At 41.0% G+C, this 72089-nt stretch overlaps 2 long non-coding RNA genes across 6 annotated transcripts; one reads left to right on the top strand and one right to left on the bottom strand.

The window, feature by feature from the left end:
* Positions 1 to 17990: 17990 nt before the first annotated feature.
* Positions 17991 to 34444, top strand: LOC118924025 (uncharacterized). Of its 2 annotated transcripts, none has more exons than XR_008997720.1 (3): positions 17991 to 18094; positions 32493 to 32540; positions 32654 to 34444. It is a non-coding gene; the product is annotated as an uncharacterized LOC118924025 (long non-coding RNA). The 2 variants fall into 2 exon arrangements; XR_005029430.2 differs by lacking the exon at positions 17991 to 18094 and adding an exon at positions 18959 to 19300.
* Positions 34445 to 43425: 8981 nt separating this feature from the next.
* LOC130683777 (uncharacterized) lies at positions 43426 to 55666 on the bottom strand. 4 transcript variants are annotated; one of them, XR_008997717.1, is made up of 4 exons: positions 53991 to 54046; positions 48739 to 52442; positions 48200 to 48451; positions 43426 to 43687 (listed from the first exon to the last, which is right to left on the bottom strand). It is a non-coding gene; the product is annotated as an uncharacterized LOC130683777 (long non-coding RNA). The 4 variants fall into 4 exon arrangements; XR_008997719.1 differs by lacking the exon at positions 43426 to 43687 and having other exon boundaries at positions 47838 to 48451; positions 48739 to 48824; positions 49737 to 52442; XR_008997718.1 differs by lacking the exons at positions 43426 to 43687; positions 53991 to 54046 and adding an exon at positions 54559 to 55666 and having other exon boundaries at positions 47838 to 48451; positions 48739 to 50491.
* Positions 55667 to 72089: the final 16423 nt, after the last annotated feature.

Raw genomic sequence — 72089 nt, 5'->3', positions numbered from 1 at the left:
TCATTGTTAGTGTATAGGAATGCAACAGATTTCTGTGTATTAATTTTGTATCCCACAACTTTGCTGAATTCAGATATTAGTTCTAGTAGTTTTGGAGTGGAGTCTTTAGGTTTTTTTATGTACAATATCATGTCATCTGCAAACAGGGATGTAAACTCTCATTCTTGCTCCATTGTCTCTGGGGTACAGACCATCAGCATGATGTATCCCTGCTGATGGTGACCTTGATCACCTGGCTGAGGTAGTGTTTTTCAGGTTTCTTCACTGTGAAAGTTATTCTTTGCCCCCTTTCCCTGCTATACTTTAAGAAAAGAAGTCGCTATGCATAACCTAGACTTAAGGAGTGGGGATTTATGTCGTCCTTCCTCAAAAGTGGAGTATCTACATAAATTATTTGGAATTATTTTGTATAGGCTATTTGTCTCTTCGCCCTATTTATGTATCCAATCATTTATCTATGTCAGTATGAAGGCATTGGTGTTTATTTTATACCTTGGGTTATAATCCTATACTACTTCATTTCGTTCCTCAAATTGTTCCCACTTTGGTCATTGGGAGCTCTTTCAGTGAGCTCCTGTGACCACTGGATACATCCCCATCAATGCAGTTTTGTGGGGGTTTTTAGTACTTCCTTACTCCCTGGCACCATAAGATGCAGTCTAGGCCACTTAGCAGTCCTGACTCTGAGCCCAGTTCTTATGTTAACTTCTGACCCCACCTTTTGTCCTTGTTCTAGAAACTTGATTCTTACCTCAGTCCTTCTTGCATTCCTTGTGTTGAGTTTTACTTGTCATATTTTTGCTCACATCAATACCTTAAGAGGTTTTCCTGAACTTTATTTGGTTACTTAAATAGTTGAGTTTACCGCTGGTCCCTTGCTGGATACTGACCACAGCTGCTGCTTTGATTCTTCTAGCTTTGCCTCCTCCCCATTCCTGATTTCTGCACTGTCTTCCATTCCAGCTCCTTATGCTCCCCATACCCAGCCTTGGACCTCCCTCCAGCTGAGTCTCTTTGGGGACAAGTCTAGGTCTATGGCCCCTAGATCCCCACAACATTACCCCTCCCCAAAAGGTTCATTTCACTTTCCCATAAGAAAACTCTTCAACCTCCTGAAACAGGATCTTCCATAGCATATACCATGATAGAACCTGTGAAAATAGAATTCTAAAGTCACATCCTGTATCTTTCAGATTCCTAATTCATATTAACATATTACAGATACACTGTTAGTAAAGAAACCAGTTTTGTTCTGTAAAACTGCCTGGGGAATGGCTTTTGCCATTGTTGCTGACATCATGCCTGGTGGTCCACAATGCCCGCTGGGGGAAACATTGCCCTTAGTGCTGTGAGGCCGTGCAGGAAAGTGACTACGTGCCTCCATATGGAACCAGGCTGCCTCTTACTGGCCATGTGACTTTGGGCTAGTTACTTCATCTCATCCTCACTTGTAAAATCAGGCTTATCGTAATGTATTGCTATATTTATAAGGGAAAAATGAGATCATTTAGCTATGATTTCTGAATATTTACTAGAATATTATACCTACTTAGTATGTGATATTTGTTATTATTTTCTTATTCATTTTTTTGGGCCACCTCCAGCTCTGTCATCTACAATATCTTCAAGGTGCTTTTTCTTGGAAATAACTAATACTCCAGAGCTGGCCATACTGTGTAAATATTTTTGATAAATTCCCTATAATTTATCATCTTACAAATGTATACAATAAAGCCCCTTTGTCATATTTTTGCTCACTTCTATGACCTTAGGAGAGTTTCCTGAACTTCATTTAATCACTTAAATAGTGTCTCAACTAAAACAAATCCTTCAAACAACTAAAATGGCAGTTCAGGAAAAAATCAGCTTGTATCTCTCCCACAAAACAGATGGGAAATTATTCCGAGCAAGCCAGTCTCTAGAGGTACAAGTTGTGCCTTTTCTTTTGGGAAAAAGAATGGCTTTTTTATTGTGTGTCTATGCCAAAGTCCGGGATAAAATAATATTACTCCTTGTTTATTTCCTCTTTCCTACACTAGCTTCAACTGGCTGGTGACTCTACCCTAAGTGCAGCATCCTTTCTCCACTTGAAGGCTGTGGCTCCAAGAAACAAAAACACCTTTCTTAGAAACAAACAAACAAATAAAACCAAAAAAGGCCAAACCCCCAGAACCTACCTTATTCTTAATTACAAAGTTACATGTCAATATACACCCTTACAGGTAAGGCATAAGCCCCAGTGACTATCAGCTCAACCTCAGGACACTTGTCTGTCTTCATTCACACACACACACACACACACACACACACACACACACACACACACACACACACACACACCGTCTTGTGTTTGGTTCTATGTAAATTGGATACCATTTTATTTTTCAGCCTATGTTCTGACTAAAAAGTGATTCTTGGCTTACCCTTTGTCACTGACAGCTGTAGTCTCATCCAGTAAAAAACATGCTCCAAGTATTCATAATTAATACCATTAATATCTGTGGCAACATTTTCTTATTAGATTGCTTAGGTTGGTGGTTCTCAAGCTTTGCTACACAAGAGACTCACCTGGGAAGCTTTAAAAAATCTTAATGCCCACACTTCACCCAGGGCCAGGGAAATCTGGGGATAAGCCAGCATTAGTCATTTTAAAAGATGACCAGGTAATTCCAAAGTGCAGCCAAGTTTGAGAGTCAGAGGTTTAGGAGGTGTCTGAACTGGTCTGCCCAGGTAGAAAGAGAAACCTGCTCTTCAGTTATGGCCACCACCAAACAGAAAAACTGAGAAATAGCTTTTTATTGTCATTTCTGCTCTGGTATTTTGGAAATATTGTAGCAGGTTCCTTCTGAGCTTTTAAAATTTACTTATCAAAAAGAGGTTTGTTTTCTAGATCTCTGGGATAAATCTATAGAATTATTCATTTAGATACTGCGTTCATGACAATACCATGGATCACAATAGCACAAAAGTATGGAATTACAGATACTCAGTTCATAGAGGAAGTAAAGGGGTTTTTATTTAAAACATTATGGAAAGCACAGTGAAGACCAAAAGCAAGGACATGAATTTAGACAAATTCATGTTAAAATATCCACCCCATCACTTAGTCTGTAGCCTTTGTCAAATTGTTTCATCTTTTTGAGGTTGTTTCCTCATCCGTAAAATTAGCAAACTATTGCCTACCTGATATATTTGTTCTGAGAACTGTTGAAAATTTTCTATAAGTACTTGACAGATATTGGCACATAGAGGCATCTCAGAAATGCTTCCTGATATTTCTGTTTCAGAGACTGAACAAAATCCATTATCTAGTTGTTTGATGGTGTAAGAGAATTTGAATGTTGATTCCCACCCTTTACCCCCACCCCACATTTGCATTCCACAATTTTAAGAGAGGCAAAATGATCTACAGGGACAGGAAACAGATTCTTTTTAAAGGGGAACTTAGCAGAGGAGACTAGGCAGATGTGAAATATCTAAGTATATCTTTACTTTGCCAGGTTCTAACATATATAAATTTCAGCTTACCACAATTTAGTTAAATGGCACCATATTGCAACAACACTGTGTAAATTTCAGTTACTATGATATGTTAACCACGATCAATTGAGTAAATACAATAATTCACAAGCTTTGCTGAAGGTCCTTCAGTCTATAAATCCCTACATAAATAACATGTCCAATATGACTATGAGTAATCACATCACTTCTTTCAAAGCCTGTTGGCAAAGGGTCCCTAGGCATCTGTTATGAAGCTCATACACAGACAGCAAAGCCTGTAGTTGTGCTGCTTCCTTGTCTCCCAGTGATAAACCCATGTTATTTTTCATTTTACAAAAATGAAGAGTCAAAAGAAGGAATTCGCCAATAAAATGAAAGTGAAGCAAGGAAAGAAAAATGAATATTGCTGGAAGTGAATCCAAGTTGAACAGTAGCATAAAGAGCTCATTATGATAGGTTCTAGGTAGGCAGCCAGAGGAACTTAATGAAGGTGAATTTGCTGCATAAGTGAGGAAAGCGGTTGCTATGAAAAGGATGAATGAAGATCCCCTGATACTGGCAAAAACTTTAAAGGGATTCTCAGATGTCTTTTACTACTTTGACAAGTTTTTGATAAAGAATTAAAACAATCCCATTATTAATGTTTCTAATGTTTTAAATTAGCATTTACTAAACAAATACTAGTTTTATTATTTTTTTCACCCCCCCATACATGTATAGTTGATATAAGAGTTTAAAATTTTTAAGTATCGCAAAACCAATATAATTTTCCCATTGATTATTAAGATTACTTGACATGGTTTCAGCTTGCACATTCATTTTTACAGTCCCATGCTGCCATGCAAAGCCTGAACTTCCAAGATGTAGGAAAGAGAACTTGTAGTTGAGTGAGATTAAATATAATCAACAGGGAAGTTGGCTCCTCCGTCTGCTATATCTGGGGAAAGCAAATACAAATACCTGTGTTCTTTCAAAAGCCACATGTAAGAGGAACCCTTTTTGGAAAAAACCCTAATTGGAAAACTATTTAGATATTTCTGAAGCTTAATCCTTTCCTAAGAGTCTTTTTAAAGTCTGTGCTGTGAACTATGATATATGCTTCCACAGAACTATTAGCTTCTAGAGTTGAAGGCAGGATTTGGTGAGAATATGTGCATAAAGCATTTGCATTGTGCCTAATATGTAGTGAGTGTTCAATAAATTATCGTCATTTTCATCATGGATCTTGTGTGACTTTAGTATGACCAACTGTCTGGTGTGATCAGGACTGAAGAGTTTCCTGGGGTGTAGGATTTTTCAGTGCTGAAACAGGACAAACCCAGGCAATCTAAGAAGGTTGGTCACTCTATTTGACTTTCTAGCTCTGGGGCAGACAAAATACTGAAGCTATTGCAAGAGGTTTTCTTGGGATTTAAGAAGTAATTAGAAGAGAGGAAATTTCTAGAAGTGGGTAGTTTCTAGATTAGAACTTTAGGGTTAGAAAAGGTCCATGCTTGGTCTATACCCATAGGTGGTCTGTAATCCATCCCGGTAGACTGTTTTTTAAAGCTAATAAAGGAAGAAAATAAGTGACATAGTCAATTGATAAATTTTAGGTACCAGTCACTCTGCCAGAGGCAGATGAAAATACTACATAAGACTTATTTCCCACCTCAGAGAAACTTACGTTCTAGAAAGGAAGACCATCAGTTAAAAGCACTGTGAATTACCAGGAAACTACAGAGAGCTGACACTGTGCAAGGTGCTTTAGACATATGATCCTATTTAGTCCTCATGATAACCCAAATAAGGTATTATTATTCCATTTTACAGATGAGGAAACCAGGGTTCAGAGAGATTGAGTTGTGCAGAGCCACAAACTAGTAGGTATTGTAATTGATCTTGGGACCCAGGTCTGTAGTGACTGAGAGTATAGGCCCTCGCATCAGCAACTCTATGTTTGAATCCTGATTTCCATTGACTTGCTATGTGACAAATGACTTGCTATTTCCTTCTCTGCAAATATAGGACTAATAATAATATCCACTTTCAAGAGTTGTGAAGATTTAATAAGAAATGCACATAACATATGCTTGACATTTAGTAAATGCTCAACCAATACTAAATCATTGTCACTATCATCACCATTGCTCTATAGCAGGTGACCTCTTCCCTTTCCTTTTTGCCTTTAGGCAAATCCTCTGGGGAAGGAGGAATCAATGAAATTCTCCAAGGGTTTAGAAGAGAGGAAGACTTTCATTCTACGATGAGCAAAAAAGGCCTGTTGCAACAGTGGAACTTGAGCTTCATGAATGCATGGACTTTCAGTAGGTTGGGTTTGGAGCAGGGGAAGTATTCCAGGCAGATGGAAGGATTTTAGCTGAGGCAAAGGATCAGGAAAGCACAGTTCTCAGGACTGAGGTGCACCTCATTACCTCTGGTCCCTAAACCCACATAGATGCCTCTCAACCATATTGCTCAGTCAGGTCCTCTGAAAGCAGCCCTTTCTACTACCTTTCACTTCCTCCCAAATTAACATCACTATTGTGGAGAATCTGGGAACTTCCTTGTTCCCTGGCAAAGTCCAAGTTTTTATTTTTGCTGTTTTGCTATAGATACTCCCTTAGGTCTGATTTTCTAAGTTAGTTGTATTTACATAGCTAGGAGCAGCTGTAAAGTCTTTGAGTCTGCCACAGAGGGGTCTTTGGCCTTTCTCTTGATGTGTGGTCAGAATCTTGCCATCTAGATCTCAGCATCTTACCACACCACTGTGTGCTTGTTTGAGGGCCAGCAGGCATTCTACCACACAGACTTTTGTGGATTTGAGGCCTCATATAATCCCTAATACCAGAACCTTGCAAACTTTGCACTAATTTGTTACTTTTCCACCCCTGGGGCCGGCCAGATCTGCAGCATTTGTGCTGCCTAGTCAACCCATGACTCCATGCCTCCTCTGCAGTCTGTGGCCCTGTCTGCTACCTAAGTGTCTAGCTTTAATCAGTGCTTGCTGGACCGTTGGCTCCACAAATGGACTCCAGGCTCCAGGTAAACCTGCAGCAGCAGGGGAGGCCGGGGCTAAGGAGTGGAACTCATCTTTGCAGTGGATCTTCTTTCACCTTCCATGACAGAATCCGATTTTTCAAGGTCTTAGATGTCTCCATCAAGGCCAGCTTAAACACCATCCTTCCGCCTGGGAGGGAGTTTCTTAGAGCAAGGGCACCAAGCATCACATGCACTGGCATTCCTCACACACCGGCACTTGTGTGACCTTCAAAGGCAGTCACACCACAGCCAGGATCATTCCCCTCTCCCTGTGTAAGTGTGGGAGGTTTGAGGTTCTTTGTGACGGTGCCAGTTTGGCCTCCTCTCTCTCTGGCCATCAGGGTGGGGAGGCCCACCTTGCTCTCTTCTCAGAGGAGGGTTCAATCTGAGCTGAAGCTGTCTCATCTGCCTTAGAGATCCTGGGTGGGACTCAGAATAATAGCCCAAGTGTGGCTGACTTCTCACAGGAAGCCTGGTTTCACCCCAAGCCAACCACATATTTTGTCAATATATTTTCATATCTCTGAAGTGAAATATAGAGTAAGGCAAAAAGCACACAGAGGAGTAATGTTGATTATACCGAGAACTTAATGAAGAGAAGGACAAAAGGGCTTACCTTTTGGTATAGCCCTCCTGAAAAAGGCTTTACCTTGTAGCAAACAACCAAACTCACTATTGGCCACTTTGGTTTTCCACATCTCCAGCCAATTAATTCCCTCTTTGGACATCTGCTGCCTGGGATCCCCACCCCCAATCCCCCAGTCTTCTCTCTGCACCCTTTTCTCACATGTGTCTCCTGCAGCTCTTTGATGTCATGTGCCACAGATGTCAGTGAGCTCAAATTGGTGGGCAGTGCTGTTCAAATCTTCTATAGTCTTACTAGAGTCGTTCTCAAATCGTCTTTTGCTCCCTGGACCCACATTGTCTATTTCTTCTGAGTTCCTTTTCTGTTTGTTCAGTTGGTTGGTTTTTGGTCTCTGTCCCTCATGTTAGTTTTCCTTGAGTTCATTTCCTTGAGATCATTCGTTCTGATGATCCTTGGTGGACAACTCTAAAGAGCTGATGAGCACTTCAGGGGTCTGCACAGGATTTGTTGATTTGTGGGCTTACTAAAAGGTGACTAGGTGGGACTCAAATGGGGGATTCATAAATGTCTGTATTTCTAAGTCTTTTCTATTGAAAGTTCTGTTTCTCCAGAGACGAATTCTCTGGAAGCCAAAAGGATGAAGGCAGTTACGGGTCTGACTGTTCAGTATGCACTTAACCCCCTTGACTTCAACAAGAAGTTTCCTACTTGCCCTCCTCTGTCCTCCATAGAACCTTCCAGTTTGGGTTCTCTAAAGAATAAACCCCAGGGCCATGGGCAGATGCCTGCATCTTCTGTGCCAAAGCAGTAATCTGGGTATCTGACTACTCTTCATTAAGGTGTTGAGCCAACTCTAATATTTCCAGTCATTCCGGTTACTGAGTTATTGTGAATTGGGGCTCCCAGTTCCTGAGTCTTTCCAGGGTGCTATGATTTGAATGGACTTGCTTTTTTGGTGCCATCCCCTGATCTCAGGAGAGCTATTTTCATCTTTCTTTATGTTTTCACTTTTTTCACATTCTTTGTCTTTTTTTATTAGATGCCTAGAAAATAAAGTCACCAGCGGATGATGGAAAGAGGGTAGAAAAAAGGGGCTCTAGGAGGTTTAAAAAGAATTGCCATTGTGATTGCTTCTTGAAGAGTGAACTGGATTTTCACTGTCAAAAGATTGGATGGGGGATTAGAATGCTGAGAAGAAAATTCTAGGTCAAAGAAACCATATGAATAAGTAAGGAAAAAGGTGATTTAGATTAAATGGTTTCTTTATTCTAAGGTGGTCACCAACTTCCTCATCTGCTTTCCATATGCAAAATCTGCATATCTTTGGCCCACTGTTATCGCCTCTCCTATTCTTTGGTCTTTTTGGATTTTTGATATTTTTATAAACCTGACTGTCAGTTTAATGGGGTTTGGAGGTAGAGCAGTGATGGATGCATTTGTTTAACCCAGGGTTTTTCCAAAACTGTTAAAATTTGGGGCTGAATGATTCTTTGTTGGAGGGAAGAGCTGCCCTGTACATTCGAGGATGTTTAGCAGCAGCCCTTGCCTCCATATACTAGATGCCAGTAGCTCCTGCCCCCCTCCCCCCGCCGTTGTACCAAAAATACCTCCAGGGATTGCCAAGTATCTCTTGTGGAGGAACAAGGGTTTGGGGGAAGAGATCATCCAGTTGAGAACCACTGGTTTAATCCATCACTTTTTATTGGATGCTTCAAAAAATGGACTCATCAGGTAGATGATAGGAAGACGGAAGAAAGGGGGACTTTGGGAGACTTACAAAGGAATTGGCATTTTGACTGAGTCTTGAAGAATCAGTGGATTTCGATGGTGGAAGATTGGCTAGCTTGTAAGAATGTAGGAGAGGAAATTCCAGTCAAAGAAACCACAAGAGCAAATGAGAGCAAATTGATTTATGTTAAACAGTTTTCTGTAATCTCAGGGCAGGGTATGTGTGGCACGGGAACAGGCTGCAAGGTAGGGGGCAGGTGATGAAGGCTTCAAGTGGGGAGACATGGAACCTGGGCCTTATCTTGCAGTGATGTGACCACATCTTTGATTTTGAGCAATAGCTCTAACTTTAGAAAGTGAGACCTAAATGCTGAAAAATCAGTTAAGTGTCTACTGCAATTGTCAGGGGTGATGAGGCCCAGCTGGGGCAATGGGAAGTAGAGATAGAATCTTCAGTGTCTTAACTTTTACAATAATTAATTAAATTATTATCTGGAGGGGAGCCAGAGGATGAGGGGTGGTTAATGAAGCTCTGGGACTCATGTATTTGCATATTAAAAGAAAAACTGCATCTTCATTCGAGGGAAGTACCTTACAGGTGGGAATTTCAGAGGGTGGATACCTTCCAACCACACCCATGCAACAACAGCCTACTTGATTGGTGTACTGTTAGCCCAGGGTCCAATTATAGTAGTTTCCTGCAACAAACAGCATTGATGCTTGAGGTTCAAAAGGGAACTAATGCTTCCTAACGAAGACCACTGAAATTTGCATCTGAAGGCAAGGTGGTCTACAGAGGAGAAGAGATGCTTTCAGAGGGACCATAACTGCTGACACTCTTGACACCTCAGTTCCTAATCTTAGTAAGAGAAACGGAACTACCCTTTTATCTCACATATGCTTGGAAGATCTAGCCAAGTGGTTAGATTTTGACAGCTACTGCTTTTTTTTTTTTTTTAGAGGTAATTGTAGAAACTGCCTTGGAATCATTTTGTTTTACAAGTAACACATTCGTTAAAAGTGAAGAAAAGAGTGAGAAAGAGAGCAAGGTAGGAATTGTTCAGAGATCTTGGAATTCGGGGTGGGGGTTTCATGAGGAGGTATTTAGAGAGGGAGACTTCCTAGAGGTAAAGCTACACATGAATGGCGGTCACAGCTGCTGTCCCTTCTGGGACAACTTTCCCCCTCCCCACTTTCAATTTCTCCTTAGGACCTCATCCTCCTCAATAGTGAAATGATGGGGAAGTTTGGGGGTCAAGTGAATACTTCCTGATTTGAGTAAACTGAAAAAAAAGTACAGAAAGGAGATATGGTTTCAAGAGCAAAGGGGAATTGACTAAATGTGAAATTGTTGGTGATTATATTAAACTTGGGCGTCTCCAGGTTGAGCTTTGTGCTGCTGAAGGTCCTTGGAGACAAGATGCAGGGACCCTCACCCCTTGCAATGGAGTGAGTCAGGTTGGATTTAAGTGTTTCCATGTGATGCCTTCACCTTAGAGTTACTTTCAGACCTACTTCCCACAGGAAGATACAATTGACTGCTACGGGTTAGAAAATGGTTCTGTCAGTAGAGAAAATGGCAATGAAGTTTGAAGATTCTAGAGACATAAATAATGCTAGTAGTGACTTGCTGCTTTAGAGGGTAAAACATTAGCTAGTGAAGGATAGATATTCATTTAAATTACTTATTATCTCCTCAGAATTAAATGAGATGAGGCCAGATACATCTTCACAAATGATTCTTGATCTAATCTTGTTCTCCTTCCATATGAAATATTCAAGGAGATTAAAAAAAGAAAGCAAATATTCTACCACTGTTTAGTCCTCATCTGCAAAGTTCACCTTGTCTTCCAACTAAGCATAAGACTTTACTTTGGTGCACTGTGCCGTAGTAATGGTGTAATGCCCTTCTGGCTGCAGGTGGGTGGAGATATAACAGTGTTCATCTGAAAATAGCCTGCTGTGAACTGATTATCAGTATAATAAGGGATTATGCCTGATGATATATCTGTTTGTAATAACAGTTTGCCTGTCAAGAAGGATGCTGTTTTCTGAAAGCTGTGAATAAAAAAGTAAACCTTATACAAATTAGATTTGGGAAGAAAAGAACAAAGTTGGTAAACTTTATCACAATTAACGAATGCTGTTTTAATGTTTTTCCTGTTGTTCAGAAGGAGGGCAGTCATTGGTTAAATAAATAAGCCATAGGGTGAAAACCCAATTATCTCCACAGATTCGATTTATGATTTGCTAATTGTGGCTGGGCTTCAGCTGGGTCAAGGACTGGGCTTTGGATACACACATTGAGAGGAGTGGTGTTGCCAGGTGGTTAATTTCTTCTTTTGTTCTTTTAAATTCTCTAAATATTAGTTATTCACTAAAATCAGTAAGCCAGTTGAACCGTTTTCTTAGTCCCATAATATAATGGGGTACCTGAAAGGGACTAGAGTTTGAATTCCTGCAACCTGGGAAACTGTCAGGTGGAAAACTGAAAGCACTTTCTGCCTGTTTTCTGCGGCCTGCAGTCTGTCTTTCTACAGATGGTTTGGGAAGAGGCTACTTTGTGGCACTATTTGGCAGCCCAGATACCAACAATAATGACAGCTAACATTTATGTAGTGCTCACTATGTGCCAGGCAGCCTTCTAAGTGCCTTACATATGTCAATTCATTTAATCCTCAAATTCCCAATTTACAGATGAGGAGACTGAGGCACAGGGAAATTAAATACATTGACTGCCAGAATTCAAAGCCAGGCTGTCTGATGCCAAAGTGCATGCTCCTAATGTTGTGCCTCCTCTTGAGATAATAATGTTAAGGCAGACAGTATTGTGGCCAGTCAGAGGGACATACATGAACCAGGACAGGCTTGTGGAACACAGATGCCCAGGGACTCCCAGAAATAAGTGGGCAAGGATGGAGCACAGGGAAGAGAATCTTGAATTCCCTCTGATTAAGTAAGGTGGTGATTCAGATTACTGTGAGGGCAGTAAATACAGGAGGGAGTAGGGATTTCTCAGTTACATATGTGTTTATAGTCCCAAATCTGAACTATGCTGCTTATTTTAAACCTGTGTTCACAGGGGATATAGTGATTAATGTAGGAAAAGGATGCAACTTTTTATTTAATTTATCTGCTTTTTCAACACATATTTATTGAGTGTCCAGTATCCTACCTGCACCAGGCAGCCACACAAAGCAGAGCACACTGCAGGATTCCTCTGGAGGGACAACACACATGACCTTCAAGTCCGGAGAGCCCAGCTTCCTGTGGCCTTCTCAGTGATGCCAGCAACCTTCCTCCTCCTCCCCGCTGTGACTGGTGCTCCCTGGAACATTCTCAGGAGTTCTAGACACCTCTGATTCTAAAGCATGCTCTTGCCTGCCACACAGTTCCCCTTCTAGGAGTTATCATCAGAAGAACAGTATGAATTCTTGGTGGAAGAAATACAGGAATGGTGAGTGGTGGTCCCTGGCAGAGCAAGGAGAGGCAGAAGGAATACACAAAGAGGACAACCTGCCCTTGGAGGGCAAGGGGAAGCGAGTGGCTCAGGAAGCACTTACCATAAGACCTCCCCTCCCTGAACACAGGTCTCAATTCCTTACCTACACCTCTGATGGGTTTTGGGGGTTTGTCTTTATTTGGCAACAGTATGTGACCTGATAAGCGGCTGTCTCTTCTTTATTTATTCCACACAGTATACATTTTCATATGTTTTACTAGAGAAATATTCAAGGATTTGACTCTGTAGACTCCACCTGATCACTGCTGTGTGGAAATGTATGCCATGTGCCCCAGATTCCCCTGCTGAGACCTGTTACGGCCCAGATCTGCTCTCCATCCTTCTTCACCAGCTCTGGCTCAAGGAGGCAAGCCATGTGGACACTCCAGTGGACGGCTCTTGCCCTCCAGTTTCGGGCTGGGATCAGCTGGTGGAAGGTACCAGCTGGAATTGGAAGTAGGAGGAGAGACAGGGTATTTATTCCCCTGCCTGCCCTGCTGTTGGGCCATGAGGTGACTGTGGCTCAGTTCCTCTATGAAAGGCCATAGCTCTTGTCAGACAGCCTCTCCCAGAGCTACAGTTTCAGTCCAGTCTGGGTTTCTGTAACCACTACCTCTCCCTATCCTTTCAGGCCTATGTGCTGGGTATTTAAAATAAAAGATGCAATTCCAGGACATAAGCCATCATCCAAAAACTATTTGGTTGTTGAGAATGATGGAATGGAGTTACAGCTTGGAATGTGGAGATGGTATTTTATTGTGCTCAGAAGAAAAAGGGAAGGAAGGAGAGAGCCAATAAGTTCAGAGAATGATCATTTATTGAGCATCTACTCTGAGCCAAGTTCACTGGCATGTATCATCTTGCTTAATTCAACAAACAGCCCTGCAAGATCTGTTTTTATTTCTATTGGAGATCAGGACTTGGCTGTGGTTACACTGCTAATCCCCACCAAGAGCTGAGCAGAAAAGCCTGTACTTGACTGCATGCCTCCAAGAGAGACTGACAACTGGTGCTTCAGCCCAAGACACCTCCTAGGACTAAGATGCTCCTCCTTGGCACCAGTGGTCCAGGAGAAAAGGGTACAGGGAAAGGGAGGCTGGGAAGTCACAGACAATGATGGATTCCAGATATCAGATCCTTTCCTATTTTGGCAGAGGGTGAGCCAGCAAGAAGGGGCCCAGGCTACCAGGACTAGGGGAACAATCACCTCTGGGAGGGATGGAAAGGTAATGAAACGGAAAAGCACTGAAAGCTAACCTCATGTACACCTATGTGACATTCTCTCTAGGTTCAGCTTGCTTACTCTCAACTGTATCAAAAAAATAAGAGGGAAGATCTTCTGGTCTTTTTGTTCAATGGAAACTATGATTGGAGTAGCTGAGGGAGATCATTGGCTCTACTGATACCAGGGGATGCCATGCACACTTCTCTTACACAAGCTTCACACTGAGAGGGTCCTTTAATTGGGACACCATTATCCTTTAGAATCAAATGTCAATGAATGACCTTTTATGTTGAAGAAAGAATTACAAATACTTCTTCCATCAAGAATTCATTCTGTTCTTCTGATGATAACTCCTAGAAGGGTAACTATGTGGCAGGCAAGAACATGGCTTTAGAATCAGGCAGAACTGGGTTCAAATCTAGCTCAGCTATGAAATAGATTAGGGTATATATAGGTTGGCTGTATAAAAGAAATCCAAAATAACCAGAGAAGTATTTTATTGTGCTCAACATAAAGTCTGAGCATAAAGTGCTGAGCTAAGTTGAAAAGGAATGATATAGTTACACTATATTATGAGGCTGTCAGGAACCAGGCTCCTACAACTATTCCACCATCTATAGGATGATGCCTTCAATTTGAAGACTGAAGGTGTGTCACTACTTCAACATTTCAAGCAGCAGCATGGCAGAGAAGGGAAAGGTGGGGAAGCTTCTTCCCTTTCAAGGCAAGTTCAGGAAGTTACCCATACTGTGCCAGTCCCCTTACAGCCCATTGGCTGGATAGGGTCTCATGTTGTACACAAGCTGCAAGGGAAGCTGGGAAAGGAAGTCTTTATTTTAAAAGGTACTGTCACTATGGGACCAGCTGTGTGACTTTGAACAGCAGTTAACTTCTGTGTCTCAGTTTCTGCATCTCTAAGATGGGAATAATAAACATATATTTCAGAGAGTTGATGTGGTGATTACAGAGGAACATGTTGAAGCACTCAGTAGGCAGCAATGATTATTACTGGTTTACTGAGGCTGGGAGCAGCTAGGGCACCACCCACTTACCTTGCCAGGATCCTGACCCTGCCACTGCTTTTCAGGGTAAGCTCATGTTTAATCCTCTAAAGACCTTTCTGGTTAGGGTTTAGTGACCAAAAACTTACCTACCAACAATGAAAAGCAAAAGGTACATTCCACATTGTTCCCTGGGAGAACAGGAGTTGGCAGTGGCTGTAATTTTCTTCTCTATTCACTAGCTCAGGGAGGACCAAGGCCTGGGGATGGGAGATGCTGGTGAGGAGAAGTTGGCTTCATCTTCTGCTTCCCAGTCATGCCCACAGCTTACCTAGCATCCCCAAAATGCAGCAATCCAATTTCAAGCTGAAATAGGCCAACTCCCCACACAGAATTTCTGCTTCCATTTTCCACAGCCTGGCCCCTGCACAGCCCACCGCAGAGCTAACCACCAGTAGCTCAAAGTTAACAATCAGTTGTTATCAGGAAATAATTTTTACAATGGCCCACATGCGTTTTGCAGGCTTTGTTTCCTGCGGGTGGGTAATAATCCAGGTGCTAAATCAGATCGGAGGTAAAAGTTTCTTCCTTCCCAAAGTATGGCTTAGAAGCTTCTTTGCGAATGTGTTTGTACTATGATGTGACTAACCCATTTTTAAATACCCTGTAAAATATCTAGAGTTAAGAGAAGCTACCTGAGCTTCTCTCAGGGGTAATTAGTGCTGTGGTTTATAAAATACCAGCTCTTCCCTATGTGTGGCTTAAAAGACACTTTTTTTGTTTTCAGGTAAATCGGTTTTGCTGAACATCCTCAATTCAAAGTCTGCACCATTTGTTGTGCCTACTGTGTGCCATGCTTTTCCATAGCCCTTGGCTCTCCTGCCTTCTAGGGGTGGCATTATCCACCTGTTCTGTAGATGAGTGACCCCACTGCTTCACAAAGTTCAACCTCAGAGTTCTGTGGCTGATTTCTACTGCATTTTAGAACGTTGTCTCCTTGCCGCATTCCTCCTCATGGAAAGAATTATCTCCTTAACTTCATCGCTACATCTGGCCAAAAAGTCTGAGAGCTCAGGGCTGTTGAAAGCATGCATATATTTTAAATCGACAGGGATTTGAAGTTCTTGGCTGTAAATCATCAGAGATTCCTCAGCTGCAAGGGTTCTTTGTTAACACGCAGAGATGCTAATGAAAGATGTTAAAAGTCAATAGCTTTTCTCACTTCCTTCTTTCCCTCCTCTCCCTTTTCCTCCTTTCCTCCCTTCTGTCTTTCCTTCCCTCCTTCTTTCCATTTCTCTACTTTTTCCTTACATTCCTTCTTCCATCGGTTGTACATAAATCACTGCAATTGCAACAAACACCCAAAGGAGTTGGGGTTTTAGTGAATTAAGGTTTATGGATCATAACTAATCACTAGTTTGTCCTCACTACAGTAAACTTACCTGATGCCCTCTGTGCAGTTAAGGAAACCAAAATGAATTCAACTCTACACTCTGGTTGTCCACAAGGACCCTATTCCTTGACATGCATCACTTACAGTAAAAACATTGGTTTTTCAAATTGATTCACTGTCTCTCAATTCCATCTGGATAATAGGAGTTGTAATGTAAAACAAGGGCAGCTTTAGTTTGTGCACAGAATAAGGGCCATGTGTGGAATTGAAACTATTCCTTTTCAACGTAGCTATTTTCCAACAACAGTCTTGGGAGTCTCCATTGGTGATAGCAAGGGAAGCTAGCACAAGGCAGCAAAGATTTCCTTCCCCAAATCCTTTAATCTTTTTATGTTGACTGCCACTTCAACCAAAGAAAATAAGTTGGCTTAAATGCAATAGTTATTCATTACCATAACCTGTTGCTAGGTGTGGTTTCAAAACAGTTTTTTAATTTCCAATATATGTCCTTTGAGAATAAAATAACATGATCTCTCTAGTAATTAGTAATGCTCTTCAACAATCACTCTCACAGGAGGAATTGGCATAACTCTCTAAGTTATGTTTCATATTAACATTTGTACATAGATACAGGGAAGATATTATAGACATGCAGAAATATTATACTGAACAACACAGAAACCAGTAAAACCCCATTGGAAAGCTGCTCTTTCTCCTGTTAGATTCAAAAGCAAAAGCTTAGAAAAGGACAGCCTATATTTTTAATAATCAGCTTATTAAAGAAAAAGGTTTTATTTCTTCAAAAAAACAGAAAACAGAACATACAGATTCTGTGTAACTTGGAAGATCTGCAAGACTGCTTTTCTAAACTCACAGAAATTGACTCCATCTATTTTCTTTTTTATTCTAGAGAAAAAGAGGACCATGTTCTGTGATATGGTAAAATAACCCATAAGGCATTACTCAAGGAAGGAGGAGAAACATTTCATGTTAGTTGATTTTAATATTGAAAAGTTTGCAGGAAATACTCATAATTTAAATTTAAGTGAAAAAAAGAAAAATGCAATGTATCATGAACTCGATCTTCTAAAAACTTGAATGATGCATATTAAAAAGATTTTATTCAAAGAATACATATAAAATGTTAGCATTTGTTTTCTCTGGATATTAAGATTATTTATTGGTAAGTTTACCTTTCCTAACACCTCTTCTCTACTCTCTTGTGCCACTTTCCATTTCTACAATGATTAGGTTATATTCTTTTAAGAGAAAAATATCATTTTAAGAAAACACAAATTAAAATGATGCAAGGCTTTCTCTAACAATAGAAATGAAACAGGAAAAAGTAGAAAAATAATGCAAGGCTTTCTCTAACAATAGAAATGAAACAGGAAAAAGTAGAAAAATGTTGCTTTGGGAAAGAACTTTGGGGTTTTTTTTCCCCCTCTTTCTTTATTCTAGGAGTTGGCACATTTTTCTGTAAAGGACCAGATAGTAAATATTTTATGTGCTGTGGCCATACAGTCCCTATCTCACCAATTCTATCCTGCTGTTCCTGTGCAAAAACAGACACAGACAATACATAAAATGAATGGGCTTAGCTGGGTTCCAATAAAACTTTATGTATTGACACTGAAATTGAGTTTCATGTAATTTCATTTATTATGAAATATTATTCTTTTGATTTTTTTTTTCCCCTTCCTGCCATTTAAAAATGTAAAAGCCATTTGTAGCTGTGGGTCACATAAAAACACATGGCCGGCCAGAATTGGCCTTCAGGCCAGCTTTTGCCAACCACTGCTCAAATCTATTATTCTATATTTTCAAAAAAATGTGAAATAGACATGCATTAGTTTTTTTCCAATTTTCTTACTGTAATAATTTTAATAACATAAAAAAAATTAAAAATGAGTTCATATACTTGGGTGGCTCATATTACAAAAGATCATTCCTGTGGTTAGGAAACAAGTTGGGTTCTGCTGTTCCAGCTGAAATCCCAGGTCTGGGCAATGAAGGTCTACATGAGGGTTAAATTCAAGTCACAGCTGGTGCATCTTCACCATGCTGCTGAAAGGGAAGGGGGTCGTTCCCAGCAAACCTGGCCACAGCAGAGCCATCGGAAGGCGCTCCACTCAAGGTAACTGGCAACGGTTTCAGTAACATTTCCTGAGGCTTCATTAGGACCTCAGCGTGGGGGAAACAGTGATTTTCCCATGGTTACCACAAGGGCTGAACTGCTGGGGGCACTTTCCCCACAAGCATGAGTCAGAAGTAAGCCCACACTGATACCTCACTCGTGCAAAGAGGATGTTATTTATAGGAGAGGGGTTATGTGAAGCTAGAGGCAGCACAGGTCAACGTCAGTAACTGTGGGTCCTTCGAAGTGACTGTTGCTGTAAGCTGCCGTGATTTGGGGGCGGGAGGGAGTAGAGTTAGACCTTAGCTGTATTTTTCAAGCATTAACAGACTGTTTGTTGAAGTCTTGCATATTCTTGGAGGCTTTGTTATTGTTGCTTTTTTTTTCAAGATTTCTTTTTTCCTTTAACTGCTTTATTATCTAATTCAGTAGAGAACAGACTCATCCTGGCAAGATCTCAGTAACTGAGGGCAGAGGGACAGTGGGTGTCTGGGGGAGGGTCATAATTGTGGGAGACAGTTAATGCCAAAAACTCAATAGAGAGGATGGATCAAGGAAGGCAGAGCATGTACTTCAAATCAGCAATCAATAAATCTATCAGGAAGCACTCATTAAATACCTGTTGCCCTGTAGGTCTCTATGGTCCCTGGTACATTCTATACTTATGATTGGAAAGACACAATATGCTTCCAGGGCTGATGGGAGGTCATTGGAAAAGTACAAGGAACTTTTTTTTTAAATACAACTTTGCAGCTTACTGAAGACTCAATTTTGTTTATCAGAAAGAGGCTTTATTCAGGGGACATAGATTAACATCCTTTATTTGTGTAAAGAGGTGTTTCTTAATAGTCCAAAAAAAAATCATTTCTGTAGGTTTCCTATTTTACTTGGTAGAGAAAGTTCCCACTGTTCAAAGGCTCGCCTTATAAGGATTTGAACAGAGGGACAGATGATCTGATTCATTTGCTGTGGAAGGAGTCCTGAATCCGGAACTCCAGAGGTCCTGGAAGTATTTGTATTAGAGCTTTTCTGCAGACAGTCATCAGAATAATCTGCATGTCCCAGAAGGCCATTGAGCCAACACTCTGACAGAAGAGCTGAGCTGCAGAGTCACCCCAATGGCTTGGAGAACTGGAAGCACCATAAACGTCCTCTCCTTTGACAGATCTGCTCTTTTATTCCATATTGAACCAGTAAGAGTCATAGGTAATCACTTTAGGGGAAGAAGGGACTTAGGAGATCAGGCGCTTCCAGGATCTGGGCATGGGTCGGGTAGGTGGGCACTAGAATGTTCAGGATCCTTTAAACTTTGTCCTCTTGCAGGCTGAGCATACTCTTTTGCTGGCTGACAGAGGACAGAACTTTCTGGGGAGGTAGGACTTTCAGCGTTGACCTATATATTTTTTCCTTGAGGGCAAACATTTCATACATATATGTCTCTCTAGAATCACAGATTAGAAATTTAACTTGTTTTTTGCCCGGGACATTTTATTTTCTTTTAATGTAAAGTAACTTAACTTTATATTATTATTCCCATTTTATTTCTGGGACTCTATATTAAATGAAAATGAACTGGAAGAGGTGGTCAAAAAGGAAGATAGGAGTATGTAGTATGTGTGTTTGGGTGTGTGTATGAATGAGAGTTGTTATTATATAACAAGTAAAATACAGCATTTGTGAATCAGATAGGCACAGGTGGAAATCCAGCTAATTCCAGAATTTATTAACTACATGATTTGTGGCAAGATAGATGACCTCAGTTTTTTGTTTTTTTCATCTGTAAAATGGGTATAATCTTAACTGGTTAGCACTAATACGCAGAGAAGATGATCAATAACTGACACCTTTCATTATTATAATGAAAGCTCAGAAACAATGTTACGGTCTTCATGGCCCCAGTCCATAGTGTTAAAAGTTCTATAGCTTTGGATCATTTTACCCATTGGACTAATGAATCTTCTCATCTGTTGATTTCAGTTTCAGGACTTCAGATTTTGAAATACGCATAGATCTTATGTCATAGGGATTGAAATGGGGAGTCCAGACCCACATGTCATGGACATGAGGGTTGGCTGAGCCATTTTGCACATTCCACATCACAGTTCTTACACTGGTCATTCTATTAAAAAATTTTCCCCCATTTCCTGAGTTCCATCCCCTTTCTTTTGTGTGCCTAAAATAAACAAAACACTTGGAAGCATATTGGGCTCTTCTAACTCAGCTTGGTCAAATTAGTCATTCTGAAGGTCTAGTAATGCTGCTGCTCAAGATAACCCGGAGTTTTTAAAGTTATACTCATTTGCCAGATTAAGTGAATAAGAAAGAGTATACATTATCTGAACCTTACTTCCGCTGGAGGGGCCCCAGGAAGAGCATTCTGGCAGAGGCAGGGAGCAGGGCAGAGGGAGCAGAGGAAATCTGGAAGTCTGTGTTGAGAGGTAAAGCCAGAACTGAAAGACAACGAGGCAGGCCACCTGAAGGGGTGCCCTATGGAGGCTGAACAGAGCTATGGGCGCATGAAAATAGGATCAGTGGAAAACCTGAGGACAAAGCAGGAGAAAAGATGTGGGCCTGAGAAAACTCCCTGAGGTGCGAAAAGTGGTTGTAGGCACCTGCGCATGGGAAGAGTGGGGCAGGAGGACTGGAGTGAGGGAGGTAATGAGAGTGCCACGCTGAGCCACACACAGACACAGACACACACACAGATACACACACACACACACACAGTAGACCTTTAGACAAGATTCTACCGGGGATTAAAGAGCTCCACAAAAATATTTGTGTTCCATATATGAATTTTACTACTTAATAGCCTGAAATGATGGGTTTCAGCTTTATAGAAATGCTGATATAGACCCAAACCCCCAGCAACTGAATGGGGTTGCTGGGGTGGATCCCAGATATGGATGTTTTTGAAAAAGGCCTCCCCAATGATCCTTCTGGCACCCTGGGTTGAGAACCACTGCCACAACATAAATTTAGCTTATTTGTAATGAGCTGACTGCCACTTGCACTGAACAGTCAGGCTTACAATGCTTTTATTTGCAATTTGAGCATTTTCTTTCTTTGCTGTTGCTGTCAACCATCCCATCTGAAGGAGCTATTTGTGCTCTCTCTCTTCTCCTGTAATCTACTTTGAATCTTCTAAGGATGCTTATATTATCTGGGGAAGCTGCTAACCAAATTGTTAGAACTGTGGTTCACGATCATTCTACCCACTTGGCTAGTGGTTTTTTTGGTCCTCTGAACTTCCAGTTTTGAGGTCTCCAAGTATCAAAATGTCTGTAGTTCTTAGGTCACGGGGATTGGGAACTGGGAGCCCAAACACGTAAATCGTGGAGAAGGGTAGGCCAGCTCATTTGGTACGCTGCAGCCTCACAACTCTTCAACTGTAGTCTGACCAAGAGCCCCAGGGCATCTGCTAGGTGTCAAAAGGCAGAAGAATGACAACCAGCACCCTGGAAAGCTGCATTTTTTACTGTCTCTCTCATCAGCTGTGTGATCTGGGCCAGATATTTTACTTCTCTGGACTTCTGTGTCTCTAACTATAACATAAAGGAGGATGGGACTAAATGGTTTAAAAAACAAAGAGGTATTTTAAGCAGAAATTCAAACAAATAACCCAAGAATTATGTTTGTACATACCACTCCTATTACTTTGCCATATTTCCTCCTTTATATGTTTTTAAGATACCTTTGAAAATTCTTCTGAATCCCTCCCTAATCCCATCCTTCTCTCTTCATCCCTGGAAATAATCATTATTTCATTACTGGGGTTTATCATTCCATGTATATTTATTATGCTATAACTACACCTGCTCACAATGTGTTGCATCATTTTGCTGACTTTTTTACTCAAAATGGATGGCACAACTATTCTTATCCTTCCATTTACTTTTAAAAATGTGATTTCATGTTTTCGGGTTAATCCATTTTGATGCACGTGACCCTACTTTGCTCTGTGTGCCCCATTAAATGAATATACCACTTATAGCCATGCTTCTGAGGACAAATCTTAAGTTGTTCAGGCCAGAGAAACTTTAAGACAGTCTCCAGTTTGAATCTTCTAGGGTTTGGCATAAAAACATGATATTTTCGAAAAAGTTTTATAGTAACACCTTTGGCTTTTACCATTGTACTCAGGTGTCCACTTTTTAAAATGATTCCTGTGGACATGTGCAAGATTGCTAGAAGCTTGGTCTTGGACCAAGGGGAGTCATCCCTGTGTTTCCTGAGCACTGAGAGGCTGTGTCCTGGGTGGCTAAAAGCACAGATTTTGGAAGCAGTCAAACTTTGGTTTGCATCCTCATTTTGCCATCTGTAACTTGAATGATCTTGGACAAATTATGTCCTGAATTTCCTCATCTAGAAAATGGGGAAAACAATTGCATATGGCTGTTATAAGGATTTGAGAAGACATGCATATAAAATACTGTGCAGCATGCCTGCCACCTAGCAAGTGCTGGATAAAGTGATAGAACATATAGTATGTGTGTACGTGTGTGTGTGTGTGTGTGTGTGTGTGTGAGAGTGAGAGAGCGAGCACTCTGCCAGGACTAGTGGCCTCATTTACTGAGCTTTCCAAGGTATTTCCAACTTTACATGAGGCCAAGCACAAGGTTTGTATTTAATAAATATTTGCTAAAAAGACAAGTTCCTTACAAAAATTAAACAAGCCCTTACCATATGATCCAGCAACTGTACTCCCTGGTATTTAACCAAAGTACTTGAAAACTTGTGCCACAAAGAAACCTGCACATGGATGCTCACAGCGGCTCTATTCATCATTGTCCAAACCTGGAAGCAACCAAGATGTCCTTCAGTGGATGAACGAGAAACTGATGCATCCAGGCAATGGAATATTATTCAGCACTAAAAAGAAATGAGGTATCGAGCCATTGAGAAATCTTAAATTACTAGTGAAAGAAGCCAACTTGAAAAGGCTACATACTGTATCATTCCAACTACCTGACATTGTTGAAAAGGCCAAATTATGCAGACAATAAAAGGATTGGTGGTTGTCAGGGGTTAGAGAGGGGGGAGAAAGGAAAAAGCAGAGCACAGAGGCTCTTTAGAGCAGGGAAGATATTCCTTATGACACCCTCATGGTGTATACATGTCCTTACACATGTCTCCAAACCCACAGAATGAACAACACCCCCAGTGAACCCTATTGTAAGCCACAGACTTTGGCTGATGAGGTTGTGTCTGTGCAGGTCACCAGTGGTAACTAATGTACCACTTTGGTGGGGGACACTGATAATGGGGGAGGCTGTGTGTGGGGGGTGGGCAGGGCATTTCCCTCAATTCTGCTGTGACCTTAAACTGCTCTTAAAAAAAGGTCTTCATTTAAATAAAAATCAGCAAATACGTAAATACATAGGTGAGGCTTTGGAAAAATGTATTTATCAGTGGGGTCAATGGAAGCATAGTTTATGAAATGACACAGAGGAGTTTTTCAGCAGTTCCTATTAGTAGGGGGTGACTCAGAAAAGCTGCGAGAATTTTTTCCTGAAGATCAAATACTCTGTCATACAAATCAGTCTCTTCGTTCAGTCCTCCAAAATGATCTTGCTGAAGCTTTAGGCAAATAAATGCCTGAGAAGCAGCCTACAGCTCAGATGTTACCTATAATTTCCTACTTGTCACTGTGGCAGTTCCTGGCCTTAATTGCACCATCCTGTCTGATCAGAGTGCATTCTCTAGACAGCCTGACTTCTTAAGGGAACGTCCACGTTTACACTAGAGCAGCAGGCACTTCCTGGCTGTCTCCTTCCAGACAAGGAGCCTCTGTTCGCCTTGGGACTGGGGAGGAAACAGCCTCTGACTGTCCCAGCTGGTGACCGACTAGCAGCTTTACATACATATTTTTGGAGCTGTGGATGGGAAGCAAATCATTAGCTTATGATATTGCCAGCCCTTTAGAAAGCAGTGCTTAGCAGTAGTGTTTACAGGCTAGCATGTTAGAAAACAAAATTGCCTATCTACCAGGAATTCCTTTTAAGTGGTTTGCAAAGGTGTGTCATTGCTAAATAAAGAGCTTTTGACAGAACAGCATGCTAAATAATGGTGGAGTATTGTTACGGTTCTGTTTTACTTTGGAGGTTGTGTTTATATCCTGCTTCAAGCCTTTAAAAATACTGTATATACATTTGAGATTGGGTTAGTTTACTTGGCTCCTGTTTAAAAAAAGAAAAAGAAAAAGAAAAAGATGAAGAAAACTAGTGTTTCTGCTTGACGTGGAGGTTAGTAACTTGCATGTGCCGGGTCTGTGGTCCTTGTTTCAGCTTAAAGGGACTCAGATCCTGCTTTGAATCAGCTTTGTCCTGCCTTGGGGGTCAAACTGGGGCCTTCTGTTAGGGGCCATCCTGAATGGCAGGAGGGCCAGGAGGTGGAGGAATGGCAGGTATTATAGGGTTGTAGGTCGCTATTGTCTCACAAACAAACTAGTTTCTTCTGTTGAGGGGAAGCAGGATAAATTGACAGAGCATGCTCTGGGGAGAGGGAGGTCGGCAAGAGAGGGGGTGACAGACAAGAAGGGCTGGTGCAGCCATTTAGGTCTCACTGTGCCTTATTACTTGCTGCCCCATCTGACGAATGCATTGCCTTCGTACTGACCCAGAGACAGAATACAAATGACATGCTTTGCCCAGACAGTGCTCACCGGCAGTGGCCTGCAGCAACTGAGGCCATTTTCTAGGCAACTCACTAATGAGAAGTGACTGAGGCTCTGAGGAGAACACAGTCTAGCCTTGGTTCCTTCCTCCATGCTAATAAAGAAGGCAGTGAGGTGGATCATTAAGGGCAGCGATGTGAATAATTGCACACCGATAATCCAAAGGTAATGAAATGCGTTAGGAGTTTAGGCGACAGCAGATTTCCTTTACCAGCCAAGGCTGCTTGATGATACAGTGAGCTCGCCTTTTCTAAGCGGACCAGCTGACTGGGGAGGAGCTGGCCTGGGAAGGCAGAGGTTGTGGGAGGAGCCACCCAGGTTAGGCATTCAGGCAGCCATTGAAAACAACAGGGAACTTGCAAACTCACACAGGGAGATGCTTGTGATATGCTTTAAATGATAAAAGTACAGAAGCAGGCAAAAGGACTATTTTGGCACACCACAGCAATGCACAAAACAAAGAAAACTAATACTAAACAAAACTTTCTTTGCATAGAAGAAAGACTGGAAGGAAGTAAACCAGAGAAGTGGGACAGTAGATGATCTCTTTTATTCTTCTCTCTACTATTATTTTCTAGATTTTCTTACATTAACTTGGATTATTTTTATAATGAAAAAAGTGAACACACTAAAAAAAGAATTTGGCTTGGCAGAATTCTTCCCCAGAATAGACAGTGGAGAAGTGATTACAATGTATCTTTTTGACTAACGTGGATAGGCATGGGGTCCAGGGGCACGGGGTCCAGGCAGGCTAGATTTTACTGCAGTTGTTAGAGGTACTAGCATCTCTCTTCTGGAGAGAAATATTTCCTCTGCAAATTCAGACTGTATGTGAATCTCCCTGGTCTGATTTTTCGAGAGCTTAAGAGGTGCTTTCAGAGCAGTATCTTTTGGCTACGTATTCTCCTTGGGGTATAACCAGTCTCTACCAAGTTCAGTAGCTTCCTGGAAACTCCTACTCAGGCTTCTTTCCCAGGTTTTCTAGTTTTTAAACTATTTATGAAAAGACTGTCATCAAATGGACTCTGTATTTCACTAAGTCCTGGGGCTGACCAACCTGTGGGTTTTATAGTAAACATCTGGGAGGAGATGACTGGTTATTTCTCTCTCTTACTAATGAGACAAATGTGGGAGATTCGGTAGTGGATTCTTTATTTCATAAAGATTTTTAATTAATGAAGATGGTCTGCTCCCTAAAAACAAAATCCTTATGTCTGTCTATAAACATTTGAGTTTTAAAATATAAAATCTTTAGAAACCCTCTGAAAACTTGTTCTCACAGGGCTATTTTGGGTACAGGATCTACCAGATGTTTATGCTGCCACTGGACATGTCCTTGCTCAGGGTCGGGTGGATGTACTTGGGCACGGCCTCTGGCTTACAGAGCTGAATTGATTTCCGTCCTTACGGCAATCTAATGATAATTATCCAGATTTCAACCTTGTCCTAGTAGCTTAATATACATGTTTGAATGTCTAATCATTGCACAGTTCTTTATACTATAATCTAAAAAATGAGGACAATGATGCCTCAAAAACTGTTAAAAGAATTAAATGACAGGTATGAAATGATGGGGCTGCCCACTGCCCAGTGCTTGGCAGACAAGTTCTGTATTGGACTGCTAAGCAGGTGCATGTGAGTTATACTTCTCACTTGGAAGGAGCCAGAGGATACCCACTATACCCATGGCCCCTTCTGAGCGTTTGCTTATGAAGTACTATGAAGTACCGAGATATAACACAGGGTTTTATCTTTGTTCGTTTTGTTTTTGAGGGATGATAGTCCAAACACTTCTTTATCAGAGAGAAGTACAAAACTCTAGACATGTAGAGTGTGATTTGGAAACTGCTGTAAAAGGATAATTCTGAAATAGAAACTTAAAAGGGTTCTTTTGTTTTTTCTTTCGAAACAGGCGACTTGATATCATTTGTTCAGTAGGAATTCTGCCTTTGTACTCGCCACATTCCCCAGGACAGACTGAGAACATTAGAGCAAGGCTCCAGTTTTTCCAAACACTCTTTCTATACTCCTTTTATAATGTATTAATGTATTCTTAGTGAAATGAATTAACTGACATTTGCTTTAAACAAAAAATTTTTTTGAGTATTGAATCCTTCTATGTCCCCAAAATTGACTGTAAAAGTAACAAGTTTTTACATTCAAATAGTTTATATAAATTACATGAATTGCAATTTTCATAAAAGTCAAAATGAAATGTTCTGTGTGGGACAAAAGGTATGTCTAAACAATGTATCATATGTACACAAGGTCCCTGAATGTCACAGATACTAGTAACAAATGCAAAAAGTCGTCTATGGCAGACTGCAAAGATTTTAGTTTGGTATTCTATATGCCAAGAGTGTTAACTACTCTTAGTATACAAGAGCTCCAATGACATACAGAGTTTTGTGTTGGAGTTCTCATGATTTTGGTTGACACGTCATCTACTCTGTGAAATGAATAGACATTTGTGAGAGGTTATATTTACAAAAATCACATGAAAGTGAATTTGACAGTTGATGGCTCTCACACACCTCATTCACATCTTCAATAAGGAAAGGTACTCTAACACCAGAGAACTATGTAAGAATACTAGCTTCAATGGTGGCTGTTAAGCATTAGAGTCAGCCAAGTTACACCAGCATGGGCAAATACTGCCAAGTGAAATTCCGCTGTGGCCATGTCTGCCCTCAAAGACCTTATCCCCTTGGCTCTGGCTGATTGGGCTGGGCCCAAGGATAGTTGGTCTACAGGCTGGTTGAAAGCTGATGAAGTTATGCTTGCGTCTGCCGCCCCCTGTCCCAGTCGGCTCCGGGCAGGGAGTGGGCTCGTGACGTACTTGGAGAGTCGGTTGCCAGGAGCAGTAGAGACGGAGTCGGAGGGCAGCCGAGTCACTGAAGGAGCTGCAGTGTTTGTCTGTCCAGCTTCTTTTCCTCTACTTTTCTTCTGGAAGCTGACCCCAACTTTCTGGCTGGAGCTACCCAGGACAGGTCAAGATCTTCCTCAGTTTCTCCTGATGAAGTTTTCTCTTTTCTCTGGAAGAGTGCTCTGTGGGTCCTGGCTCATGCCTGCAGGGGCCAGACAGGTTCCTTCAGTGAGAAGTGGTCAGATGCAAAAAAAAAAGGGGTCTGGGGAGGACCTATAGCAACAAGAAGGTGTGTCTGCCAAAGATAATAATCAACTTAAAGGAGAATGGGTACCTGTCCTGGCTACTAAAATAAAGTGGCCCTCAGTGGGGTTTACTGCCTCGACAATATCAACTGAGAATCCTGGGCCTCATTCAAGCTCCTTAGAGATAGACTTTCTCCAAGAATGGGAACTGTGGTCACAGGCACTTTATGGAGGGTCTCGTAGGCTGACTACTTGTGTCCCCCTCAAATACACATGTTGAAATCCTAACCCCAAGAGAATGGTATTTGGAGGTGAGACCTTTGAATGGTGATTAGGTTATGTGGGTGGCATCCTCATGATTGGGATTCATGTCCTTACAAAAGAGGCCCCAGAGAGCTCCCTCTATCTGCGGACATAGTGAGAAGGCATCGTCTATGAACCTCAAAGCAGGCCCTTACCAGACACAGAATCTGCCAGCATCTTGATCTTGGGCTTCCTAGTATCAAACTGTGATAATACCATGTGCCATTTTTCTTTCTTTCAGCAATTAGTCACTTTATTCAGGCAGGCAGATCCAGGCAACTCTCTCTGAGAGGTGACAGAGCATCAGGTACCCTGTGGGTCTCATGTTCTACTCCATCTGAGAAACTAATTCCCTAAACCAATCTCGTTCTAAGACTTGTGGGAGAGTTCAATGTTTGGGTTTTGAACTTTGAGTTGTCATTTCTATGACAGGTTATCTCCAAACCGGACTCTCAGATAATGTATATGGAGGGGAACTTTGAACATATAAATTTGTCCTACGTAATTTGCTCTTTTAGGGTACAAGAAACACCACTGCCCTGTGAAGTGCTGACTTCACCTGGGTGTCCCTGTTTCAAGTCATTTAGGATTGGAAGGGTTCTTATTATACCTCCTTGTAAAAATGAATGGTTCTGTACAAGGATGTAATTTAAATGGAGCTAATTTAGAGATGGTGCAAATTCCCTGCTTTTGTTGGCAGTATCTTCTAACCTATGGGGATTAGCTAAAAAAAAAAAACCTGGGTTTTAAACTGGCAGCATCATTTCCCAGCCATAGTTTCCTTTGTAAGCCAGGAAAACCCTTAACTTACAGATTTACTTCACAGAATTAAAAATCCTTACTAATACCAAATAATACAAGCCTATTGTTTTAAGTCCGAATGTGTTCCATCTTGTACCTTCACCTACTACATCACAGGATTTGAACAGGAAATAAGCTGTGAACTGGACAAAAGAAACAACATTTTAAGGGAAGATGGCAGCAGAATATATATATATTCACAGAGAAGTTCTCTGATGGGGACTATTGGGGTATTCTTCTTGAAAAAAGATTTTTAAAAGACATAAAAACAAGAACACTGGAGGGTAAGCAGGGGAAATCATGACTTCTGTTGATAGATAAGGTAGGGCTCATTCATGTTGGACCCCTTCAGATGACTGGCTTTGGTTGTGGGGCCTTAGCTAATGCCAGCATCCAGGAAGATTGCTGGGAGGCAGAAAAAAGAGCAAATCACAGGGAAAACAAACAAACAAACCATCATTCTTGTCACCTTGTTCCCTAAACCATTATGTACAATAAATGACCTGGAAAGTTAGCACATAGCACAACAATTCATTATTGTATCTCACTATGTTATGGGTTGACATGGCTGGAGAGCTAGGGGTGACCGGGCATCATTGCTCATGTCCCATGTCCACATGACAGCTTGGGCTTCCTTACAGCATGGTGTTCTCAGGACAGCCTGCCTTTTTTCACTGTCTTCTGCCAGAGCATTATTCCAAGAGGTCAAAGTGAAAGTTGCCAGTCCTGTGAAAGTTTAGGCCCAAACCTGGCATAGCACCACTTCTGCCATTTTGGGTTGGTCACTTTGCTAGTCACAGGCCAGCCCAAATCCAGAAGAAGAGAAGAAATTAATCACACATCAGTGGGAAGCATATCAAAGAATTTGTTACCACCTTTAACTCACCACCATCACTGAGATGATCTTGAAGAACCAAATTAAAACCCAAAAGAGCTAAGTAGAAGGCTGGCTTTCCCTTCCCACCACGCTCAGCTTTAGGGTGTGTAATTGCCCCTTTAGTAATTGGAAAGGCAGATGAGAAGTTTGGAGATGTTTCAGAGAGAAGAGGAACATACACAGTTGACTTAAATGTTGGGAATTGAGATCTGTATAAAGGGATTAAAACAGAGAGGATTGATTTGGCCTGAAGCAGGGAAGACTGAGGAGTAGCTAAATAATCATCTTCAAATGCATCAGGGTTATGCCACGAATATGCGTGACCCTTGACAGCTGCATGGAAAAGGACTGAGCTGGAAATATTACTGAATTTCCCTCCAAGAAGTGGGCATCATTGGGACCAAAAGCAATGCCTTTTTCTGATGTCACTTAAAAATGAACACATTGTATAAGGCTGTAAAGGATTTAGGATTAGGTTTATTGAGGATAGAAATGGTAGACCAGAACTGATCTCTGTTTTTGGTAGCAGAATCAGTTTTTCAAGTGAAACCTTACAGAAGACAGATGAAAAGTGGTGGTGGTCATGTAGAAGTGAGGGCATGCCCAAAGCTGTCCTTGCCCCCTCCCATCCCTTCCCTCCCCTGGAAGCCCCAGAGATCGCTGAATGAGACACAAGGACCCTGCTAAAGATACTTTGAAAATAATGAATACCAATGAAGAGTTTCCTAACTGTTCTGTAAAAGCGGTGGGTGCTTAGAAATTTTTTCCAAATGGAAGCCAGGCCTTGAGGGTTTTGTGAAATGGTGAATTCTTTTCATGGTTCAAACTTGTGAGATGATGTCATTTCTGAACTCAGGTGCTGTTCTTTTGTGTATTGTCAAATGACACTCCTATATTCACTCTTTAGTAGCACACTTTTTACTAAGTGTACCAAAATTTAAGGAAAACCAGTGGTTGGAATTTTTTACCTTTTGGTAAATTTATTTCATTTATTTGAATGAAGTTCAAATAAATGAATTTACGTTTCACTTCATTAATGGTTTAATTTTGTTAATGGTCAGTGAAATTAAGGGTGTAATTTATTAACTCATGAATAAAATCTTTGCAAAAAAGAGAAGCTCTTAGTATAACCACCAATGCTGTCATCCCAATGTCACTATCTTGAGAATTTCATTAATAATCCACTTGCTTTGAAATTTTTCCTACACAAAAGCATAAAATGTACTCTAGCACCATTTTAATACATATGTGTATGACCATAACTTTTGATACTTGATAAAAGTTTACATAAAAATTTTAAATATATGCACATTTCATGGTTTATACAACTTGTGGTTTTAGGATGGTGGAATGAACACCAGCTATTTCTATCTCTCTACCAAGACTGTATGATTGGTAGAAAATGTATCGGGAAAAAAGTCCACACTGTGTTGAAAATCAGATACAGTCAGGTTGGAGTTTTAAATATCCAGATTTTTTTTTTTCAAGAAAAATCTTATAGCAAAATGGTACAGAAAAGGTGAAAACACAGAAATGGAAAAAACTTACTAAGAAAATGCTAACAGAGAGTACAGCAGTACCCATATCAGACAAAATAGAATTGAAGGTGAAAAGAGATTAGACAAAAAATTTGAAGGATTAAAGAGAATATTTCATATCAATAAAAGTAACAGTTCACTAAAAATTTTTGATGACCTAAGCTTTTATGAACCTGATGATGTTGACAAGCAGACACATTTGAGGACATATGTGGTAGCATTGTCTATGGTTACAAAACATAAATTAAAACAAATCTGAATTGAACCTAAAAGTCCCTCAACTGGTGGCTGACTAAATAAGCTAAGGAATATTAACATTTTGAAATGCTTTGTAACTGTTACAAAGAATGAGGTCAGTTTATATTCTAATATAGCTAGCTCTCTAAAATGTTTTGTAGACTGAAAAAGCAACTGTGCAGAAAGGTGTGTAGAACAATATAAAAGCACTTATGTTAACACACACACGCATTGATGCTATGCATTTGCTCTGTGTACAGAAGTTTTTATATAAATAAAAGAAAAAATCAGGGAAGAACACATACAAAAGATGTAATTATGGTTACGTCTTGGTGGGAGAGAGAGGTGAGTCAGGGTGGAGGGGTGGGGTACTTAATCAGAAAGGACTTCAAAGTGCATCGGAAATGCTTCCATGTTTTTATTAAGGAAAATTAGTTTTATCTTACTTATTAAAATTTTTTTCAAAGATTCCATGATTTCAAAAGTTCTGAAAATTCTGTACTAGTTGATGTGTCAAGTTGCAAATGCCACAAAACCTAATCTGAACAATAAGATTTATAATAGGATGTTCAGCAGAGTAAAGGGGTTGATTACAAAGTTCAACCACATCATTGGGGAATCCAAGTTCTTTCTGTGTCTTTGCTTAAATGAATTTTGAAGAAATTTACTTCAAATTCTCTTTGCATCCTTGGAGTTCATTGATTTCCTCAGGCTTATAGCATGATGGTGCCCTCCGGCATTTCAAGCAATGCATCCAGGACAAAATAATAATAAGTAGCAGTTATAGAGTGCTTACTGTGGATCAGCATTTTGCATACATTAAGTCATTTTTCATTCTCATAACATCTTTTACAGATGAGAAAACTGAGGCACTGAAAGGCTTGTCAAATATTATACAATTTGGTAAGTGGTAGATTCAAATCCAGTTATTCTGGCACAAGAATACATGCACTTAATCTCTGGGCTCTACTCTATACCGGCTTTTTCTTGTGACTTTTCTTTTTCTTTTCTTGTAGTTCTCTCTAAGGAGTAAGGAAACTCCAGGACCTTCCCAGCAGACAACTCTTCACATCTCATTGGCACATGCCTACTCCTGAACCAATTAGGTAACACTTAGCCCAAACCTTAGCCTAGCCCTGGAACTGGAGTCAGGTAAGCTTGGTTTTTCTTTGGATTTTCTGGGTTTTCTTTGGAAGGAAAAGAGGGTGAAGGGAGTTGATGCTGAGAAAATAGCCAACAGTCTCCAGTCATTTCTGTTAGTCCTTTGTAGCTCAATGACTCATTCATTTGAATGCCTATTATGTTGGGAGCACAAGTGAAAATTTCTGGAAAGCATATATGGTTTGAATCTTGAGGAGAAGAATCTGGGCTACAGATAGAGATCTGGGCTGGAGATAGAGATCTGATCATCATCCACACACAGATTATAATTGTTTTAAGTCATGGGGATAAAATTCCCACTGGAGAGAGTAGATGGTCTACAATAATATTTGGTGTTTCTATCTTCTGTGTTATTAAATAAAAGGTTTTCTTATGATTGTTAAAAATCTATAGCTGTACCTAGTATACTTAACTGTTGTTAATAGCCACTCATTCATTCATTCACTTAATCTTTTATTAGTTTATTAGACTTATTCTAAATATGAAGACACTTGTTCTTCACTAGTCCAAGATGTTCAAGGGCTCCAGAATCAAACCTTCACAAGAACAGCCTAAGATTGTTGTTAGCTAAATACAAGAGGTAGAGTAATCTTGCACCAGTGATGATAACAGAGTTGTGCCCCAGTATATGTACTCTGTTAACTTTGCTTTGGATGTATCTTGTGCTCATCAGTCTAAAGAATGCATGCTAGTTGGGCTAATCTAATAAGCCCATAGCTCAGTTGTTTAATCCAATAGAGGTTTATTTCTTATTTATGTTGAATCCCAACTTGGGTTAACAGGGACCTTTCATCTAGCAGTTTCACCATACCTTTGAGCCCTGAAATCTCCCCTTGGATCCTCAGCATTTGTCTAACAGATGAAAGAAAAGAGAAAGAGCATGGAAGATTGCATGGGAAGCCTTATGGGACAAACCTTGGGTTGCTGAACATCACTTCTGACCCACCTTCCATTGACCAGAAGTCAGTCACATGGTCACAGCAAACTGCAAGGAATTCTGGAAAATGTGTTGTATTTGCAGGCAGAGGAAAATGGGTTTGGCGGGCTTCTGGCTAGTCTCTGATGTACAATGGATTTAGTGAAACATTTCTGTGATGTTAAAATTTCATGTTTTTACTTGGCATGCTTACTATTTCTCTCCAATATTGTGTTCCTATTTATAAGAGACTTTTCTTATGCTATATTCTTCCTCACAGATTATAGCTTGGGTGTTATTAGTATTTCATGTTTCTAATTATTCAGAAGAATCCTCGTAATTTTGCTTGTTATTTACAGTTACTCCATTCTTTCCTCAAAGTTCTCTGCTTTTCATTTTACAGACTTGCATTTCAGTCAGAATCCATTTGACCTCTTTTCTAATGCTTCAGTAGATTTTTTTCCTATGCTTCTTAAGGTTCTTACATGTAGATCAGCTAGCTTTATGTATCTTAAAAATTTTAAACTTTGCAATTAGTGAACAAACATTAAAAAATACCCTAAATTGTTTGATTAATTAAATAAAACCTCAGAAAACATATAACTCTTAGAAATACTTTAATGCACAATATTAAGTTCAAAGCATGTGACTTGTATTTAATATTATTGTAGAAATTATAAGCTTAATTTTAAAAAGATTAAATAAATAAATGCTCAGAAACAAATTTTGCAAAACAGCTGCCACTGTTAAAAAGTTAAAAAATTCAGTGGCATGGTTTTCATGTGATCCTGGCATGATTAGGCAAAAAACAACAACCTGCAGAATGTTTCCTTGGGGAAACATTCTTGAGCATTTTAGATATATTGATATTATTTTTTCCATTGTTGGCATTACCATCAAGATCAACAAGGTGCTTAGGGACACATTAAGCCACAGCTGTTGCAATTAACTGTACCCTTATAGCCTCAAGAGAGAAGCCCTCACAGTGTTGGCCAACTTAGTCCCAGGAAGTGACAGGTCCTAACAAGGAGGCCTTGGCAGTGCTCTTAGGTCCCTCCCTGAAGGTATTCCGCAGCTCCATGAGGTGGGGCTGCGGCCGGGCGAGCCTTGGGGCGGGGCGGGGCTGGGGCTGTCTGCTGGGCGCAGCGCTTTCATTGGCTTGCTTGCGCCCCACTCGGTTGCTCCGGCTAGGTGGCTCGGCTTGATGGGAAGTGCGGCAGTCTGGGAACCACAAACAGGGCCCCCGACAATTCTGGCCCTTTTACAAGAGCGGGTCTTGGGGTCATCATTTAGCATTTTGCAGGGCGTGCCCTCTCACGATCAGACAGCAGTGATGGTGGCTGCGGTCTTCCATGGCAGACCGAGGGCTGTCTTCTTTGATTTTGCTGAAAATCTCTCCCCAGTCTGCCTGAAATTTGATCAACAATTTACTACTCATATCATGTCACACAAACGGTGTGTGATGTCTTAGCTTTTCTATTCCTTTGTTTAAATGACCTGTTTTATGGCTTGGCCTGAAGCCAGATTTAGACTCCTAAATGGTGTATGAAAAGAATTCTAGGCCGAATTAAATCTAATCTGGCCATTTGATGATCTGTTGGATCTATGTACATCTTCCTCATATTGTTCTTGCCTCAGCAGGCTAATTAATCGGTAGTACCATTAGGTGTTTGTGGAAGAACAAGGCATGGGATGATTCCATGCCAAGCAAATGCTCAAAATGAGAAAGAAGAGTTAATCATTTCAAAGCATGGTAAATGCAAACCTTGCTTTAATGTAGCTAAGGACCTGGGGCAAACTAGGAAACAGAGGAATCAGATGGGGATGTCAGCAAACAGTTTAACAATGTGTGTCAAGCCCTGGGAGGGGGAGCGAAGGTGGGGAGTGCCCTTGTGTGCAGCGAGTTTGGTCTCAGGGTTTCCCTGTGCCATTCCTTGCAGGATGGAGTCTGCCTGCTTGGACTCTTGATCATACAACAGAGTAACTCAGCTCCCATTAAACAGGTCACTGCTAAAAATGAGCAAAAAATAGAAGTCACTCAAGGTTAAGAAGGGAGAGAGAAGTAGGAAAATTTGGGTTGGTCTCATGGAACTTGAGCCACTCCCAGTGTTCTCTGTGCCAGGTTAGAAGGCGTCTTTAAGCAGAATGCTGTGAGCATGGACACAGGTCAAGAATGGCCATAGGGTCACACATCTGGCTCTGAAGGTACACAGTGTGTGAGATCCAACTTGGTAGAACAACTTGAAGAGAAGCAGGAGACACACCAAAAAGTGAGGTGATAGAATGGGAAATGAGTAGTTAGGGTTGGCTGCTCAGAGTTTTTTTTTTTTTTCTTTTGGGGGCAGTGGCATGGTGTTGGCATGGGTGCATGTCATGAATCAGGACTTGACTGGGCAGCTCTGAGTCACTTATCTTCTATAGATAGTGCCCTGGGTGCCTGGGGACGGGGAAGCTACATCACCAAAATTTCCAACTGTCAGCAGGTTTTTCCTTTAACACCAATTAAGTGTTTGCTTGGATGTTTTAATTTGGGAAACTTTGAAACCTCTGCTGCCCTAGCGTCATCAGGTAGTATTTAGCAGTTTAGGTGCTATAAGAAACTGGCTATATTTATGTCTAAAAAGCTTTACAATGCCTTTTAAAACATTCTCACCAAATCACTCAAGATCCTCTCAGCACTAAGTATGTCAGCCACATGAACAGCCTTAGAGTCTTCCTGTGAATAATGTGACTAACAAGCGTAATGCATGGCCGCCTGGCACCTTTGGAGCTTCATCAGCCTAACTCCTCAGGTAACTTCCTGGGCGGGACCGACATTCACATCCTTCAAGATGGCCTCTGTCCAGCCTAAGAATTTTCACTGGCAAAGAGAATGAGACTAAGACCTTAAGTCCTACAATGAGGGAGAATCGAAGGATTTAAAAATTTTATTTTGCATAGATTTTTGGGGTGGGGGAGTGGACTTAGAATTTATCCCTTGAGAGAAGACCTCAGGTGCTGACTGAATCAATCTTTCTGGCTAGCCGATCCTACTCTTCCTCTAGCCACAGAGGACGAGGGGGTTGGTGGTGGTGGGAAGGGGCCAGGACCACAATTACTGCCACCGTTTTCTCTGACATCTGTGCTTCTTCTGACCCTCCAGCCATCCTGGTCCAGGAGAAGGTAAATCCCTACCCCTTGAAATAATCTGTCAAAGGAGACTTTACTAAGCAAATGATCACAAGCACTCCAACCTCTCCCCAACTCTCTATAACAGAAAGAAAACGAAAACTTTAAAGATGAGCACATTACAGGGGCCAGGTCCTATTTGCTAACACAATGACATCGGGACTGAGCTCAGCTCACCTGGCCCCCTTTACAGAGCATTTCTTCATAGCCCCACCCACCCCCAGTCTTTTATACCACAAAATCCTGCTTACTTTGAATGTCAGATCAAAAGCTCAGGCACCTACTACTACAAATCTATAACAGCAAAGCAAACATTTAAACCAGCAGTTACAATGAGAGGTAATAAAGGGGGAGAGCGCTCCTAACACAGATCGTTCTCTGGGACAACTTTTCTGCTCTGGGTATAAGTGGACGAATGTGTAACCTTACTTATTTATAGTTGACATTCACCAAGCACTCACTACCCGCTGGGCACACTGTACTCATTTTCTCATTTGATTTTCACAGGGTCCCTCTGGGGATGTTTTAAGAAGCAAATGTGATCGGCTTTGCCCTCTTATAGGTGAGCAAACAGGGCATAGAGCAATTCGGGAATTTGCCCAGAGTTGCCATGACTGAATCATTGTAAAATTAGGTTTTGAACCCTATTGTTGTGGCTCTGGGTCTGAGTTCACACATTACTATGAGATGGCGCCATAGTCTAGCAAGGCGATACTGTCCATTAAAGACCATGAGGTTAAAGTTGAGAACTCGGCATACAGAGAAAGCTGATGGACAGCATGACTCACCACTCTGATTTTATTTCTTAGTTCTCTTGTTCCCCCCTCCATGTCAGGTGTCTTAACAAGACCAGCTAAAGGATTTGCCGGGCCCAGTGCAGAATGAAAATGTGGGTCTCCTTGTTCAAAAATTAAGAATTTCAAAATGGGGACTGTGAAGCTGGTGCCACATGTAGGCCTGATTTCAGTTGGTCAGTCTGTTCTTCCATCATTCTGTCTCCAGAACTCTCTGAACCCCATGTGGGAGGCCCTCCAGAAGAGTGGCTCCAGGAAGTGGACCTCTGGTTAGGGATCTACATATTGCTGAGTTCGCATTGGTTGTATTTTCTTGTTATCCAGGTTAGTGAAGTATGTTCACATTGCCATGCTGCCAATAAAGTGACACGACACACATTTTAAATTTAAATGGCTAATGTAGCTTTTATTTGTTCTAAGTATGTAGTTGGCAATATCTAGATCAACTGATCCTGTAGATGAAATGGCCCAACTTGATGTTGCCTCAAATAAGCTTAAAAAATCCACTTATTTTATTTAGTTTATGTACAACAGCTTTTATACATGAAAAAGGAACACATTTGAGGCAGAATCCTGGCTCTGAGTTCTCCTGCAGGGCCCAGAGAGTGGTTTAAGGCACGGAGAGGCATTTTCACTTGCAAAGCCCTATGCAAGAACCATTTTTACCCAAGGAAAAATATTCTTTGCCAACGCAGATCTAGGAAGGGTGTGGCCCCACCAAGTAGGCTATGCCTCCAGGCTGCCCCCAGGCCAAGCAGGTAGCTGAGCCAGAATTTCCCTGTGCAGGGTAAACTGGTCAGAAGGCCTGAAGAGACATGCAGAAAGGCAGACATCACACATTGTCAGGGTGGAGACCCCTCAGGGACTCATGAGACCGGGGCAGGGCCTGGGTGGGGTCAAACCTGCAGGTGAAGATTGTTGGGCCTGCAGCTAGTAGAAGTATTTAACACTGACTTGAAGCACTAGTATATCCTAAGCACAGCTCTCCAAGCACTTGACATACATTAACTATGATATCAGAACCATGAGCACAAAATGCAGATTGCTGGGCTTCTGATTCAGGAGTGCTCTCTCTCTCTCCTTTTCTTTCTAAAGCTTGTACATCACCCCATGTCCTGTTTGGGTCTCTCCCTCTCTGGGACATCTTCCCTGCCCAGGCTAAGTCTGAGCTATTTTTCCTCCAAAGTCTTCTACTTCTTAGGATTGGTGAAGGATACATATCAGATTGGAATTTGAATCCTGGAGATTCACTTATCAGCTCTGTGATTGTGAACAAGTTATTTTATCACTCAGTGCCTCCATTTTTCTAATATATTGGAATTATAATACAGTACCTGCTTCACAGAATTGTTGTGAGTATTAAATGAGCATGTGTGTGTGTGTGTGTGTGTGTGTGTAAGAAATGTTATATATATATACATTTATGTATATATATATAACATGTATGTACATATATGTATAATACATATTATGTATTTCATTTTAGAACAGTGTAAGAAATTGTATTTTCTTAATTCACTTATTAATCATTCCCTTTCTCTTGGTTAAAATTATAACTGTAATTTTAAATACAAATTGAAGTGTCTTTATTATTAGATCCCAAGGTGATAGGATCGGAGAAGGACCCTCACTAGGAACCCAGGGTAATGGGAGAAAGAAGCTGGAGCAATGGGTGGAGCTGCAGGAAAGCTTAACTGGCCTTCATTGGATTGAAGGAATGTCAGTTACTGAAAGATTCAATCATCTCTCTCTGCAAAAGGGCTACTCATTAGAGGCTTTTCTTAGAAAAGACAGGAAGTGAAGGGAGCAGGTCCTGGAGAGGAGACTTTGAAAATGAAGAGATTAAAAAGTCCTTTAGCAGACAAAAGGGGTGGTACATTGCAGCCAGGTCCTGCAATAGAGATGGCAACCAAAACAAGCTTATGCAGCCACTTGAATGACCAGACCAAGAGACCATCTTGGAATAATATGGGAAGAGTAGAAACTGTATTAGTTACCATTTCTGGCCAGAAAATTTGCGTCTGGCAAACCCAACAGGCCAGAAGAAAACAAGTCAGGGCACAAGGTCAATGCCTAGGGTTAGTCATCACAGAGTCCTCTGGTGATGGGGTCATGCAGGCTACTGAGTGGTCACTGAAGACTCGCATGAAGCCCAAGAGGAAAGACTCTTTAGGGACAAGATGGGGCAGTATCTTTCAAATCCCAAGGATCAAGCATCATGGTAGGAAGAGTGTTTGCAGGCAGAACCAGTTACATAATTTGCATGGCCCAGTGCAAAATGAAAATGCAAAACTCCTTGTTCAAAGAGCAGGAAAAACAGAGTATTAACTTTTATATTAATATTATTAATATTTATATTAATATTTATATATAGTAGTTATATTAAAATATAAGGCATTTTCTTTCCAGGGTCTGTCAGCCTGTCATAGTGCTCCTTACTTCCTATTTGATGTAGTGTTGGCACTTAGGGGCACTGGTAAGTGTACACTTACTAGTATACTAACACTCTCACAGTTGCCATCCTTGACAGTGTAAATGCACACATGGCCCATCTGCTCCCCAGTTCAACCTCCCGGCAGCCACCAGACCAACACAAGGTGCCTGGCCAGGGGCTGCAGATCAAGGCTCGCTTCTCCCTTTCCTACAGGCCTACCACCCCAGCATCTGGCAGACAGGGAACACCCAAGGGTATTGCACCCTCTACATGAGACACACTAGATTTGTGGGTCAGGGCTGCGTGGAAGGCTCACCTTCGCAGTCAACCTCCGCGGGCCCAGCACTGCGGTGCTGCCAGCCCCGGGAAGGGATAGCTGCCACTTGCTCAGTCCTGAGACTGCAGAGTGCATGAGCTTGACCCCCACTCGCCCTCTGTCTATACCCAGACACTTGTCAGAATACAGGGCAAAAGTGTAGTTAGGTGGGGGCTGAGATGGGGAGGCCACGCAGGGCCCAGGGTGTCAGGAAAGGGGGAAGTAGGCAGCTGAGAATATGCCCCTGGGAGCAGACAGGCAAAGCGATGCTGGGGCTCCAAGCCCCCATCCTCCTCCCCTACCTGCTATCCGTTACCCCCACTTCTGGCCCCTAGGCATTCTTCAATGTCCCGTTGGACTTGACTTCCAAAATACGAATTCAAAGATCACACCATTAAGAATTTGAAGACAGTGACTGCAGAGCATTAAACATCAAACAGAAGGCCCTTCTGAGCAGGAAGTCTTGTACAACTGCCGCGAAACTGGCCCTGGTTGTGAAGAAGAGAAACTCACTCATTCAGAGCAAGACAGGTTGGGCCTGAGCAGGAGGAACAGGGAGCAATTTCTGATCGGGATTAGGGCTGTCACCAGATTGGGAAGATTTGTCAATCCAAGTCTATTTTGGAGAAATACTCAGAATATTTCATTGTTTACAACCAGCCCAAATAGGCATGTAAAGGAATGAAATTTGGAGTTTACCTTGTAAACCGTGCTACCACTCTCATTCAGGTAAGTATGGCTTAGCAAAATATACTCAGTAAGATCACTTAATTTTGGTCTTCTGGAAACTATTTTTATGTTTCCTTTTAGTTTCATTAGTAAAAATTTCTTTAAAGAATTGCCAATCTTGATTTGGCTGAACAAAGAGGACAAGGAATTTTTCCACACTGAGTTGGGCTGACAGGGCCTCAGCGTCTCTCTGGAGGCCAAGCGCAGGGGAAACCTGAGCCTGCCTCAGCCCTAGTGTGGGGAGATGTGCACCGCCGAACGGGTGGTATGGGGACCCCAGAGGTTGTGGGCACGTTCAGCTGTGGAGGCTGTTCCTTCCGGCCTGCACCCGGGGGACAGTCCTGGAATGGGGATGGGTTTCCACATTGCCAAGCAGATCGCACCCAGGTGAGCAGTTCCCTTCCCAGAGTGATGCTGAGGACCGTGCACATACTCTGCAGGCCAGTGGGGTAGATGAGAAAGAATTAGGACTTCTAAAGGAGTCAGATCTGGAATAGAATTGTGGCTTTGCTGTATTTATACTCGCCCCACCTTCCTTTCTTCCTCCGTCCCCCCTTCCCTTCTCCAATGTCTTTGCCTTCTTCCATCCTTCCTCTTCCTCTTGCTCCCTCCTCTTTGCCCTTCCTTCTCCCTCCTCCCCTCATTCTGTCCGTTCATTCACCAAAGGTTCATTAAATTCCAGCTTTACGCTGGCCTCTGCTAGGTGCTGGGGATACAGTGTCAGTCAGGCAGACACACAATGCCCTCTCTGACAGAGCCGGCAGTGGGAAAGGCATCGAACGATTATTACAAGGGGACGTGTGTGATGACCGGAAACCGAAACTGTATGTACTGTGGGAGGAGGTGGCAAGGGGATTCACCCAAGGTGGGGGATCGTGGCAAGGTCCTCATTTCTTCAGTGTCCTCTTAATTGTGAGAATCAGAGATAATATATGTAAACTATCCAGCACCATGCTTGGTCCATGATGACACAGACTACTCAAGCCAGTTTTGGGATTTTTTTTCTGGGGAACTATCACCAGAGTCAATTTCAAGTTCCATCTGATGGTCATTTCTTCATTATCCTACCTTTCCTTTGCTTGTACTAATTTTTTCACCCTGGTGAGTCTCCAGCCTCTCTGAGACTGGGGTGTCTGGCAGGCAGCAGGTAACCCCTCTGAATTTCCAGATCACTTACAACAATGCCCAGCCTAAGTAACCACTCAATAAATTGTTGCTGGATTAAAATGAGGCGAATAAGAGAAATGAAAATGAGTCCCAGAGAAAGAGCTCCAAGCAGTCCTGAGAATGAGAAAGTTTTGTAGGAAGGAACTGGAACTTAGTCTGCTCTTCTGATGTTATCTTTAAGACTTATTGGGGGAATAAAACCCAACACACATCATACTCCTTGTCTCATCTTTTCCTCTGATAACAGGCTGAGAGGATGAATAAAAGAAGGAATATTTATTTGGGTTTTACTCCAAGGGATCCTTTTTAATTAAGTGGTGAGACATTAATTAAAATCTAATGAATAAAAATAAAGTATTGCCCTTGTGCTCTTCAGTAAGGTGCAGGCTTTCTAAGAACATGAAGCTACAGGAGCTCTGAACTGCATGTAGAAGAAATATCCCCCAACCCTCCAAACTGCTAGTAAATCTCTGAGCAGGGAATCCTCCCGGTGGGCCAGTTTGGGATTACCTCTTACAGGCTAATATACAGAGATGGATTTATCATGGAGCTAATGAAGCTTAAGCCGTGGGCCCCTCACTTGCATAAGCTCTGCCAAGGCCGTGGTAGGGCATCTCAGTGTATGTTTGGCCATTTAAAAAAATATATGATTTGCAATGGTAAGAGAGTTTTGTACTCTCTTCCTTAAGGAGCGTTCCTTTAGGCTTCAATTCAGTAAAACTTGGATTTCCTGCACTCACATAACATCTAGGAAAGGTCTACGGTGTAAGGTGGAGCCCAGGTGGAGTGACAATGGTGAAGATGATGTTGATGATGATATGCCAAGAGGGACCGGAAAGAGGAGAGGCTCAGAGCCCAGAGAACTTGCCGAAACATTCTTTTGGATAGAATGAATGCAAAAGCCTGGAGAAGGTATCTTAAAGTCAATTTATCAAGGTCAGAAGGCACATACTAACCTCAGGGCCAGAGTCTTAACCCGAGGTTGATGGAGGGGCTTTAGGGGCTCCACAGGCACCCTGAAATTGTATATGTATATATATATATATATATATATATATATATATATATATATATACACATGGATTTGTTTTCGGAAGAGAAATTCCATTCACAAAGATGGGAAACTGAAATGGACATAGTAAAGAATGGCTTCTGAAAGATTATATTCTTCTAGGGAGTAGAGGATATAATGGTAGGAGGAAATACAATTTATATGCAAAAAGAGTATGTGGAATAATCTTGGTTCTGTCTTCATTGTCTCTTGTTTGAGCCCAGGTCATGAGGCAGGCGCAGTAAGGCGGGCTGGAGGCACCCTCCAGCTTGGGGGATGGAGCCGTCATGGGGAGGCTGTGTGCTGGAACCAACCTGGCGGGGTCAGAAGAAAGAAAGCTTGGAGCAGCCCCCCAGGCTGCCTCCATTTGAAGGTTGACAGGATCGCAACTCACCAGAGAGGAGACCAGAGAAGGGTAGTGGGACAAAGAGAAACATGTCCCCTGGGGACCTTTTGCTGTGTTATGAGTTGATAGAGGGTTCTGAGATTCCCGATCCTGGTCAAATCTTATTCATATCATGATTTCCTCCTATGCATAAAGGCCAGAACTAGGGATTGAAATGATTAACTAGAAAAAAGATTAAAAAGAAAGAAAGAAAGAAAAAAGGATTCCTGATAACAAGATAGCACTTACTGCCTAGAGATATATCTTAACTAGAGGTTGAAAATAGTAAGTCTAAGGCCCCAAAAGGAAAGAACTCTGCTAGGGTGCTTATCAGCTCTGAAGAACAGAAGTAGTATTAATCTTAGACACAGAGGATAAAGTTAGGACCAGTCCAGGAATGATGGTAAAGCTAAAATCACAAGATAAAGCCCAGAATGAGACATGGACTGGGAAGAGGGCTTCTTGGATTCCAAAGAAGGAGCTAGAGTTCATTGTTCATGGGGTCAGGGAGTGGCATCGGATCCAAGGAAGAGCTGTAGCCAGAAACCAGGTGCCTACCTGTAGTTCCCACCTACACTCTCACGGGAGCCAGGTGCAGCCACTTCCCTGCATGCACCTGCAAGGCCTAGGCTGGCAGCGCCCAGGGTTTGGTCCCACCCCAGCTGGAAGCATGTGAGGAGCTTGCTGTCTAGGACAAACAGTTGGCTCTGAATCCCATTCACCTTGCTGTTTTCCCCTTGTCTGTGCCTGGCCAGTATGGCCAGCTCTTTGACCCCTCATTGCTTCCATCCTCTGGTCTTAGAATTCCCCCAACCAAAGCCAACCCAAGCCGAGCTCTGATGTTTTGTCATGATTTTGCTAGTCTCAGCCTCTTGCCCCCTCCTGTTATTCTTCAACCCCATCCTAGCACCTACACCAGGAAATAAGGCCAACCCCCAGTGCTTTAATTCAGGATAAGGGGTGTTAATAACTGAGAAAAAGAGAACCAAGTAAAGGCTGTGTCTCAGGTAATGCTGGAAAGAGAAATTGCCCCTTAGAGAAATTCCCCGGTAGTTAACTAACATGTTAATTCAAAATGGAAGAAGCCAAAGAGGTGGAGGAGCCCATCAAGAGTATGCATTTTATCACTCTTGGCCTCTAAGCAAAGAATAAGGGACAGTCACAAATTCTCTATAATGTTCTGAGAGCACCTATCACAAAAGCACATCTAACCAAATTATGTATGTTTCTGAAGAAAGAATGATACTTATATATGTAAAGTCTATTCTCTTTCTCCATTATGGGGAATGTGTGCTAAATCCGGGCAAGGGTTACCCATTGCAGGAGATTATATCAAGCTTGGGTTTAACTTTTAAACAAGATGCTAGAGGGCATGTCTTAACTGTCATGCTGCATTGTGAATTTAGGGTTTGGGTGTGGGAGCTCTGCCTCCCTTCTTTATAATCTACACAGGTGTGCAGAGGACTTCAAAGCTAGTTCTAGAAGGAGGCTATTGAGAATTACCTCTGGGGGAAAAAAATCAGAAAGAACCTGCAGAACAAATGCTAGGGAGAAGTGAACTAAACCTTCCCTGAGCAATTACCTTCCCATTAACATTAAAATTCCAAAATCTTTCTCTTGTGCTCTTGCTCCAAAACGAGGACTTTCCCATTCCAAAACATGATTTTAGATTTGATATTCTGAAAGTGATTCTAATAGGAAGTTTACCCAGGGAAATTTTGGCATGACATTAGGCTGTTGAGTAGAACCAATACTAACTCTGCCTTCCAGCCTGGGATACCTACTGTACGTTCTCAGACATTGCTACTTGCTATTGTACCAACTGTCGACTATAATTTCATAATGGAGACTGTAAAATGTGGTCAGTTTAGCATTTGCCTCTCTTCTATAAAAGCAATTAAATTAATGAGCATAGTATTCCTTTTTATGAATTGATGCTGCTGCCTAATTGATTAATGTTCAATAGGATATAGTGGGTTGTATTGGGGTTGAAATTTTCAACAGTGATATTGGGGCTTGGTCGTCATACCATTTGGGGAAAAAATTCCTCCTAAATGTTAACATTTGAATCCTACTAGAAGCCAGGTTGGCTGGCAGGGGGTATTTATGCCTTTAGCTTAAAGCATATTTTACTTCTTGGCATTTTCAATGATTTGTGGCCCATGAGTCATGAAAATAAAATCTTAAAACCCCAAGAAACTACCAGAAACCAAGCTTGGCATTTAGCATATTTCACAGTAAGCATTCCAACCCTACTCCAAAATGAAAATGTTTGTTTTCCCCAATTTGCTTGCTTTTTTTCATCTATTGACATTTTGGGAATTTCCAGATTAAATTGACTGTTCTTTGGAGGATGAGATAACTGAAATTGGAGTTTGGAAAGTCCTGTAGAGTTCAGTCAATCTCACTCTTCCTCAGAGCGGAAGAAAGATAGTAACTTTTCTTATTTCACAGAGGTTGCTCACTTTTTTTTTCCCTAGGAAAGATGATTTCTACTAGATTGTTTCATAACTATAATATGTAGGAATAAAAAATGTTTAATTTCTAACCTAACTTTCTGGTTGAAGTATTTGCTAAGTTTAGTCATTCATTTTGTGGGTAAACAACCACAACAATTCAATTTGTTTAACCACTTGTCATGTTACCTTTTAACCTGCCACGTAACTGAGCTACACACTGTTTATTATTTTCCCTCATTTCATTTTAGCAATTCTTACTCATCCTTGCTGTTATTCCTAATTTATTTTAATTTGGGGGACTTTTAGTTCTGCCTAGTTTCTTACGGCATCGACTCTAAGTCTTCCTTCCTAGTAATGGAACTCACTTATAGTTTTAGCTAAGTATAGTATTCCACTTTTTTCCCTTCACCCCCGAAGTAGCATTTGTGTTTCCCAGTCTTCCTTGCAGCTAGTTGTGACCATGTGACTAAGTTCTCACTAATGGAATGGAGCAGAATGATGAGCACAGCTTGGGTTCAATTCTTTATAAGAGCATTGCTCACCCCCTCTTCCTCTCCTCTCCAGGCTGGCACTTGGATGTGGCCCTGGGGAGTCAACTATAACCATACAGACAAGGGCAACATCCTAGGAAACACGAAGAGCTTTAAAGTAAAAGAAAACCTCAGTGCCTGGACAAACCACACCCATTCTGGGCCACCTGCCTATCTCTAGACAGTTACATGGGAGAAAAATAGATTCCTCTCTTATTTGAACAAAATTATTTTGAGGTCTCTTTTTGTGACAGTTGCAAAACTAGCCCTGACTAATATATTTCTTAAGCATAAGGGAGGATGGTTCTACTGTCTTCTATTGTAGTTAGATCCTACCTGGAGTATAGTTTTCCTATCTGTGAATCACATTGTAAGAGACATAAAGACAAGGCAGAGTTTTAACCCAGTAGCACACTTACTTTGAGGCTTCCTTTCTGTGTCAGAGATTGCCAGTTTATCACCAATCCATTTCTATTCTTTCTTGGCACACAAAGATAATACAATTTCCAACTTCCCTTGCAATGGAAAGTGAGCAAAAATGATGTGGGTTGCTCCCAGATCTGGCCTGTAGAAACTTCCTGTAAAGTTTCTTTTTCTGCTGCTAGATATTGGCACATGGAATAACCTTGAACACTGAGTTTTGAAGATCGCAGATCCTCTCCTTCACCTTTGGTTCCTGAACTAAGTGTTGAGCAGTGCGCACTGGCCAACCTGAAACTGCTCTGGGCTCTGTGAGTGAGGCAGGCATGAACTTTTACTATGGTGGAGCCACTTTGTACTTTAGAATCAATTGCTAACAGCAGTCAGCCTGCCTTATCTAACACTCTTTGTCCACATCCACTAAATATCAAGAACTGTTTAACTTGATCATAGGACTATGCTCAGGGTCACAGTACTTATCAACAGCTCTACCACACTGGACTTTTTGAAACTAAAGATATTTGACCCTTTTTGACTAAAAAAGCAGAACTTTAAACAGTTCAACTTAAAATAATAGAAGATAATCTGACTCTTTCCACCTCTCACTCTTTCGGCCCACACACGATTGATTGATAAAGAGGGATCAATTTCTTTGAACAGCAATATGAGAAAAGTTTTCAAATACAGCTTCTCTTTGATAGAGGTCTGCCAAAAGTTGGTCAAATGGTGATATACAATACAGTCCATTGATTTATGCTGTTGGATTCTTCAATATTTTCCTTTTTTTCTATCTTTTTAAAAAAAATTTTAAGTATCAGGAAATTTCTCCTAGAAGAAAAGCTAGACTTCCAGATTTTTTAAAAATCAGAAGATTTAGCAGCACTTACATCACAATCAGCTGGCACTCAGGGGCTCCTCTTTAGACAGAGCACACCTTCTCTAGGTCTCCACAGAACCAATACTCCCCTTTTATCCTCAATACTGATATGCACGTCAAATGCTATGAATCTTTCTGATGTAGGTTTTTCATACCTGGCCCTACAGTCCATTTGTGCTGTTGCTCCTTAGGAACACTGAAGTGAAGTCAATGATTAACAAAGGACTATTATGCTGAGATCTGCTTTTGAAGGAGTTAGAAATCCTGTGGAAGACAGCGAAGTCCTCGTGGGTATTGGCAGGAAGAGTCAGGAAATGTGTTCCCATTTGTATTGGGTGCTGGACCTCCTTGTGGGGGAATATTCCCAGGCTATCAAAATTTATTCTCTTTAATCCCCAACTTCCTTTCTGTAAGACAAAATGTGGGACATAAAGTGAAGCTTTGTAAGAGAGAATAGAATTTTGCTGTTCTGTTTTTAATCGAAAACCCCAATGGCAATATTGATTGGTTTGACTTCACAAAAGAGTTAAACAATTTCCTTCCTCATCCTCAAATGTCTAATTGTGTTGAGCTTTGGTTGTCACCACTAGCTTCTTGACTGTTGTGCAAGTTTAGGTCACACACCGTTTATCTGGGAACAAGCAGATCAGAGAAGCCAAGAGATGGAGGAGAAGCAGGGACAGAGGACTTTCACCTTTTTGACCCCGGCATGGACCTCTGTGCAGGTGGGTTTTAGGGCTCTGACTCAGTCATAAGATGATGCTTCTGCAGGTGTGGTACCTGTTTTCAAAACGGTAGAATATGCTAAGGGTTAGATTTTCTATAAATGTGATTTCATATGCAAAGTTTTCCTTTTCTAGAAGTTTAAAACCCAGTGAGTACAAAGTGGATTACTGACCTCCCAGAGAATTTCCTATGCTCACAGCATGAGCTAGGGGAGGGATGTGGGTGATGTAGAATAGTCAAGGTGAATGCTTGAAGTTGGTTTTGCCCAACCTGTGGTATGGGTACTACCGGAGTAAGCATGGTAATTTGGAGGTGGTATAAAAATGTACCTTAAAAAAATGTTAATAGTGTGACATTTACTTTAACATTAATTTGAATAAAAACAGTATAACAATGTCTCAAAACTGTTATTACATTACTATAAATGCATAGGGTGAATAAAGGAAAAGTTAACCTTTTAAGAGGAAAACATTAGGTTAAGTAAGAATACAGGGATTTCTATGGGCCAAGGACCTGAATAGACATTTCTACAAGAAGACATACAGATGTCCAACAGACACATGAAAAGATGTTCCACATCACTAATCATCAGGAAAATGCAAATCAAAACCACAATGAGATATCACTATGTACTAGTCAGAATGCCTGTTATCAAAAACATAAATGACAAGTGTTGGCGAGGGTGTAAAGAGAAAAGGGAAACCTTGTGCAATGGTGGTAGAAATGTAAATTGGTATAGCCACTATGGAAAGCACTATGGGAAGTCCTCAAAAAATTAAAATAACAACTACTCTATGATGCAGCGATTCCACTCCTGAGTATTTATCCAAAGAAAATTAAACACTACTTAGGAAAGATATATGCACCCCCCATGTTCACTATAGCATTATCTTCAATGGCCAAGATATGGGAACAACCCAAGTGTCCATTGATAGATGAATGGAAAAAGAAGACGCGGTATGTTACCTTAAAAAAGAGTGAAATCTTGTCATTTGCAACAACATGGATGGACCTAGAGGATACTATGTTAAGTGAAATAAGTCAGATAGAAATAGACAATACCATGTGATTTCAGTTACATGTGGAATCTAAAAAACAAAACAAAATAAAACAAACAAAACAAAACAGAAACAGACTCAGAAAACCAACTGGTGGTTGCTGTGGGGAGGAGGATTGAAAGGTGAAATATGGGAAGGGCACAAACTTGCAGTTAATAAGTAAGACATGAGGGTACAATGTCCATCATAGGGAATACTGTTAATAACACTATAATAACTTGGTATGGAGACAGATGGTAACTAGATTTATCATGATCACTTAATAATGCATTTACATGTTGATTCACTATGTTGTACACCTGAAGTTAATGTAATATTGTCTGTCAACTACACTTGAAATAAAAACAAAAGAAAGAATATAGAGACTTACACTTCTAGTCAAGATAGAATAGCAGGAACCAAGTTTATCTTCTTACCTGAAACTGCTGGAAATAAAAATATAGCTATGAAACAACAGTACTCAAGATATTGGACATTGGGCAATGACAGGTGGTGATCCCTGAATGACGGGAAACAACTGAGAGGAAATCCTACAACCACCCGAACCCTTATTACCTGGAGAGTCTCCAGGTCATGGCAGAGGAATGGGAATCCAGTCAAAGCTGAGGAGTAGTTTCCCTCAGTCACAGAGACAGAGGTGGGAGTCCAGGGAAGCCAGGCTGTCTGTAAGCAAAGACAAACAAACAGCAACCTTTTGATCTCTATCTCATACCAGAAACACAAACTAACTCAAAATGGATCATAGATGTGAATATAAAACACAAACCATGAAACTTCTAGGAAAAATATAGGAGAATATCTTTTTGACCTTGGGTTGAACAGAGATCTCTCTAATGCAACACAGAAAACACAACCTATAAAAGACAAAAAATGGTAAATTGTGCTTTATCCATATTAAAAACTTCTGCTGTTAGAAAAATACTGTTAAGGGAATAAAAAGACAAGTCACAATCTGGGAGAAAATGAAGATCTCATATGTGGTAAGGACTTGTGTCCAGAATACGCAAAACATTCTGAAAACTCAAAGAAAACCAACACCCAATTAAAATTGGGCAACTGTTTTGTACAGACATTTCACCAAAAAAGATACATGGATGATAAGTAAGTTCATCAAGATATGCTGACATCATTAGTTATTAAGGAAATGCAAATTGGTATCATAATGAGATACTACTACACACCTATTCAAATGGCTTTTAAAAAGATGGACCATACAAAGTGTTGACAATTACAAAGATCAACAGGAACTTTCATAGACTTCTGTATGAATGAATTATGAGAATGAATTATAGAACAACCAATTTGAAAAGCAGTTTGGCAGTTTCTTTAAAAGTTAAATAAATGCCTACCCTATGATTCAGCCATTTTGCTGCTACATAAACAAGAGAAATAAGAGAATATGTACATACAAGGACTAATACAAAGACATTCCCAGTGACTTCAGGTATAATAACCAAATATTGAAAAAAACTCATATGTCCATCAACAGGTGAATGATTAAACAAATTGTGGTATACCCATACAATGGCAAACTTCTCAGTCATAAAAATAAATGCATTACTCATACACAAAACAACATGGAGATGAATTTCAAAATAATTATACTGAGCTAATAAAGTGGGACAAAAGTGCATACATACTGAATGATTCTACTAATGTAAAATTCTAGAAAATACCAACTAAGCTGTAGTGATAGAAAGTGTATCAGCGGTTGTGGATAGAAGTCAGAGACAGGTGGGAAAGGAAGATTACCAAGTGGTTCAAACAAACTTTGGGGGGTTAGATATTCACTTTCTCAATTGTGTTATGATTTCATAGGTGTAAATACATGCCAAAACTTATCAAGTTGTACACTTAAACATGTGCAGTTTACTCTATGTCAAATGTACCTCAATGATGCTGTTAAGAAAATATAAATACGATGTGAAAAGAAAATTGAAGGCTGAATGATTAGATTTTGGAGACACAGCTTGAATTTAGCCTATTTTTCTTTTACCCATTCTTTCTTTATCATTCTCTTGTTCTTGCCCTTTTTCTTTTTCTTCTCTTCAAGTCAGAATAGGTGATAACAGTTTGGGACCACCATGTATAAGTTGCTCTGGCCAGTGTAAGAAAGGACCCTCTGACACTGTCCTCTCGCTAAAGATATTTTAGCAATGGAGGAAGCTGTTTCATGAGATAGGGGGATCTCCATCTCAGGGATCCTCCAGTGTAGAATAAATGAACACTTGACAGGGACACAGTAGCATCAGGTGAGGTGTTAGGTCAAGTCAGTGGCTTTCAAGCCTTTTTGGGTTTTAACCCACAAAACTCTTCTACAAATGAATGAAATCTTTGGTGGAAGACAAATACATACAGAAGACAAAAGAGCTATTTCTTTGAAAAATGATGGGTGCTCAGTTTCTGCTGACTTGGTCCCATCTTTCATCTGTTGTTGTGGTCCTTCCATGTCTCCTTGGGTAGGTCATTCTTGTTCCTTCCAACTCTAAAATTCTGTAAATGCTTAGTTGCTGTGGGAGTAATTGAGGGCCATGAATGAGAAGTTTTTGCCCACATCAGGGGTTGAGGTGAAGATCTGGCCACTTCTTAGTTATCTGAGAAAAAGTAGACTCATCTGCAATAGAAAAAGCAGTTACATTCTTTGCAAACAAGTCCTGTAATTATAACATTGATAATCTTTTTCCCAGAGGGAGTATAATACAGCTACATTTTATCCAGATGTACTAGCCCTTTTTCCCCTTTACTTTCTAAGAAAGAAAGGGCTTCAAATAATGGTTTGGTTTGTTAACAGTTTGATTGGTTCTGTTTCCCTTTAGACTGTGCATTTTTCCCCCTTTTTTAACTCTGAACATGCTAATTGTGTTCGGCCACACTTGAGTCAATAAGAGAAAGGAGGCTCTTTTTTCATATTAACAGGAATGATAAAAGTAATCATAGCATTTGCTGATCATTTACTAAGTGCCAGGCACTGCATGATGGTTACTTCTGATGGGTCAACTTGGCTACATACCCCAATATTTTGTCAATTATTATTTATGATGTTTCTGTGTGTTTTTGAAAGAGATTTACACTTAAATTGTTTTACTTCCAGTAAAGCAAATTGCTCTCCATAATGTGGGTGGGCCTCATCCAATCAGCTGAGGGCCTGAATAGAACAAAAGGCTGACATCCTCCCTGCAAGAAGGATTCTCCAGCAGACAGCCTTTGGGCTTCATCTGTAACACTGGCTCTGTAACAGACGACTTTTGCACTCAAACAGCAACTCCTTCCTGAATCTCCAGCCTTTTAGCCTTTTCTATCAGATTTTATAACCAAGCCTTCACAACTGTGTGAGACAATTCCTTAAAATAAGTTTCTTTACACACACACACACACACACACACACACACACACACACACACCCTACTTGTTTTCTTTCTCTGGAGAACCCTAACACACATTGCAGTAAGAATTTTAAATCTACCAATAATCCTATGAAGTTTGAATACAATACTTTAAGAGGTATTACTATTTCACAGGTTAGAGAATGGGACTTTGTGATAAAGTGACTTGCCCAAGTTCTACAAGCTAATAAGTGGATGAGCTATGATTATAACCCTAAGTTTGTGGACTGATCCACTTTGCTTTACCACACTAGCCAGCCCTTGACCTTTTTTGGCCTTGGTGGGCTGGGCCTCAGCACCAGCTCATCTGGAATCTTACTTCTACCAAGACCCTTTTTTCCTATCCGGGGCTCCTGGGAGGCTACTTGGTGTCTGCCTGGGAGTGGACACACCTGACCCTCTCTGGCATACTTATGCATTATTCTTCACTTGCTAAATCTTTAGCTTCCTCATCTACAGAAAGAGAGTAAATCACTTGGCCAGCTTGTTGTGAGCATTAAATAGAGTGTATAGAGGATTTGTCTTACTACTTGTACGCAGTAGGCACGCAAATGTGAATGCCCTCCCTTACCATCATGCTTTTTTTTTTTTTTGAGAGGGCATCTCTCATATTTATTGATCAAATGGTTGTTAACAACAATAAAATTCTGTATAGGGGACTCAATGCACAGTCATTAATCAACCCCAAGCCTATATCTCAACAGTCTCCAATCTTCTGAAGCATAACAAACAAGTTCTTACATGGTGAACAAGGTCTTACATAGTGAATAAGTTCTTACATGGTGAACAGTGCAAGGGCAGTCATCACAGAAACTTTCGGTTTTGATCACGCATCAACTATAAACAATCAAGTCAGATATGATTATTCGTTTGATTTTTATACTTGATTTATATGTGAGTCCCACATTTCTCCCTTATTATTATTATTATTTTTTAATAAAATGCTGAAGTGGTAGGTAGATGCAAGATAAAGGTAGAAAACATAATTTAGTGCTGTAAGAGGGCAAATGTAGATATTCAGGTCTGTGCCTATAGACTAAGTATTAATCTAAGCTAGACAAGGGCAACAAAACATCCACATCCACGGATGCAGAAGATTTCTCTCAAAACAGGGGAGGTGAGGTTCTAAGCCTCCCCTCTGTTGGTCCCCAATTTCTCTCCTGATGGCCCCCCACCATCATGCTTTTATATGCATCAGGAAGACACCAGTTTACGACAACTGGGTCTTGGACTCTCCCAGTTCCTCACAGAGTTATTCCTTCTGTATGCCATCTGTTTTAGTTTGCTAGTGTTGTCCTAACAATTCCCTAGGCTGGGTGGTTTAAAAAATAGAAATTTATTTCTTACAGTTCTGAAGACTGGAAGTCCAAGATCAAGTTGTCGGCAGGTTTGTTATTTCCAGAGGCTGCTCTCTCCATGGCTTGTAGCTGACTGTCTTCTCCCTATGTCCTCAAGATGGCCTCTCCTCTGCGTGCATGCTCCTGGGTGTCCTTTTGGGTTCAAACTTCATCTTCTTATGAAGGCACCAGTCAGACTGGATTAGAGCCCACCCTAATGGTTAATTTCGTCATCTCTTTATCTCCAAATACAGACTTATTCTGAGATACATATGGATTTGGGGGGCACACAGTTCAGCCCATAATACCATCTTACCCCAGCCGATACCACAGACCTGCTGCCCAGGACTACCCTTCATACCTTCTCTGATTGAAATTACACACAGGATCTTTTTTGCCTGGCTGTCCCTTTAAACTCTGTGCCACTTTGGCACATTTCTTCAGGGTTAGCTATGGAAACTAGCTACGGAAACTAGCTACGCTTGCCAGAAATTAAAAGCAAAAACTCACTCAAGTTCCATGAAGTTGTCTTTGTCCCATGGTTCTGGGAAGCCAACCAGAACAAGTGTCAAGCACATAAAATTGCTTCATTTTCTTACTCTGTGAACTGCACCCCCCCACCACCACCAAACACCCACACACCCTACTAGGAAAAATACTCCAGGAACAGGGAGGCATTTTGAAGTATACTTCAAACAACAGCTACGTGTATGTGTATGTATATGGACAGGTATGTGTGTGCATATGTGTATATATGCATATGATGTCATGACAGGTTCACTCTTGATGCCAGTGCCTTTTGCATTCCTTTTTTAAAGTTTATTTTTTAATTGAAGTATAGTTGATATACAATATTGGTTTCAAGTATATGAGACAGTGATTCAGCAGTTATACATGTTATTAAATCCTCACCCCCACTAGTGCGGTTACTATGTGTCAGCATAGGGAGAGGTATTGGATCCTACCTGTTCCAGTTACTCTCTGAGAGGGTTGCTCTGATTCACTCCATGGATCCTATTAATTCTGCCCCTTTGCTTATTGTACCTTGGGTTTTTCCCTCCTAACATCATAAGACCTCAAGACAGGTTCTGTGAGTTGGTCACCATCCAATACGGAACACCCCGAACTGGTGAGAATCTTCAGGCCATAGCATCTTCATAGGCTTCCTGATGTCCACCTGCCTGTGGCTGCTGTTGGCTGGGGCACCAGTACTGGGCCCAGTCTGGACTGTTGAGGGAAGTAGGGTCTCATGGTACAAACACGGTGACTTACTTAGAAGGAACCCAAGTGGCCAGAGTCCTAGGAAGAGGCAGGGAGAAGGCAGGTGTCGGGCTCTGTGGGTCCCTCCGGAAGGCCTGCTGTGCAGACTCACCTCAGGTCAGCAGAGTAGTCACCGTATTGACAAACCTCACTTCCTTTTGCTGAAATTCTGCTCCAAAATATGATCCATTTTGGAGAACAAATGGATTTCCCAACTCCAAGAATTAAATTTTTCAAAACTGGATAAAATATGGGCCTCTGTATGTCATTTGAAATCATTTAATCAAGATATAAAACCAAATTACTAAAGAGTAAGGCATGTGCAAAGAGGATAATTTGATATTCTGGAGGAAAAAGATAACATACTGGGAAAAGAAATTTAAAGTCTGAGAAATTGTTCTCACCCCCTTTTCTCTTTTTTGTCTTCAATCATATTCATGAAGTTAAGACTTCAAAGGGGGCATGATTGTAACTTTAATAGCCATTCCAGGTAGAGCTGATTCACATGACATGGGATCCTGGCAGCAGTTTAATTACTTTAAGCTAATGATGCAGTGAGGGGCCAGTTTTGGCATTGCTGGCTATTCCGTGCAATAGTTAATGCAATTGAGTGTGCTGCTTTACAAACACCTTTACTCTCCCTATAGTAATATTTGGCAGTTGTCTTCTGAAACTATTGTTTGGGCAGTTTCCTTCCCCTAATTTTCCTCTGTAGGGCAGGTATATTCCTGGGAACACAAGTATCTTTATTTATTGATTGATAAAAAATATTTTTCTGGAAATTTCTTGCAGAGATAAGGCAGAGGGGGGACGTTTTCGCTTTCTTTGCCATCTTTCCCTCGTCTCGTTCTTTCTGCACCTGCCTATTGTTTGTTTCTCACTTTTGTGATTTTATGGCTCTTCAAAATGATTTGCGTTTCTGCGCAATGATGAAAGAACAGCTGATGATAATAACATCTTATGTTTAGGTTGATTGCTTACTGTGTGCCAGGAAGTGCTATAAGTGCTCTACGTGTCTTATTTCATCTCATCAAAATAACCATATGACTTCCATCTTACAGGTAAAATTACCAAGCTTATATGGATGATGTGTCTTACCCAGGGTAGTATAGCTAGTAGGTGGTGGCACAAGGTCTGAGATCAGGTGGTCTGTGACTGCACAATGGGAGCTTTTTCATACTAACTTTTTTGAAATCTAGTAGTGTAGAAATAACTTCTTTCTCTCAAAATAATAGTCATTCCTGAAACTGATATCCTGTAACGTACATATGTGCCATGACCATGTTAAAGTTCAGGGCATAAGATACAGACCTTGCTCTGAAGCAGCCATGTCCTTCTGAATATAATTACAGTAGCATGAGATAACTTCTATGAGGGAAATCATAGAAATTATTTTAAAAATAATGTTAATATGGTCAGTTGGAGGGATCTGATGCATACCTGAAAAATCCCAGTTAATGTCAGCTACTGGATTACTTCCTGCAAAAGTATAAAGAAAGCCAAGGGGTGTTACCCAGATGATAGCCTCACTATCATCAAACATTAGCAATCACCAACTATATTCTGTGGTTAAATGAAAAGTTTATGGGCTCTGGCTTCAAGTTTTTGCTGGGTCCCTTATTAGCTGTGTGACCTTAAGCAGTTTACTCAAACTCTCTGAACTTCTGTTTCCTTGCCTATTAAAACAGATGTTAACAGATTTTACTGCCTCTGGTTGTTTAGACCAGGTGTCAGAAAACTTTTTCTTAAGGAGACAGATAATAAATATTTTAGTTTTTGCTGGCCATGTGGTCTCTGTCACAACTACTCAACTCTGCCACTGTAGTGCAAAAGCAGCCATAGACAATATATAAAAGAACAGGTGGCTCTGTTCCAGTGACATTTTATTTATAAAAAACAGAGGGGCTGGATTCAGCCCACAGGTTATAGCTTGCCAACCACTGATTTACAGCATTAAATGAGATGTTGAAAAGGGAAAAAAAGCTCCAACATATAAAAGTTTCTGGTGTACTGTAAGTGCTCAATAATTACTTATTTTCCTTTCTTCTCTCAATTTATTCCATTAGGCTGATGGGTCACAAAGGCATGTAATCATCATCTCTCTCTCTTGAGGTGCTCACAGTCCAGTTAGGGTGACAAGACAGAAAATAGAGCCATCAATGCAATTTTGCAAGTGCCAGTTGTGAGAAGAGCAGAGCAAACTGTCAAGTTATAGGAACTGAGTGAAAGGAATAGGAAAAATGGTTAAGGTTAAGTAAGGAAAGAAGAGAGGACTCCCAGGTAGGGAATCCAAAGAAGGGGGAGAGTTCTAAGCATTTTCAGAGGCAGCTGAGTGGAGCCGTGTGTCTGGGGCCGGGGGGATGCATGTGCAAAGAGTGAGCAGGGGTAGTGTAGGTGGGAGGTGGTGGCTGGGTGTCAGTTCAGGAGTTTACATCTTACTCCACAGATGTCAACTGATGTGCTAAGAGAACACAGGAGGCACTCAACAGATGTTTGCTGAGTGAATGAATTCATCTGAATTGATTTACATGACGGATGGGCAGAAAATGGCAGCCTGAATGTCAAGGAATGAGGATTTGGACCAGGGTGATGGCAGTTAGAACCAGCCCGAAAGGACACGTGGAAAAGACACTGAAAGGGAAGAGCTGATGTGTCTTGACGACTGAACTGCAGGCAAGAGAGAGGGGCGTCTGAGGTGGTGCTGAAGTGGCATCTCGTGGCCAGGAGAACAGTGTTTTCTGTGACAGGATGAAGGATGTCAGCGAGGCTGCTTTTGGGGGCAACATCATCATCAGCTTAGCCTCAAGTACTTGAATTTAGGGTCCCTGAAGGACATCCAAGTGGAAATGTTTAGTACAAAAGAATCGGCTCAGGAAAGAAACTGCATCTGGAAGCAGAGATTAGGCATCAGCCCCATCAAGTGATGGCTCATGAGAATGGATGAAGTCTTGATTTGGGATGAGCTCTGAAGATCAAAATAAGCCAGTGTAGGGACCAGTCAGAGACCGGGGCTCTTAGAAACCCCAGAGCATCTCTCTAGTTCATCCAGAATATAATGATGATAGAAGCTCTGTCAGACTGGCAAAGTCTCACAGCATTTTATAAAAATCTAAAAGCAAAGATTAGGAGAATAATTAGATAAACCTGGGGACTGTGATATCCAGAAACTTCTCCCATACACCCTGAAGAAAAGACACCAAGTGTAAGCTCCTGAACTATGCAAGTCTTGACATGTAGGCCATGAAGAATAATGCCACTGAATTCAGTTAGCAGAAGACATGGAAATGTGTCACCAATAATAATGATAAAACAATTCCAGTTCTTAGCACTTTTCCAAATGTAGTTAATTCCACCATACTTAGCAAAGCTACTTTCAGATACAGATCCTAATTTGTTGCTGTGAAGTAAACATAAGTTTATGCCAAATCTTAAACAATTCTCAGTAGATCTGAAGTTGGTCTAATTCTCTCATCTTGCAACTTTTCTTGTTACTGCAGTGAGGAAGGGAATTTCCCTTAATTAGGAACAGAAGTAGTTCATGCAGCCAGAGCAGAGAGATGGATCCTTCTAGAATAGAGTTGTCATGTTTTCTCTAAGTAAAATCAGAAAAGTGTTACCCACAGGCATTACATGTGGCCTTGTTAGATACCAACTACCTATTAAATTGGTGAGTTGTGGAGAAAGGTATTACCATATGAATCAGTTTTTGAAAGGGTTGTTCATTTTCTGTCTTCAATTTACCTATTTCTTGAAGCCAAAGAAATACATTGTACTTTGTCATCTCAGGGTTGAACAGAACATTCTTTCTTGGAAATATATAACAGTGAAGGAGTCACAGGATTTTAAAATCTAGCTACAGAGCTCTCCAAGTTCAAACTTCTAATTTTTTAAAGAGAGAAAACTCAGACCCGGAGGGGGTGAATGATTAAAAGCGACCCAGGAGGTATGCTGCAGGACCAAGTCTAGAACCCAACTCCTGGCTCCTAGTCTGTTGCTTCAGGTGTATTTTTGTCAGAGATTCACTTTGACTGTGGATGGATTCTCATTCCATTGTGGAAATTTGTAAAAGAACATGAAAGTCACAACCACTGCAAAGGTGGAAGATTTGTATTGGGAATGCATCCACCATGCCCACCTCGTAACAACTTTCTAGTAAGGGTTGGGACAGTGTCAGAAAGCCCTGTTAGCAACCTAGTCAGTTCAGGGGGAAAAGCAGAAATCCTAAGAGGAACAGGCGTAATCCCTTTGACCGAGAGCACCAAGGGGATTGGGGGCCAGCCCTGAAACCTTGATATTTAAAGCAGTTGTCCACAGACATAATGCCCTGAGTTTGATCAAAGGGCCTGGTCGCACAATCCCTGGGAACAGGAAGGCTGACAAGCGGGGAAGGGCCCTTTGTCCTCAAAGCCTGGAGGCCTGGAATCCGGATGCCTTGGCAGGCCGGGCTGTGGGCCAGCAGGGCAGGGCTGAAGCCTGGCCTGTCCCATCCCCCCCGAATTCCCCTTCTGCCTTCCTCTGGTCCCCACACCAAGAAATCAGCCGGAGCCTTGCCCTCTCCTGCCCTCAGTCTCCTATCAGTTTTCTGTAGCATATTAATAAAAAGAATGTCACCAGCCCCATAGGCTTTGCTTTAATTTCTGTCGTTTAATTCTTCAAGCAGAGAAGGTAAGTGCCCCAATTTCACTCTTTGAGTCTGTCACCCAGCATGTGGTTTCCTAAACAAATATTTCATGTGTTGTTCAGGTCACATTTTTGACCTTGTTGTTTCAGGTGCCTGATAATTCTGGGCTAATGACAGTCCTGTGAGGGCACTGGTCATTGCCCCCATCCCAATGACTCCCCCTTTCCTTCTGTCCCCGGCAGCTTTCTCTGGGCCCATTTTTATCTAGGCCTTTTCCCCAATAATTGCTTTTCCCTTTTCTTTATCAAAGTGCTTTCTCTGAAGGCTTACACTTCAAATTCTTGCCCCTAGTGCCCTTGGCCTGTTCATTATCTAATTTTTCTTTCAGTCTCCTGCCTGTCAGGCAATGTCTGCACACTGTGATTGTTTTCAATTTTGCAAGTCTCCAAACACAGATTGCAGCATTGTAGATAAGCTTAGAAAAATTAAAATGATCTCCAGCACATGTGTAGATAAACACACACACACACACACAAATGAGAAAAAATGTGGTTTGGACCCACCCACATTCTTAGAAGCATGCAGTTTTAGTGATGAAAGGGCTTTATGCACTGCCCTTTGGCCCTGACAGCAACGCTGCTGCTCATGCCTGCTCTCCCGTTTGCAAGTTGTTGGGAGGGTTTTTCTTTTCCTCCAGGCAGTCAAACAGATATATAGAAAGTACCTTTGAGAGGCTTTTCAGCATTGCAGTAAGCTGGCTGAAGGCATTTTAGAGATCAGTGCAGTTGAAGGGACGGCATTATCATGAATGGGGCCACGCCATCTGATAGCAGTTAATAGGTCTATCCATGCAGGAAAGCATTCAGAACAGTCAGGAAAGAGAAGAACAGAATGGGCTTTTGGAGATGAGTGACACTTGGATTCAGGGAAGTTCTTCCTCTGACCTTTTTTTCTTTACTTTTTTTTAACCCTGAAACCAGATATATTTAACTCTGCCACAGGCCAGGCTGTGCATCCCTCTGCCTTGTCCTGCAATTCATATGTTGAAGTCCAAACCCCCAAAGTCTCAGAATGCAATATTTGGAGATAAGGTCTTTACAGAGGTAATTAAATTAAAAATGAGGTCCTTAGTGGGGGCCCTAATGTACTATGTGTTGTATCCTTATAAGAGGAGGAAATTTGGACAAAAACATGTTCAGAGGAGAACCATTTGAAGACACAGGGAGAAGGCAGCCTCTGCAGCCAAGCAAAGAGGCCTTGGATGAAACCAGCCCTGCCCACACCTTGATCTAGACTTCTGGCTTCCAGAACCGTGAGAAAATAAAGTTCTGTTGTTTAAGCCACCCAGTCTGTGGTGCTGTGTTATGGAAACCCTAGCACACTAATATAAACACTGATATTTCAAAATGGCATTAACTCTAGATGGGCAATGAACTTAATCAGAAAGCCTTTCTGGGCAGGATTTGGCTCTTCTGTCCCTGGGAAGTTTTCCAGGCACTTAATTCTTGTTTGTTGACAAACAGTAGATATTCAGCATGTGTTTAGTGGGCACATACTTCATGCCAGGCACTGCACTAGACCAATGAACAGAGACTCAGAAAGTTGATGGCTATGTTTAGATTCTAGAAGAGATTAGTGACTCAAACTGGCAATGAATGCAAGTTGAGGTGGGGTTCTCAAGGCAATCTTCTCCCTAGGACCTAATGGCTATGTTGTGAAAAGCCTTTTCTTCTTTGGTTACTAGACTGTTTTAAAGTATTAGATGAAATTATAGGAAACTGCCATTTTACATAGGTCAAAAAAGTTGAACTACGTGCCATGTGGTATCCTGGCTTGCATCCTGGAACATAAAAAGGACATTAGTGAAAAAAAGCTATGAAATCCAAATGAAGTAGTTCAGTTCATAGTAATGTACCAATATTAATTTCTTAGTTCGTCAAATGTACCATGGTTATGTAACACAGTAACATTAAGGGAAACTGAGTGAAAAATATAGAGAGATTCTTTATATAATCTTTGTAACTTATCTATAAATCTAAAATGATTACAAATGAGAAAGCTTGTTCAAAAATATGTTTGAATATTGGCAGTTTTGCATGGTTTACTAGAGAAAGCGTAGAGGCTTTGCATGTATAAAGCAGGCTGATTAAGCAATCAAATTATAATAGTAGGATTTATGTTTAAAATTTAAGTGTGTTTTAGCTATAGATGTTTTAAAATGATGGATTGATTTTTTGTACCTTGGCAGCCCACATGCTGGATACCTGGCCAATCTAAGTAAGAATGAGACCTAATTGAGCTATCCCTCAAAGAGAGAGAGCCCAATGGCCATTATTGAGTCTTGAGCTGAGACTTGCAGATGGGGCTTCTCTCTCTTCTGTGATTGGCCAAGCACAAACCCAATTTCTTGATGATTCCATGTGGTTGGAATGACTGATTCCCTCTGCCCTTCTTGGCAGTTAATGAGCACCCAACATGGCTTCATTCCAGGAGAAATAATCACTTTTAACTACCTTCCTTAGCTAGGATCCTTCCTTTCTTCCCCACCAAGTCATGAAAAGACTGAAGGATTGCACTTTATCCATTTTGGGGGGGAATCTGGATTCCCATTTTACTTCCAGTTTTACTCCTGGAACTAGAAAATGAATCCTCAATCAGATCAATACCACATGAGAGACTTGTTTTGTTTTGCTGACAAGCATTTACATTTTTAAAGAATTATTTGCCACATTTTTAAATTGGGAAGCTTCACAAACATATCTGAATGTTCGTCTTCTCTTGAAGAATCAGAAATTCTTACCACAGAGACATACATGCCTACATGGAAAACATTGGTTGGAGCCTTTTAAGGAGCCATATGCTCACCACTTCGCATACTCCTGCACAGTCTGGTCCATGCATTTTTGTTACTTGCCCGACAACCTTAAGCATTTGAGTTTGCAACCCCTGGTCAACTTCAGTGTTTTTCGAACTACAGATCATGACCCCTTTGTAAGTCATGAAATCAGTATATTAAATAACCAGCTCTCAAGAAGGAAAGGAGAAGGAGGAGGAGGAAGAAGAGGAAATAGAAGCTATCAGAATATATCAGGGGTGGTCAGGGTAAGTATTATTTTATGTAATCTTTGTTTAATCCTGTTTGTATGTGCTTGCACTAGGTTACATTGTAAAATATATTTCCTCCTGTGAATTGCAAAAAAAAAAGTTTGAAAGCCAAGACTAATGAAAATTTAAATAATCCAATTTATTTTGTTAAACATTTAGTTTGCCATATTTGCTTGCTGTTTTTGTTTTTTGTTTCCCCTTAAATTACTGGAGGTAGTATGGAAGAATTCATACAAATATGATAACATGGACCTGTACAAATGCCTGTGGAAGATTTGTAATAAAGGACTAAAGCATGTAATTGAAATGAAAGAAGAGATAAATCTTCGTGGTGTTTCTAACACCTATGATCTGCCAGATTGCTTGGTTTTATGGTTTTAAATTAGAGCATAATGAATAAAAGTTGGATTTATTTACATAGATGATTCAGGACAGCTAACACTCTAAGTCAGCACTCTTCAATAGACTTCCTGTGATGATGGAAAAGTTCTATATCTGCCGTATCTATAAATAAAATTATATAGATGAATTATATTTATATCTATAGATAAAAATTCTAAATCTGGGCAAAATGGTAACCATTAGCCACATGTGGCTCTATAGTATTTGAAATGTAGCCCATGTGACTGAGGACCTGGATTTTTAAATTTTTAATTTCAATTAGTTTAAATTTAAGTAATCCTATATGGACAGCATATCTTTCTATAGACTCTAGAACTACTACCTTGAAAGAAGGTGGCACTAGAGTGCCCCCTGGTCTGGGAGAATCATCTTGAATAGCCACCATGCACCAAAGTATAAGAGAGGCTGCCATTCAGTCTGCTAGGCACACTTAACTTTTCTTTGTCCAGATTATTGTTATAGGCAAATTATCCAGCTTCTAAATGTGGACCCTCTAAGCTCTCATCTCCACTGAATTTTGGTTTTTCAAGTTAAAAACTGCTTGAGACAGATTATGTGATGTTCAATTATATGGATTAAAAACTTTAGTAACTATGATTTAACAATTAGAATAATAATAATGAAAGTATAAAAATAGTAACAAGGATAGCACTTACTAAATGCTTACTATGTGTCTGGTACTGTGATAAAGCATTGTGTATTTACATTAATCCACTTAATCACATTGATTATCTGAGATAGGAGGTATTATCTTATACGAGCAAGCTGATGCTTATATAGGATGTTAAGTAACTTTCAAGGTCACTCAGGTAGAAAGTAAAGAGCCAGAAGGTGAATCTGGTTCTGTCTGGCTACAAACCCCTTACTATAATTACTGTGGTATCCTAGAAGATGCTAATCAGTTGCTTTTTCCATCAGGCCATTAAGTCCTTGATAAAACCTTGGCTGAGATGAATTATTAATGGTAGTGTTAGAACTAGGCCCTAGCTCCTGTGATTTTTGAGGTGTATATGCTCTACTGCAAACCCCTTGCCAGAGATACTGCTTTGGCCACATTGCCAGAATGTTCCTGTGTGCTTCATCAGGACCTAAGCATTTTTTACTTTGGGAACCCCTTCTTCCATAGTATTAAAAATTATATCTTGTTGTGGTAGTATAAAGACAAACATATTAATATCCTATATGAAACCATTTTTTCTACCTAGAGGTTCTTTTTTTCTCTGGTTTTAAAAGGAACTGAAACATGTTCAGGAGCCCTATGGCAGTCCCTCCAAAGACATCTACATTGATCCCCAGAATGTGTGACTATGTCACTTCATATGGCCAAACAAACCTTTCAGCTATGATTAAGAATCTTGAGAAGGGAAGATTATCCTGGACTCCTTGAGTGAGCCCATTGGAATCCCAAAGGTCCTCCTCAAAGGTGAGGCAGAGGAGGAGACGTGGTCACAGAAGTAGAATATCAAGGTGATGCAGCATGAGCAGGAAGTGGCTGGCTTTGAAGACGGGGCCACAAATTAAGCAGTCAGACAGCATTGTGTCTGACTCCATCAGCATCTAATGAAAGGGATGCAAACATTAGGAGAATTCTCTTCACACCTCCAAGGAATCACAGGATTAAAAGTAGCCATAAAAGAGACCTAAGGCTCAACTACTGAGCTGCCCCTTCTCCTCCAAAATAGTTACCCATCAGTCTCTAGGAGTCCTTTTATTTTTCCCCAGAATGCCCAGCACCAGTGAAATTGTTAGCTGGCACTGTTTGCTTTCACAAGTGTCTGTGATTCTGATGTTCTGCAGAATTAGCATGTGGAAGAGGGTGAGTGACATTCTGGGGAAAGTCCCTGAATGAGAAGAGAAACAAGGACTGAGAGGGGAAAGGAAATGAAAAGGGGCAAGTTACAGAAAGGCTAGAAGATGTCAAGAAAGAAGGGAATAAAAAAAAGAGACTGCAAAAAGGAAAAAAAGGGAAAAAAGGAGGAAAAGAGGAAAGGAGAGAGAGAGGAACGAGGGAAGGACAGATGGAGGGAGCAATGAATGAATGAATGAATGAATGAATCTAGGACGTGAAGGGACTCAGAAGGAAAGGTAGGGGAAAAAGACAGACAAAAAGCAAAATCAGTAGTGGGCCTAGGGTAACCTTCCTTTATTTCTATAACTGATGCTGAGCACAGAGCTGAAGTTCACAGGCCAGAGGCCATCTGTAGCCATCAATCCAAGCCCCGCCCTGCTGTCATGGTCAGTGGGAGTTGCCCACATGGGACAACAGTGGAGTGCAGCCTGAGAAACGAAGAGGCTCCCATCTGGTCAGAAGCTGCATTTTCTCTTCTTTCTTTACACAAAGCTGCTATTGACATTGAGGTGGCTCCTTATGACCCATGATGTTCACTGCCCAAGCTCAGAGGCCCTCATTTCAGTCTCGGGTCATTTTTGCAATTGTTTGAACCAGTTATCTTCAGAGGAGTAGGCCCTATGCCCAAATTTGTGCATAATTCCTATGTTTTCCAACGTGTAGATTATCATTTAGTTTAATGCCTCTAGCCAATGACCTTTTCATCTCTTAATGTCACTTTGTAAATTTAAAGAATGAAGGGAGATCTTTCTTTTAAAAAATATTAACATATATATCTATATACTGAATATGGAAGCATTTTGTGAGTGTGCTGTGCACACACATACGTGTGTATACATATTATATATGTACCCACATAATGCTTCCCTGTTCAATTTCTAGTAAACCAAGAACAAAGCATTACAAAGTGTTTTTCAATAACCCAGAGTCCCTCTTTCATTTCTATTTTTATTTTTTTAAAAGAGCACATCTCATGATGAGATGCATTTCTTAGCTCTCTAAATGATTAACTGTGACTACCCCTAGATGGGCCCCTCTTGTGGTTTTTAATTTTGCCCCTTTCAGTTGACTCTGGCACATGTAAACATTCTATTTGGTAAGCTTTACCCAGAGAATTTTTTAAAAACACACTTTGCCTGTGCAGCTTTTAATTGTCTGCCCCAAACTGTGCCGGGTACACCGATGCTCCCCGGGGTCTGGGCTTTCGATTTACCAGCTCTTCCTTCCTTGGCTGACACTGGGTGGTCTCTCAGCCGGTCTGGCCTTTAGGTATCATGAATAGCTCTGTTTTATGATTTTCACATGGTTCACTTTCCCATCTTGGTTGAGGGACTGAGATTATTTCTTGTTGCTTTTTATTTCTTTTTAAAAATTGACTCATTCTTTTTGACAGGATAACGTTTAAGCTCTGTCACTTTGGAGATCAAATCTGCACCTAGCTGAGCAAACAGGACAGCAAGTTACATGACTTCTTCGGTCTTACATTTTAAATTTATTTCTGTTTCTCCTGCCTTGAAGTTAGAGGACAGAGGAGTCGATAGGTTTTAGTCTTCTAGACAATTTATTTAACAAGTACTTATGTTTACCATATACAAGGCATTAGTGCTCAGTTCTTTCCAAATATTAATTAATTCAATCCCTAGAACAACCTTACAAGGATAGTGCTATGATTCTTCATATTATGTAGTTGAGGAGGTGGTGGCACAGAGAGGTGGGTCACTTGCACAAAGTCATACTTCTGATCTTAGGATTCAGATCTAGATGCTCAGGCCGCATATCCAACCTGTTAACCAGTACACTGGAGAAAAGAAATCCACCCACGGATTTCTTACTTTTAGACTTCTCTGATGAGTCAGTTCAGTGTTTCTAGAACTACCACCAATTTTGTCTCTGTTTACATTAGACTCAAGTGCTTTCTTTTCAAAGAACTTTATAAGAAGTATTAAAACTCATAGCAAATGCAGACGAGTCCTATAATCCCATTCAGGTATTTATTTAATCTTTCCCTTTTTTAGGCAAAGGCAGCTGTTGTGTGTTCAGTGTTCTGGGAAGTCTGAGGACATTTGTGCCTGTTTCACCATGTCATTCCCATCACCTCCCTCTGGGAACTTTTCACGAGTTTTTTCATCAACATGCAAGGCTTGATTTACGTTTTGAGAGCCACACCCTTTCAACAAAACACACACAGATGCCATATGTAAATGAAAGGTGACCTTTACCCATGAAAAGAATTTTGATGAATTGCAGGAAGTAATATACTGTGCTGGGAAAATAGTCTTTTGATCTATTTTTTTTTTAATGTAAATCACTTCCCATGAAGAACAATCTGAGTCTAATAAGGCTCTTTAAGCTGGGACTACAGAGACTCCCAGAATATTAGAGAATATTTCCATTTGTGCTGGTCCCTGATTAACTTCTATTAACAGGGTGTGGGTACTGGGGAGGTACGAGGTTGGGGGCCCCAGAGAGAAGGACTAGAAACATCTGGATTAGTCAGCAAATATTTCTTAGTTAAGGAACATGTGTTGGATTCTCTATAGCAATGTTTTCAATGGATCTAAAGTAGCAAACTCCATGTCCACTGGCCAAAACTTGAACCATAGGTGTGTTTGCTTTGACAGACCTGATATTTTAAAATTTAAGATGTTCCCATAAAAGTTGGGATTCCCAGTTTCTCTAGAAACATCAGAAGATGTGGCACCCTGAGTCTGCACTCACGTATGTCAACAATTGGCTGGAGCCACCAAGCCTGTAATCCCTCCTGTGCTGTCCCATGGGAAAGCCACTAGCACAGTTGTTTCTTTAAATTAAAATTAAAGTTCAGTTCCTCAGCTCCAGTGGCCACATTTCAAGCGTTCATGCAGCTAGTGTCTACCATATTGGATAAGCACAGGTACAGACAATTTTCATCATCGCAGAACGTTCTCTTGGACTGTTGCTTTTAGGCCCTGTGTTCCACTAGTCACTGCCCAGGGTGAGCCCCCTTCCTTTCTGTTCCCTGTCTCACCCTTTGGGCATTTCTATTTGCACCTCCCATAACACAATACTTATGTTAGGGTAGCTGAAAAGCCCTTTGGCTTAATCTTGGGAATCAAAACCTATCACAATGACCACAGATTCACTGAAGTACCTTGAACTGATCGTGTGGGTGTGTGCTCATGCACATCTGTGTATGTGCACATGTGCACATTTTCTTTGCAAAGTAAGGAGTGACATAGTGACGTGAGAATTGCAGAGACAGTATATAGGCATAAATGGTGTCTTATAAAGCTATTAGAACAAAAGAAGAGTGAGTTTCAGTTAAGAGTTCTTCACTATAGGGGAAATACAGAAAAAGCTTATTTCCTGTTATCGACAACTACAGGATACCCACTGGGGTGAACAGGGCAGAACCAGAAGGTCCAAATCTGATGAAAGGAAATAACAGTAAAGCAAACAATGAATAAAAGTTAGTATTTCCAGAAAAAAAGTTAATATTCAGTTAGAATATGTGTGGATATTGTGGCTTTGCTCATACATCAGAATACAAGGGAGAACTGACAGTGATTGGGTTTATTTGATCAATATAGAAAGCCAGTCGAGGCAAATCAGATCTGAGAGAATCATTTGGCTTAAATTGTTTGACAATTTTAAGTTAACCAGATAAGCATAACTATTCATATAATTTGTGCAGAAACGGTCATTAAATATTCATCTTGGAGTTCAGTAAAACATCATCCAATGTGTTCATGCATGTGTTCACATGTGTGCACACACACACTTTAATTTCCAACAACATAATGCAGTTCCCAGGAACCTAAAAGGAAGCACAATGTTCTTAGAGTTATTGCATCTGAACAAATTTGGGATCCATGCTGTATTTGAGCAAATTTTAAGTCTCGTTTCCGTCTCATAAACTTGTCTTGCCTTAACACTCATTTGCTATAGAAATGCATGGAAAATATGAGAGGATTCTGAAAAAATTCTTTGGGCAGTGAGAAATTTTGTTTTTCGTTTGTTCATTGTCTTCACTACCTACTTACTTTTCCAGGTTCACATATGAAAATAACTGTTCCTCACTTCAGGAAGCCTGTTTTTAAAAAGTCAGTTTGGCTTCAAAGGATCCAGCACCTTTAATAGGGTCAGCCCAGCCTGGTAGGAGCCCTGGCTTGGGGGTAATCTCTACTTTCCTGACTTGTTACCACTTAGAAGTTGTGCTGGAGTCCTGGGAATAGGACCTGTGTGCCACGTGGCAGGGGAAGTATAAATGTTTATCCTTAAGTGTGAGAATCAGCTCACAGACAGAGGAGAAAAATCCCTGAGGACAGCTCTGTCAGGCTTGCCTGTAGTCAAGACCAAGCGCTCTAATTCCAGTGCCTTTTCCAGGGGCAGTAGAAAGGGTCCAGCCTGGGGCCAGGGCAGCTGCCTTCTTGCCCCTGAGGAGCGACCTTATGCAGTTCTTCAGCATCTATGAATTTGTTTACTCAGGTGTATGAAGGGTTTCAACTGAATCAGTCTCTCTTTTGAGGGATGCAGTCATCTCCTGTCCTTCATGTTGGATCTACATCATGGTCTCCACAAAACCAATCTTTATCATAAAGCATCAATAGAATTAGGGTCAATGCTTTGTGATGCTTTCATGAATAAGAGACACAACATTCACATTTGCACACGTGGTTGGAGTTAAGCCTACTAAATAGCCCTATGCTAGTGCTTCTCAGATTGTAGTGAGCAGAAGAATCATTTGGGGGCTCATTTAAAATACAGATTCCTAGGTCTCTCCTCAAGAGATTCTTTCAGCATGTTTGGCATGGTGCTGGGAATCCACATGGACAATCATATGAGGTTAACAATCATTTAGCATCCAGAAAGAATATTTTGAAAAATCCCAGGCTCTAAGTGTCAAGATTTGGATTAACAACATCCATCTTGTTTAGCATAGTACCCCACCCAGTACACCCCAGGGCAGAACAGGGCACTCCACATAGGCCATATGCCTTGTTGATTTAATCCCTCCAAAAACTTCCTTATAACCTCTAAGAAGAATATGTCAAGGTTTCTTTAGGTAGCAAAAGATTTGTTCAATGATGTATTTATTGTTATATGTTCAACTGTGAAGATGTACCTGGCACATTGTAGCTGCTCAGTAAATTTCTTTAAAGAATAGATGGATCTCTCTTACAAATGATTAGAATTGCTTTGATTTTCCAAATATGAAATTTTATGTTCAGAAATGTCTGCTACCTTGGGAGGGAGAGTGTGGCCCCCACCCTTCCCTTTAACCTGATGAGAACTTGGACTGTTTGTTCTGTAAACGTTCTCTGCATCAAAGGTGGAGGTGGTGAAGGGATTTAAGAGCAGTAAGGCTCCTGACGGGATGGCTTGGAGAGGGCGCAGCGTGGGATCAAGGCACCAGCCCCACTCCTCTCTACCTCCCTCATTACCACTGCCACTCCAGTGGCCTTCCCCACATCACACAGCGGCACCTGTCCTTATGCGCCCGTGAAACCTGTTAGCAGTGAAAGTCAAAACTGTGGAAGAGGCCATCCCAGCATGCTTAATGGCTGTCTGCTGCCACACCTATATGTTCACACACCACACTCTACTGTCAATACCACTGTCCCGTCTGCCACCCCCACCTTCCCACGGAAGCATTTATGGCTTCCTATCTGCACAATGCCTAGCGAAGGATGAGGAAAGGCCGCAGTGGCGACAACATGCAGGCTGAAGGGCAGGGAGTGAGCAGTCTCCTTGACCCCTGGCCAACTCCTCCTCTTCCTTCAGTTTCAAGGACACTTCCTCAGAGAGGTCTTCCCTGCCCTTGAACTAGATTTGCCCACTCCTTTCAGTCTCCCCAAATACTCCATTTTTTTCCATTACAGCACATAACAATTGGTAATTATAGGTTTATCAGCTTCCCTTCTTGTTTATTATCTGTTTCTTCAAATAGATTGTGAACTCTATAGGGGTAAAACCATGTCTGTTCTATCCTCTATCCAGAATCTCAAAAAAACTGCTTGCAGGTTCTCAATACATATTTATTTATTGAATGAATGAATGAAAAAGCATACCTAATAATTTCCTTAGACTATTATAGTAGGTTGCTGCTCCAGACAGGAAGTCTCCCTTGCTCCAGCCATCCCTTCCTTCACCTCCTACCTGAGTTCTCATAGCCATGAGGGGACTTCCATACCAGGTCAGAGTGACAGATCTGATCAGTTATTCCCTGGGGACACCTGCCGATTGGTGCAAATTAAGTGTTTACTGGTTGACATGGAGGTCTTAAGAGATGACTCTGTGACCGTATATAGATGGAGATGATTTT

Source organism: Manis pentadactyla, chromosome 5 (genome assembly GCF_030020395.1).
Source record: "Manis pentadactyla isolate mManPen7 chromosome 5, mManPen7.hap1, whole genome shotgun sequence".
Classification (NCBI taxonomy): Eukaryota; Metazoa; Chordata; class Mammalia; order Pholidota; family Manidae; genus Manis; species Manis pentadactyla.
This window is presented reverse-complemented; position numbering and strand designations above follow the sequence as displayed.